Source organism: Argentina anserina, chromosome 7 (assembly GCF_933775445.1).
Source record: "Argentina anserina chromosome 7, drPotAnse1.1, whole genome shotgun sequence".
Lineage (NCBI taxonomy): Eukaryota > Viridiplantae > Streptophyta > Magnoliopsida > Rosales > Rosaceae > Argentina > Argentina anserina.
Window position 1 is genome coordinate 6908232 of NC_065878.1, and position 71224 is coordinate 6979455.

A 71224-nucleotide genomic window follows, 5' to 3' on the forward strand; every position below is an offset into this window, starting at 1 on the left:
CGAATTAAGGCTTAATTAGCTTAAGTAAGCAAAAGTAACGATTACGGTTCCAGGTCCATGCAAATTGTCAGGTCAAGACAACAAGACAAAAATGAGTTTCCAATTTCCATAATTGTATTTGGACTGGGGAAACTTGAGCTCGTCACATCTTGACCGGGACAATGACACTTGAGGTCTTCATTCGCCTGGATGGTGATTGATCACTTCGGAATTTAGACTTTTCTGACATAGCTAATTCACGTCCTATAATTAAGATTCTGGTTGGTGCTTGCTAGGTTTTATACTTAGTGATATCAAAAATGGACCTTGTCCTCATAAAATCAGGCCTAGTTTTAAAGGTGCTGTTATGTTTGTGTTTCTTGCTTTCAGCTTCTTCCCTAGCCAGTGCCACTAACACCACAAGGTTGAGAGGGAAAGAGACGGACCGAGTTGCACTTCTAGCCATCAAGGCTCAAATGAAGCACACCGATAGCTCGGTCCTGAGCTCCTGGAATGAATCCAGTCATGACTTCTGTCAGTGGGATGGAGTTGGTTGCGGTCGCCGGCATCAAAGGGTGACAGTGTTAGACCTACATTCGCAGCAGTTAGCAGGATCCTTATCCCCCCACGTAGGTAATCTAAGCTTCCTCAAGCTGCTATATTTACAAAACAATAGCTTCACAGGTGAAATCCCACCACATATTGGTCACTTGAGGAGGTTGCAGATTTTAAGACTAGGAAATAATTCCTTCAGTGGCGAAATCCCTGCCAATATATCCAGTTGCTATAACCTCATAAAACTAGATTTCGGGTTCAACAATCTGGTTGGGAAGATTCCTAGCACATTGGGGTCCTTGTCCAAGCTCAGCATATTTGGGTTTTACTATAATAGCCTATCAGGAACGATCCCACCTTCATTTGGCAACCTTTCATCCTTAGTTGGGCTTTTTGCAATTGACAATTTCTTGGAGGGAGGTATTCCTAGTTCCATAGGGAAACTTAGAAGCTTAAAAGACTTTGTTGTGGGGGAGAATACGTTGTCTGGTGCTGTTCCTTCTTTCATCTTCAACATCTCATCTCTCACCACATTGGACTTGATGGGAAACAAATTCCATGGCAGGCTTCCCTCAGATATGGGAAACACTGTTCCTAATCTCGAAATCATAGATGCTTCTTTAAACGAGTTGATCACAGGAGCCATTCCCATGTCCATATACAATGCCTCAAATCTTAGACAATTTATTGTTTATGGAAACGGATTAACTGGACAAGTACCTGCTTTGCATAAGCTATATGGCCTCTGGGAGTTTGTCATTGGCAATAATTATCTCGGAAGTGGGAAAGCAGGTGACTTGAGATTTCTGTCGGATTTGACCAACTCCACACAATTGGGAACTCTTGATATATCCGGCAATAATTTTGGAGGGATGCTGCCCACAACTCTATGGAACTTCTCAAAAAGTCTGGTTCAATTTTCTGTCATGGGCAATCAGATACATGGAAACATCCCAAATGGGATAGGAAATCTTGTCAACATGGAGAATCTGGAAATGAGCTACAATGAATTCAACGGAAGCATTCCTGGCGATATTGGGAAGCTTCGGAGTTTAGGGAGATTGGCTCTTAACAACAACAAACTATCAGGTGATATCCCTTCCTCCCTTGGGAACTTAACAGAGTTACTCAAACTTTACTTGCAAGAAAATGAACTTCAAGGTATCATACCTCCAAGTTTGGGCAAATGCCAGAAGCTGCTTCAGTTGCAACTTTCTCAAAACAATCTCAGTGGTTTATTAACTCCACAAATTTGGAGTCTCTCATCATTAGCAGTGGGTTTGAACTTGTCTCAAAACCACTTGACTGGTTCTCTGCCCATGGAAATCGGAAATCTGAAGGGTCTGAGTTCTTTGGACCTTTCTGATAACATGTTATCCGGGGAAATTCCAACTAGTATTGGCAAGTGTCAAAGTTTGGAAGTCCTCAACTTGCAAGGCAACTCCTTCCAAGGCTCAATTACTTCGTCTTTAGAACCACTGAGAGGGCTTCAATTCTTGGATCTCTCTCGAAACAACCTTTCAGGCAAGATTCCACAATACTTGGAGGGGTTTAAATTGCTAAACTTGAACCTCTCCTTTAATGACTTCCAGGGTGAGCTGCCAGTTGGAGGGGTCTTCAAAAATGCCACTGCAATTTCCCTTGTTGGAAACCAAAAGCTCTGTGGCGGTGTTGCTCAACTCCAGCTACCCAAATGCACCTACACTTCGAAAGATTCTAAGAAAAGGAGGTTCAAGCTGGTAATCTTTTTAGTCCCTGGACTTGTGGTGGTAATCTTGGTGGTGCTCTGTTATCTATATTTTCTTCCATTAAGAAAGAAGCTAAGGAAAGAGCCTGCATCAAGCAGTTTGGATAAACTGTTGCAAGTGTCATATAGTGCTCTTCTAAAAGCTACTGATGGATTCTCTTCTACTAATCTGGTTGGTGCTGGTAGTTTTGGGATGGTCTACAAAGGTGTCCTGGAAGATGTTGGAACTCTAGTTGCTGTCAAAGTATTTAACCTCTTACGCCAGGGTGCTTCTAATAGCTTCATAGCCGAGTGTGAGGCATTGAGGAATATCAGACATCGAAACCTTGTCAAGATTATAACGGCTTGCTCAAGTACTGATTTTCTCGGTAATGATTTCAAGGCTTTGGTTTATGAGTTCATGGAGAATGGGAGCTTAGAAGAGTGGCTGCATCAAACAACTGGAACTGAACAAGTGACAGAAGCACCCAAAACTCTGAACTTTCTTCAGAGGCTAGACATGGCAATTGATGTTGCTTGTGCACTGGATTATCTTCATAATCATTGTGAAACACCAATAGTCCATTGTGATCTCAAGCCAAGCAATGTCCTTTTAGATAAGAATTTCACTGGACGTGTTTCTGATTTCGGACTAGCAAGGTTCCTCACGGTGCCTACAGATAACGTTTCTGCAAACCAAACAGAGTCCCTCGGACTAAGAGGGTCCATTGGCTATGCTGCACCAGGTGATCACCATTTTTTCTGTTTCCACTGTTTTCTTTGCTCTCTTAACCTTTCTTCTATTCACTGGCAGTTCACATCTAATACTGGCGTTTCACATCTAACATTAGCACTTACACACGTAACAGAAAGTAGAAATGAAAAAGAATGAACTTTACTATTTGCATTTTAGTGACACTGATTTTTGGATATTAGAGTATGGAATGGGAAGTGAAGTATCAACATACGGGGATGTGTATAGCTTCGGCATCCTCTTGCTAGAGATGTTCACGGCAAAGAGACCGACTGATGACATGTTTAAGGACGGATTGAACCTTCATAGTATGTGTAAGATGGCTCACTCTGAGGGGGTTTCAAATATTGCAGATCCAATACTTCTTCAAGAGATTGCTGCTACAGGCATCAACGAAACTCCCAATCAGCAGAACATGAGAGCTGGAAAACTTGAAGAGTACTTGCCTCTCATCTTTGAAATCGGAATTGCTTGTTCTGCTGAGTCACCAAGGGACCGGATGAGTGTTAGTGATGCTGCATCCAAATTGCGTTCCATCAGCAACACTGCTATTGCTTAAGAACTACTTTATACTTGTGCTACTTTAGTACTTTACAGTTTACACTTGTGCTACTGTATTGTATAAACATTAGTATTGTGGCTCCTGCTATCGCTGTTTTATGTGAACAATATAACTACGTTTTCACTTTTGGTAAACTGCAGTGATGGTCACTACATTTATTCACCACCCAATCTGCACGCATAATGTCACAATTACAAAGCAGTACTAAACCTAATTTATCTTCATTTTGGATGTACTATAAAGCCATCTGTGGATCAGAGGTTAGTCTTTCACACAGCTCTATGTACAACCATACACTATCCAGACCTTAAAAATTTTAAATGAACATAACCTGTTCTACCAGACTCCATCCATTCAGTGGAAACAGAAACAGAGTCAAATGAAAAGAAAAAGAAATTGCAGACGAATCATCTGCATATGTTCATACTTTCGCAGTTTGTACCACCAAATAAGGTAGAAGTTATATAACACACCATATGTCTATCTAGAACAAAAATTCAGTTCTCCATCACGTAAGACTAATTAAACAGTACAGTCCTGGAACTATAGTATAAGAAATGGAAGAAAAATAGGACTTCAGAAGTTAGTATATTGATTGTAAATATCAGATCATCCTGCACTAGAGCAATTGTGCTACCAAGTAAATAGCCCAGGTCTATGCCTAAGCAAGCATCATCACTTGGCGTATACATAGCTCCCGATTTTGCAACTGATGGATATAAATAGAACCCAGAAGAACATGAACAAAAACCAGCCCCTCATCACCACAGATCCCGTCTTGCCTGAGACTGAGCCGCCCATCAGTAACAGGTTGGAAGAAGTGACATCACTTGGCGGCAGCTGAACAGAAAACACGAGGTTGACCACCCCGTCCTTACCAATAGACCACTCGACCCTGTTGTCCGATGAAGTTATGTCTCTTATTCTGATCATTCCGGCATGAACTGAACTTGAGGATGCTACTTCAGAATTTAACCGAAGGATGGCACCTTTAGGAGGGAACTCTGAAGCAAATGCAGCAGGAGCAGGTATACTTCCCAGCATCTGATTTGCTTTTGTGATGAACGGAAACTTGCCATCTGCACCACAACATAAGAAGTAAATCCCAGAAAGTACGGAAACTAAGTCCAACGACAGGACGTAAATTTCTAAAATATATCTTGCTTACGCATTCAATGGCTTTATATGTTTGAGAATTAGAGCTCTAATATACTAGCCTTCTGAGGTTAAATCAACATATACCTGATCCAAAGTTTATGTCTGGTTTTTGCATTGATGAAGATGCATCATTGACATTAGGTGATTCAAGATGTTGGCTTCCTGTGGATAGTGGCTCAGTTTCACCCATAACAGACTGTTACAGAATTGAGTTAGTAAATGACGATATTCAAAATTCAAGCAACCAGAGGTAAAACAGAGCTCGAAATCTTACCTTCTGCTCAACCACAGGCTCACTAGGAACAGTATTTTCAATCCCCAGCATTTCACAATGATCAAAATCAATGTACTGAGAGATGTCATCATCCGCATCAAAGTACATAAGGTATTCATCGAGCATATCAAAACCTGCAGAATTGGGCTCGACTGGAATGGCTGGATTTGAAAGATCATTAGTTTCTAAGAATTGCCCATCACCAATCGGTGGGTTTTCAGTAGTATTTAAATATGGATCATTGAGTGAGTAGCTGACATCAATAGGGTTCATATTATGTCTTGGTTCAATAGAGGATTCATCTTTGACAGCGGTATTTTCCATCTCATAATACTCTGGCAAGTTGAAGAAATTCTGGTTGTCTTCATATTCTGAAGTTAAGAATTCAACTTTGACGAGCTTTGCATCCACCTCATAGTGCTCAGGTAAGTCAAAGTACTTCTGGTCTTCATGATACTCCACAGTTTCCCCAGTGCCTGCTGCAGTCACTGCAGCATCTTCAACAAAGTCCCCAGATTGCCCAATATAGTTGCTTGTCTCCCCATGATAGAAGTTCAATGGATGAGAAGCACTCAAAGGAACACCCGTCGGAACATTCTGGAAAAGAAAAAAATCATCGTTATAAAAATAGAAGCATAATTGAGATTTAAAAATAAATAGCATCAGCATAAAAAAAACACAACTAACACTAGCAAGCCCGCCAAAAAATAAAGCATATTCATCTGCTGGACATATTGTCAAATTCGATAGTACTAATACAACAACATAACACTTTTATAGTACTAAAGAACATAACATATATAGATATATAATACTACGAGACCATGATAAAGAAGATACACTCAAACCAGATAGCAGGGAGAGGTGGCAGGTCCCTTTCAGTTTTATTTACAAAGTCTGTTATGTTAGTCTTCTAGGATATAATCCATTTTATTATCATGCTTTCTAGATAATCTGATTTACATTTGTCCATATCAGACATCGGCCGGCGTGTCCACACACACAATGTACGCATACGAGTTAGATATATCAAATGCTGGGTGTGCAACGCTTTCAGTTAAATTACCTTCTTCATCACTGGACTATTCTAAATTTCTAATGAATGGTGGAAAACTACAACTAAAAACACTTTTCAGACTCAAGTAGAAAAGGACTACTGTACTGAGAGCTGAAGCAACTTAAGAACAAGATTGTAACTCCAATTAACCCAGAGCCCCCATGTATTTAGCAAACATATCCTTGATCAATCCGAAATACAGCAACTTTACACATTCTTAAGGTTATGAAGACGTCAAATCTTTTACACATGCTTGGACTGTGATCAGATGTTACAATAATATATCCATCATTTAGAAGAAGATAATACTCATACTAGAATGTAATTACATTTCATCAGCCTTTAATGCTCTTTACTGGAAGAAGAAAAAAAACTATCAGAAACTCAAACTCCCCGTTAAGTTGGCACAGCATAAGAATCACTTAATTTAAGAACATTTGTTGAACTAACAACCCTATGGTCATTGCAAGTCAGTTGGAGCCTCACAGACTACTACTATAAGACACACACAGTACGTTTAGTGGTTATCTACATAGAGAGTTTGCATTATTCAAAAAAAAAAAACAGTTCGCAACTAATCGAAATTCCAGCAAAGCCTCGTCAAGAAATTATATTCAAAATTCCAAATCTTGAATATTCTAAGACACAACGTGCATGATACGCTCAACTACTATGAGAAGTGGAAACAGTGGAAAACGAAGTATTATGTACATATTATACCTACCGTAAAACTTCAACATACTCTTTGCATGACTCTCACCTTTGAGCAAATAGTACAGATTTTAACTTAAGGACTCTTTCTTTTTTAACTAAATTTCACCCTAGAAAAAAATTGCCACTTTTTTTGGAATGAAACAAGAAGGAAGTTAAGTTACAAACAATATGAAATTGTACATAAGATTTCAAATTACAATAAAGAACTACTGCTTCAAGTTAGGCAAGTCAAGTTACAGCCTTAATTGGGAAAGCCAGCATCTGAAGTCCAAATAGGACCGCATACGTTGTGGCAAATACAATGTGGAAATGCACCTATCGAGATTGTGCTACATAAAGAGCCACCCAGAATAACAAAAGAAAAGCAGCTATACAACTACTGGGATACTCGCAATAAATCTCGGCAGTCAAAGATCTCATTTAAGATTAAGAATGCACCTCCTCTTAACACTTAACTAAACAAATGCACAAACTCTAAATCTTCATTATGCTTTTACCACACATGAAGGTGTTTTCCACAGCTCTGATCTTCATTTACATTTTAGTTCAATTATTTGATCACAGTCTAGTCGTCCCAATATAACACAAGTCACTACCTAATATCAACTGCAAAAGCTGAAATGAACAACAAACCTGATCAAGGTCAACCGCCTCAATATATCCACCATCGCTGAGCTCATTCCCCTCAGTACACGGCCCACCGCTAACCACAACCTCATTAGCAACAGCCTCCTCATCCGGTCCTAAAACCTCATCTTCCTCCTCGTCCCATTCCTCCTCAAGCAACGGAGCACCATACTGCTCCCCATTCTTCGGTCCGGTCCCACTCTTCTGAAATATCCTGCAGAGCACATACGCGTCTTTCTGCACCAAACACACAAACCCCAACTCCACAATCAACAACCAAAACCACACACACATTTTAAACAAAACAATACGCGCCAAACGCAAAAAAGCTGGACCTCAACAATTCCAGCCTTCTCCAGCTCCTGGTTATCGAGGCGATACTCGTGCATGACCCAATTGGTCCTAGCGCCTTTCGGGGCCCGGCCGCTGTGGAAAACAAGGGTCTTCTTCATCCCAACCGCCCTGGAGCTATGGCAAACCGGCCGGTCTTTCCCGGTAGTCTTCCAGTACCCTTTTTCGGTAGCGCGATTCGTCCTCGAAGAATTCCCGTACTTCCTGTCAAGTAAACTAAAGAAGTACCACTCCGTGTCCCTGCTCTTCAGCTTCGACTTCCCTAAAACACCCCTCAACAAATCACTCAATGGCACACAAACTCGCAGGAGAAATTAACAACCTCGGAAGAAGAAGAAAAAGTAAAGATTTTTTTTTTACCGGGGAGGTCCCAGGGCTCGATCTTGTAGATATCGACGACGGAGATGGCGTCGAATCGGAAGGACTTCCCGGCGACCTTGCGCTCGAGGTAGTACCAGACGAGCTCCTCGTCGGTCGGGTGGAATCGGAAACCGGGAGCGAGCGATTGCGACGAGTCACGGCCCATATGAGATTGAATCGGGTAAAGAAATTAGATTTAGAGATTGAATCGAGGATTGGAAATTGAATTTGGGGGAATTTCTAGGGTTTTCAATTTGAAGTGAAGAAGGACAAGGAGAGTTGTTGACGACTCATTGTGTAGGTGGGAGTTTGTGTGCGACCAGACTTGGTCTCAGGGAGTTTATAGACTGCGGGTGATTTTTCCTGTTTTTGAGATTGGGTCACAGGCGTGTGAGGTTATGACGACGTCACCGACTTCGCGTTTGGGGTTTAGGAGGGGACTGATGTGGCGGTGTCTTTTGGGGTCCACGTGGAGGGTACTTGACGGCTGATGTAACTGCTTCCGTCAATTACTTGGCGGAGACACAAGTAGGAAAGAAGGGGGATAAAATACTTGGATTTATACGGAATAATATACACCGTAGCCAGTGCGGAAAATACGAGAAGAAGCGTGTAGAAGGGGGAAGTGGTGTTGGTAATGACATGGATAATGTCATCTATTGTACAACCAAATAGTTTTTGCTCTTTCTAAAAAAGAGCTGAAATTTACGCTCCTTATTTTACAATCTACACTCTTAACTTTCCTTTTTTAGTAAAATTAATTTTTGTCTTTAGAAATATTGTGTCTTATTATAAAAGGTTTTACCAAAAAAGGAAAGTAGGAGTGTAAATTTCACAACCCTTCTAAAAAACCTTTGTTGATAAACGAAGATAAGGGTAGTACTAGGAACCATCATCAAGAGAATGAGCAACTTGATTGCAATGATGACGAACTGAGGAAGAGAAGGGAGCCGAGAATTTTTTTTTGCCTCATATACTAAATGTAGAAGCAAATAGTTTGAATTAGATTTTCTAATTAGTTAGAACCAAATAATTTCATTAGTCGCATCTCATCTTATGTAAGCTGGCTTAATTAAACTTTGGAAATGAAGTGAGTTTAAGTTTGAATACTCGTCTCTTTGTTCTTACTCATCTTATTGTCAATCACCATCAGTAGGGAGCAAAACTGAGGTACTAGCTCGGAGGCTCAGTAAGTTACTCAGCAATCAATTTCCATTTTCCAGACCTACAAATGCAATATAAACTCAACAGCATATTTAGTTATAAACTGCTGGTTTTGATGAGAAGGCTAATCTAAGTTCATAGAGATACAACATGGTTCTGCTCGCTACTATTACAACAAGCTTTGCTACTGTTACAACATTGTTCAATCTTAGAAAGTAAGTTCTCGACTAGATAAATAAAACATACCGGTTGTAGGTTACTAAACAAGGCCCTTACGGGGGCCTATAACTCATACAACGAAGAACAACAGGATTACACATATGGACTACCATCACTCGGCCTCCCCGGCATTCCTCTTCAGGTCCTCATTCTCCTTGGTCAGAAGATCAATTCTAGATTGCAGAATATTAATCACGGCTTGGGCACTCAGCATTTCAAATTTCAATGTCTCCTTCTCAATTGAAATCTTGTGGATCTCATTTTGCAAACTCTCGATGAATTTCAAGCAGCTAGAAGGCACAGAAGAACTGTGCAGAGCAGCATTAAATTCAGGTGGGGCAACTGGAGTCTTATCTTTGGGTTCAATGGATTCTAACAGTTGGAATTCCACCAATGCAGACAGAAAATTTCTTTTTGTCGTTGCCGTCACTGATGCCTCTGTTGACGCTGTGGTTGTCGTAGATGAACAAGGATCATGAGTCAACCCACTTGAAATCTCAGAGGCATTTGAACGGTTTGAATTTGATTCATTATGCCTCCGCCTCTTATATTGGCGTAGTATTCCAGGCTGCTGATTGAACAGTGATAGCAAAGGTTGTGGATCATCTGTACGCGGTGATGGGTAATCATCCAATCTCTCTTCCCGATTAACTACACATGTCACAGGATCATCATCCAGATTCTCTATCTTGCATGGCTTTAAAACAGTTTGATCGTCTTTTGGAAGTTCAGTAGCACTGAGAAGAGCATTGCTGATTGTCTGAGTATCCTGGTATTAGCAATCAATAACAGAAGTTCAGGATCAAAATAGAGATATATTCATATCCCTGATCAACAAACAAAGGTAGTGAATAAGGGATTGATTAAAGATGAGTCCTAGCTAGTTTCAACAAGAAACATTTTTAAAGCAAGATCTCAAAACAGAGAATAAGATATTAAAAAACATGCACCAAACTGTTAACTTCAATATACTTTAATGATGTTCATTCAAAAGCTTAGACTTCAAATCTGTAGTAAAATACAATCACCAATGCAGGACCAATGCTGCAGCCCTATGATATTAACAAAATAATTATTTTCAGTAATAATGAAAAAGAAAACTTATTCAGAAATATGGCAAGTTTGTCTGTACAATTTTCTTTCTTTTACAGGAGTATTCAGTGTTTCAATTATTACAATTCTGCAAACACGATTTATCAGGGCAACAGCCACTCTTATACTTGACAATTTAAATCTAACTCCTCATGAGCTTAAAAAAACACCACCAACTATAAAAGGCAGCAAAGAAATTAATTCTACACACAAGGTTGCACACTTAGTCGGTCCCATTATGAACAAGCTCCAGTAGCTGTTCTGATAAGATAAATTAGGTCCACCACAATCTAACTGTTGCTAAAACTGAAACAACTTTCACGATTTATAGGTGCTTTAGCATGTGAAAATACTCAGCTTCTAAAGTTCCATGTGTGCAGGATAGTAAATATACAGCGAGAGAGAGAGATAGAAGAATCGCTTCAGTCACCTCTGATATATAGAGATCCAAGAAGAGTGGTATCAACTTTTTTTTTTTTTTGAAAATACGACGGAGTGGTATCAACTTAAAGGGAGGGAAGGAGGTATTAATTGTTAAAATAGAAAATCAGCAACAGCAATACTCCTCTGATCAAGTTCCTTATAACTAAATCATTCCAAAGATAGCTGCTCTCTCTCTCTCTCTCTCTCTCTCTCTCTCTCTCTCTCATTATATATATATATATATAATATATATGGCGGATCGATCAGAAGCGGACGCCCCTTCAAGGGCAGCAGATGGCGGCGCTACTCTCGCAGGACAGAGATCATGGACAACCTAGGCGGCGTCACCGATATCGAATTAAGATCTGGTGTGACCTAAGAATGGATGTCCGCTTCTGATCCTAATGCACTGTTTTGTAGGCTTTAAACTCTAGAATCTAGAATGGTGGAGTATCTGTTAAGATTAAATTCCTTTCATATAATAAACTGCAATGTTTTAAGTTGCAGACCAATCTTTAGTTTCATTATTCATTATTGTATTTGCTGGAAGACTAAAATTCTCATGTGTCTAGCTAAAACTGTCCCTTTGTATTTAAGAGTGTTCTGATATGGAGCACACCAACCGGCTAACAGTCTCAGGTTGTGTCATTCTGTTTTGACCAGTGAAGTTATCAATTTCATTTTGGCCATCATCTTGATGTGTATATATTCTAGAAACTGGCGACCCTCTCCCTATAATGTACTACAGGAGAGAAATAATACAAGAAGCCAATACTGTACAATTTAGAGGAACTTCTCATGCCCCACATGCTCTAAACCCAACAGAAGGTAACAAAAGCTATACCATCCCACCACTCAGCGCACCATGTCAGTCATATTATGTCATCAACTAAATTCTCCAGAATTTGTTTGACTTAAGGAATTTTGGCTCTAAAACTCAAGTTTCATGGTGGAAAAACTTCAGACTCTACTGGAAACACCAGTACTTTATGTAAAGATATTTCAAAACCAAAACACTAGAGTGAAGAGCACAAACCTGCATGACATAGTTCCCTGCACTGCGCCCCTCGAGGCCATTTCCTTCAATGCTTTTATGAACATTTCCCTCATTTGTATTTCCATGATCATCTACTTCCATCATAGTCTCCTGAACATGTCCATCAACAGAAGGGCCATGACCATTTCCTCCAAGACAGACATTATGATCCTTTTGTTCAACACTTGCAGAAGCATTCTCTTTCTGTTCAACAACCACAGCAACATGATCTTTTTTATCAATATCCAGAGAATCATGAACATCGTGTTCGATACAGGCAGTAGCATGACCATTTCCTCCAATAGCTGCATAACGAGCAGCTCCTACAACTTTATCATTACCATTTCCTACAACAAGTGCACAACCGCCATTTGACATTACACCTGCATCACGAGTAGCACCTCCAACAACTGAATGGTGACCATTTCCTATTACAATTGCATCACGCCAATTTCCTCCAACAGCTGAATCATGACCATTTCCTGCCATAACTGTATGACGATGATTCCCTCCACCTACTGAACCAAGACCATTTCCCATCATGAGGAAATCACGATGATTTCCTCCAACAGCTGGGTCATTTCCTACCGTAACTACATCACGACGGTATCCTCCAACGGAATGATGACCACTTCCTAGCATAACTACATCCCGATTATTTCCAATAGAATCATGAGCAGCTACTGTGTCGTGACTGTCGTCCCTAGCCACCTCTCCAGGAATGAAAGTTAGCTTCTCATCGTCCCATTCCTCCTCAATAAAAGGTGCATATCGATGCCCATTTGGTGGTCCAATATTACTTTTATGAAAGACCCTACACAGCACATACGCATCCTGCAAACCCCCAAAGAAAAAAATTAATGCATCAACAGCAGGCCGCACATCACACAGTCTAACCAAGTTCACCAGCTCACCGAAATCAACTATCCATACTCAAATGCAAAGATACTAAATGACCAACAAACAAAGAGGCATCCTGCACATGTATAGGAACAAACAACATAAAAGCAATCACCAAAATTACGCCAATGCCTCACCTGAGGAACAGCATTTCCAGGCTTCTCCACATCCGTATCAACAAGCCTATACTCATGCATGACCCAGTTAGTCCTCTTCCCATCCGGGGCTCTACCGCTATGAAAAACCAACGTCTTCTTCATCCCAACAGTCTTACCATTGTGCTTCACCGGCCTATCGTTCCCGGTGGCCTTCCAGTACCCTAAATTCGTAGCCCTATTCATCCTTGCCCCATTTCCATACTTCTTATCCAAAGCACTGAAGAAATAGTACTCCTGGTCCCTACTCTTCAAGCTCGACTTACCTGAAAACCAATCCAAAAATCCAAACTTTAACCCAGAAACCAAAACCCAACACCAAAAAAATCAAAAATTTAAAAACCCATAAAAAATAAAGCATTGTCTTGGCCGAAAAGCCAAGCAACCCAAAAAAACCCAGAAGCACAAAAACACCAGAAACCCAATACAACCCACAGAAATCACAACACACCCAGCAATCAAAAAACCCCAATTGACAAAAAAGCAGACAACTTTAACCCAAAATCGGAGAAATGAGCAAAGCAAGAGTTTGGGGGGTTCACACTCACAAGCGAGGTCCCACGGCTCACTCTTGTAGATATCGACATCGGAGATCGCGTTGAACTTGAAGGGTTTCCGGCAGACTTTGCGTTTGAGGTAGTAAATGACGAGCTCTTCATCGGTGGGGTGGAATCGGAAGCCGGGAGCGAGAGCAGTTGGGGCGGCCGGAGGTTTTAGGACTGGGGGTGTGGCGGTGGAGGGCACTAGCTCGTGACCCATGAGTGTTTGAATTGCGACGGCGGCGATGGGCGGTTAGGGGTTTTTTTTTCTGGGGGTGGGTGGGTGAAGCGTAAAGGTGGAGAAGAGAAGAGAAGAGAAGAGAGATAGGAGTTTCTTTGATTGGTGTCGAAGAAATGATGGGAATACCTTAGTTTACAAGAAACTGTTTTCGAATTGATTTTAATTCCAGTTTTTATTTATTTTCTTTCTTTTTGGGGTTTCTTCTCTTTTATGTCTTTGGGGTTTGGAGTGTGATGGAAGAAACCAGTGGCTAGCTACCCTGGAAGAAACCAGTGCAAAATTCGTTCTGAGGGTAGTGAAAATTGGAATGAACTCCATCGATCATAAAGAACGTTGCGATGGTCCGTTGTTTAATTCAAATGTGGTGTCTTACTTGGATGAACGCATGTCACAAATCATGTCTACCTAGTTGTGCTTGCATTATTTTTGGGCTGCGTCTTGAAAGACTTACACTCAACTAATAATACATATACCCTACAAAGCGAGATTTTTCTCAGGCTAATACATTATTGTAAAAGTCGAAATACGCAATCTTTAGAAAGTGGTGCAATGTTGGTCTCTCGTACAATACTTTTTGAGTGCCGAAGTGAAATGAGGTCCTTGTAGTGTTCGATAAATGGTTCACGAGAGTACCTTTTGGTAGAGTGATTGCATGGATTTGTCGCAAATACTTTTTTAATCAAACCCCAAAAAAACAGTTACCTAATTTAGCTCCGTTAACTTCAAATCAAGAAGATAAGACCGCGTATTTAGGTTTTGAAAAAATAATATTACTTCACTCGTTTGATTAACACGATAGGCTTCACCGGAATTCGCATGAAAAAATGAGAACCATTATCATCCACCAAAGAAAGACTAATTACTTTCTACTATGCTACCGATGGCGAACCAACCACACAAATTACTAACATATGGTACAATAATAATAATATCTTGAATTTGTGACTATACATTACTAAGTTATTTATTTTTCCACCCAATTACGTAAAAAAAGTTGTGACTCCCAATAAGTAACTGATTGGTCTAATCAGAATGGTCAATTTGTCAATTTCCTGGAAACTTGTGTTAGTTACATGAAATCCAGTGCAAAATATTCAAACTTTAAAACCCAAAATGAAAAAAGAAAAGGAAAATCCTAGTGCAATATTGGCAAGCAATCTCAAACATTAATGAGCCACGTAAGGAAATGTAAATCCAAATTGGATAAATTATGTGGGTGCATATTTACGATGTATTATACACAGACTTGAATTCATGTGGTAATTAGTAAATCATGTCAATAATCCAAAAATGAGAGCGAGTGACGGTGAGTGGGGTATTGAACGTGCATTTTAGCAAAAACGTGACGAAATTTAGAAGCTAAATAAAAATCGGCACTTCAACCTCTTTGGTAATTAGACCTCCAATTCACTTTAACAAACAACTAAAATACTATTTAAACCTCCCTAATTTCCTAAAATACCCATAGTCCAATAAAAATATATTTTTTACATTAAAAATTTATTCAATTGATTCAAAACCTATTATAATTATATCAGTCTCTCAAGTTTTAACAGAATCACAGTACAATTAGTAAATAAATTTTATTTACAGTTAATAACAATGAAATGCATTCAAACGGGTGGATCATTATAAACTAGAAAAATAAAAAAAGTAAATAAAAATAAACGTTTACAAAGTTAGAACAATATTTATGCTAGGATGCATGTGAGTTATTGAAAATGATAATATGATCGTTTAGCTAGATGAAAGCCATTTGAAATTATTATTATAAGAAAATAAATTAAGAAAACATATGTATGGTGTTGAAATATTTGTGTTTTTTGTTTATTTTTATATTTGTCCGTATTAGTAATTTTGCATATGTTGATAAAGTTAACACTAACTTAGAAAAAATGGAGGTCTAAGTATTGTGTGTATCAGTTGACAAAGTCAACACTAACTTGGAAAAAGATAGAGGTCTAAGTTCTGTATTGGGATGTATGAATAGAAACTCCCTTATGATAAATGTGATAAGTGGGAGAAAGTAAGAGTGTGCTTGTGCAATACGTTACCATGTCCTAGTCTTCACCTTCAAAGCAAGTTTAAGTCACCTAAATGGGCATTTATTGGTCTTAATCTTCTATGGAGGTTGAAATGTGAGTTTCAATGAGAATGAGGTTGTTCTGTTCCTTCTTTGGTTTTCATCTAAAAGAAAAAAAAATACAATCCTTATTATTCTTGTGGTTAAATTTAAAACTCTTTTGCCAATGAAAGTATTACAAAAGTGATGCAGGATGAAATAATTGTGTATTATTGAATGATATGGTGGCCTATATATAGGCATTTACAAAACCACAATCCCGTAGGATTCGGAGTCATAATCTATTACGGAGATGCTAATCTATCTCCTAACAGGAAACCTATTAGGCTAAGACACACATAAGGGTAGAATAATAATTCTCCCGGAACACTCCCCCTTGTGTCGCATGCCTAGATAGCATGGTGCACATATCGTTGCCTCGGTAAAAACCTTGTCAAGCAAAACAAAAACCTCTTGGGTAAAACAAAAGCTTGATCGAAGGGAAAAAGAGCACAACGCACCAACTACTTAAGGATCTTAACATGTGATGTAGACTCCCCCTGAAGTCTACCAAACTCTAGTGTTCCGATAAACGACGCATGCCAATGCTCTTCACATGTTTCACAAAAGTAGATTTAGGCAAAGACTTGGTGAACAAATCCGCAACATTGGATTCTGAACTCACTTGATTGATCTGAACATTCAAGAACTTCTGTTGTTATACGTTGTAGAAGAACTTAGGCGAAATATGCTTGGTGTTGTCTCCCTTGATGAAACCTAACTTTGTCTGCTCTATGAAAGCAGCATTATCTTCATAAATGCACGTAGGTTGATCAGTTGTAGAGACTAATCCACAAGAATCACGAATATGGCGAACAAGTGATCGTAGCCAAACACATTCTTTAACTGCTTCATGGAGAGCAATGATCTCCGCGTGATTCGAAGAAGTAGCAACAAGAGTTTGCTTTGTGGATCTCCAAGATATCGCCGTATTCCCAATGGTGAACACATAACCGGTTTGAGAACGAGCCTTGTGAGGGTCAGAGAGGTACCCTGCGTCGGCATAACCAACTAACAAGTTGTTTGGAGTCTTTGCATCGGGGGAAAGAGCTGCACAGGACCGGTTGCTGCTCTCGGCACCGCGCACGGTCTCCACGCCATGGCGGCCGGCGGCGTCGCTGCGGCGTACGGCGGCAAAACCGGGGTCGGCGACGGCGGTGGTGTGGGGAGATACCGTGGCGGTGTTCTCTCTGCAATAGGGGTAGAACAATCCCATGTCAAGGGAACCTTTCAAGTATCGAAACAAATGCTTGATTCCTTTCCAATGATGTAGCGTAAGTGCGGAGCTAAATCTAGCTAATAAGTTCACTGCGAAAGATATGTCTGGTCTAGTGCATTGAGCAAGATACAATAGTGCCTCAATCGCACTAAGGTATGGAACTTCAAGACCAAGAACTTCTTCATCATCCTCTTTAGGACGGAAGGGATCTTTCTTGATATCTAGACTTCGGACGACCATGGGAGTAGACAATGGACTGCATAGATCTTATATTGAAACGTCGAGGCATCTTCTACGTGTAATTTGACTGATGCACTAAGATGTCGTCGGCCCTATGCACAAGCTCAAGGCCGAGACAGAATTTCGTCCTCCCTAGGTCTTTCATCTCAAATTCCGACTTCAAATAAGACACGGTCTCTTCAATCTCATCAAGAGTACCGATTATGTTCATGTCATCAACGTAGACAGCAATGATGACGAATCCGGAATTTGTCCTTCGTATGAACACGCATGGGCATAGTTCATCATTCTTGTAACCCCTTCTCACCAAGTATTGATGCAACCGATTGTACCACATTCTTCCGGATTGCTTTAACCCGTACAATGAACGACGTAATCTGACTGCATGAGCACTCCGTGGTCTGGAGGCACTTGATGGAGGTAAAGGTAGTCCCTCTGGAGCTTTCATGTATATCTCTGCGTCAAGATCCCCATAGAGATAAGCTGTGACCACATCCATAAGCTGCATGTTTAGTCTTTCGGACACTACCAGACTAATAAGGTAGCGGAAGGTAATGATGTCCATAACAGGAGAATAAGTCTCTTCATAGTCAATACCAGGTCGTTGTGAGAATCCTTGCGCCACGAGTCTTGCCTTATAGCGCACGATCTCGTTCATCTCATTACGCTTACGAACGAAGACCCATTTATGTCCAACAGGTTTGACATGTCTTAGAGTCAATTCAACCTTTCCGAAGACTTCTTGCTTCGCTAATGAGTCAAGTTCTACCTGGATTGCTTCCTTCCACTTCGGCCAATCTGCTCTGCGTTCGCATTCAGCTACAGAGCGAGGTTCAATGTCATCTTCAGATATGATCTCATGTGCGACGGAATAAGCGAAAACGTCATCAATGCATGTAGTGGCTCGGTTTCGGACCGACTGCTCACTTGTGTAGTTCACTGAGATTTCGTTGTTCTCTGGCATCAAAAAAGGTTCCATAGCGTCCCACGGTAACACTTCAGTTGATTCATGGACATAGATGTAATCAGAGACAACTTCATACGATGGTGATTCATCATTGATGACGCGCTGTGCCTTAGTCATTCGCTTCTTTTTAGGTTTTGAATCCCTAGAGTTTATCGGTCTCCCCCTTTTTCTTTGAGGAGCCGAGGCCGAAGCTGCTCCATGCCGGGCCATCTCGGCATCGTCGCCACAAGGGGCGCCGGCAACACCACGGCGTACGGTGGTGCCGCCGCCGGCCTCCGTCCCACTGTCAGGGGCGGTGCCAACGTTGCTAGGTCCAGGAGCTTGTCTTCCACGCCCGTATTTCGGGACATCCAACCATGCCGGTACGTTCGCAGCGGGTATGTTTGATCTCGTCACTTTAGCAATATCTACAAAGCCGTCGGGCATCGAATCCGCGACTTTCTGGAGGTCGATAATGCGTTGCACTTCTAACTCACTTTGAGCAGTGCGGGGATCATAATGAGACATAGTGGGGACACACCACGTCAATTCCTGACGTTCATTTGGAATGATAACATTCCCATCTCCCCCTAACGACGGGAAGCATGTCTCATCAAAGTGACAATCTGCAAATCTTGCAGTAAAGAGATCTCCGGTGGTTGGTTCTAAGTAGCGGACAATCGTTGGGGAATTATAGCCAACATAGATACCTAATCATCTCTGAGGACCCATCTTAGTACGCAGCGGAGGCGTAATAGGCACATAAACGGCGCAACCAAAGATGCGTAAGTGTGAAATATTGGGTTCGTAACCAGGTACCAACTGGTACGCACTAAACGCTTGGTTAGCCGCGGGTCAGAAACGAATAAGTGTCGTTGCATGCAACACTGCATATCCCCACACAGAGACCGGCAGGTTAGTACTCATAACCATTGCCCGAGCAACAAGCTGAATACGCTTGATGGTAGCCTCTGCTACACCGTTCTGTGAATGAACATGAGGAACGGGATGTTCAACTTCGATCCCAATAGACATGCAGTAATCATCAAAAGTTTTGGAGGTGAATTCTCCAGCATTATCCAAACGAATGGATTTGATAGGATAATCGGGGTGGTGAGCCCGAAGTTTGATGATCTCAGCTAATAACTTGGCAAATGCAGCATTCCTTGTGGATAGCAAAGCGACGTGTGACCAACGCGTCGATGCATCAACCAATACCATAAAATATCGAAAAGGTCCGCATTCTGGTTGAATAGGTCCACAAATGTCACCTTGGATACGTTGTAAGAATGGAATGTTCTCGGTTGAAGCCTTAGCAAAAGAAGGACTTCCTTGAAATTTAGCAAGAGAACAAGCTTTGCAAAACGAGCGATGGGCATTAGAAATTGCCATGGAGGCATTTGAAAGCACGGGAGGCATCACAAGCTCCTGTGAAGGAGGGGATGCCGCCACCGACGGCATGAAAGCCGTGGAGCTGCCGAGTGAGGCATGCTCGGCCACACTATACGGTGCATGGGTAGGCACGGCCTCACCGTGCGGAGCACGGGTGAGGTGATCCTCCAATCGCTTTCGGGATTTGAAAAATGGATGACCAAGTGAATTCTTAAGAATTCTAATCATCATATCACGTCCAGGGTGCCCGAGACGGGCATGCCAAAGCATATAAGAGTCTGAATCACAAAGGTTGCGTTCAACCGCATATGATTCAAAGGTCCGAATGGAAGTAAGATACAAACCATTCCTAAGACTCTTCATCTTCTCTAAGATGCGGCGATGGCCTTCTTTCTCAGAGGTAACACAAAGATATTCCTCTTCATTCTCAACATAAGTATCGAGGTGAAAACCATTGACACGTATGTCCTTAAAACTTAGCAAGGTGCGGGGAGACTTCGGCGCATAAAGAGCGTCTACGACGTTAAGAGTCGTACCATTAGGCAACATGAAAGAAGCTGTGCCTCTTCCTTGAATGATGGATTTCGAGCCAATCATTGTAGTCATCGAAGAAATCAAAAACACTAGATCCGTGAACAACTGCCTGTGCCGTAGGACAGTGTGGGTGGTTCCGCAATCAGCTAGACATTTGATTTCACCGCGGGACTTCTACAAAATGACAATTAAGAGAGTTAGCGACACGGGAACAATTCTATACAATACGCCGTAGGATATTGTAAGAATGGGAATCAGAAAAAAGGTCGATCCCATCGAATGTATCACATGGTAATAGTACTACATTCTTCAACTAAAGAGTTAGAAATCATGGTATTGAAGCAGTGAAATACCAAACAGTAAACTAGGGTGGTATAAACCATCCAAAAATGGTGTGGAAAACATACACAAAGAGTACCAGTGAGTGCATATAACGGACTTGGAGAAAACCGGAAAAACAAACCGGAAAACCATGTCAAAAGAACTCAAAACCGGGTGAATTTTGGACGAGGAAAACGTGGCAGCAGGACTGCTGCAATATGCTGGAAAAATGACGAGAAACGACGGAAAAAATCGTCGAAAAACTCGTTGGAAAACCGGCGACACCGATTGCCGGAAAATCGGCCGGCGGCGGTCGGAACTGGCCGGTATGGAGGCCGGAACTTCAGGTCCGACAGGGGACGCCAGCAGGAACCGGCGCGGGTGGCGGTGCCGGAAACGCCGGGAAATGGCCGGAAGATGGCGAATACTCCGGCAAAACGTGCCGGAAACGCTGGAATAGTAACCGGGTCCGGCCAAGGCAAAACGACGTCGTTTTCGACGTTCCGAGGTTCGTTTTCCGAATTTTAAGTTCCAAATTCACAATGTAGTGCTATTGGGGTCCCATGTGACCCAAAAGCGTCCAATTTAAAAACCACGTGAGTTTCACACGTTGATCATCATGCTAAGTGTCAGGTAAATAAAATTCTCAAAGAGATCGTCTTGTAAGCAAGAAATGAGAAATTTTATTGAATGCCAATCTTTAATACATCACACATAAACTTCTAATTCCAAAATCAAAAGACTATTACAAAGTCAATGAAAATAACAATGGCGGTCGGCCATAACAATACTTGAATCATAAAGCTAAAGAAGCTAAAACGACTAATCAAAGTCGGGAGTATCCATGGTAGCAACCGGAGGCCTAGCCTTAGAAGCAAGGGGCTCGGGCTTCATGGAGATATGGTGAGTCTCGATCTCATGGTCCTCATCCACATGATTCGATTCGGGTTGTAGAAACTTCTTGTAGGCGGAGTAAGCCTTGATCATCTCTTTACTAGCGCGACAATCGCGATTAAAGTTCTTGAAGGAGCCACATTTGAAGCATGGAGACTTGCCATTACCGGAAGTGGAGGCATTAGGAGGCGCACGGCCTCCTTGGAGTTTGGGACAGGGACGGCCTCCCCCAGAGGGTGCGGCGCCGCCATCATCACGGGTCCAAGTATTGGACCGAGGCCGAGATCGGCCTTGTTGCCTCCCACCACGAGAGTTGTTATTTTGGTGCTGGTATGGAGCGTTCCTTGATTGATTCTTTTGCTTAGGAGTTTTCCCATAGTTAGACTGTGGCGTAGAAATTCTTTTAGTGCCAACATGTCTATTGTTGTTGTTGAGGAGAATCTCAGAATGTCTCTCCTTCTTAGCCAAGAGTGCCATTAAGTCGGCAAAAGACCGGATCTTCCATTCCTCTACATGAGTGCGGTACGTATGAGCTTGAACCTCATAGTTGATTGGAAACGTGTCCAATCTCTTATTGAGAAGATCTAGGTCGGTCTTGATGACACCAACGGTCCCAAGATCGGATTGCAAGCATAGCATATCCTGATTGAAATCATCCACTCTCTTATAGTCCAATAGACAGATGTTATCCCATCTAACGGTCAATTCAGGAAGAAGCTTATCATGAACGTTGTTGTACCGCAAGCGTAGTTTGTCCCATAATTCTTTAGGATCTTTTACGTTTAAGTATTGCCTCTTGAGAGTTGCATGGATGTGACGTCTCATGAAGATGAGAGTCTGAGTCTTAGCCATGGGTGGGAAATCAGCAGGAGGGTCGGCAAACATGCCTTCGATCCCTCGGCTCTCGAAAGCGATTTCCATGTCGGAAACTCAGCGGTGGTATTCCTTTCCTTCTAGATCAAGAAGGCCAAATTCCGGTTGAGATGGCGATGACATCTACAAAACGAATACGGAATCGATTAGATTCAAGTATAATAGGAATTAGAAGGTGTGACGTATATGGTCACAAGAAAAAATCGATGCAGGCGGCGATACTCATGATCGCACCCAAAACAGCGGTGCACTCAGGCGACCATACGAAAATCGATTAACTTCCCTTTCAAAACAATCGTGACTCCCCCAGGACCATCACACATAAAACATCGACCAAGAGGGGAAACCCATCCCTCTATAGTCTCATCGGCGTTATAAGAAAGGTCGGAATTAAGACAAGAAGAAGGCTAATAGCGCCCGATATAATATATCTATACGGGATACATTTATGAAAAATTTACCTTTGAAGGTTTGTAGTATACGGGAGTAGCTTCTCTTGAGCGAAGTCCTTGCTTGTGAATTTCATGTCTCTTGCGTGAATATGCGGGAGGAGCAATTTTGAATGCTTTGATGCGGGGACTTACGGGGCAAAAAAGTGTTTTTGCGGAGCGAATGCGGAGGAGACCCTGCGGTGCTGCGGGGCTGCGGGGCTGGCTGCAGGGGCTGGGCCGCGTGCAGGGCTGCGGGCAGGGGCTGCAGGGGCAGCGTGCAGGGGCTGGCTGCAGGGGCTGCGGGAAGGGCTGTGTGCGGGGCTGCGGGGGGGGGGGGGGAGGGTTGCAGGGGCAGCGATGCGGCGGCTGCAGGGGCGGCGAGCAGGAGGTGCGCTGGCGAGGAGATGCCGAAGCTTGGAATCAACGGCGGCCGGCGGAGGAGAAGAGAGAGAAACAAAATAGGGCTCTAAAAGTTCAGGGTTTTAGGGCAAAGTGCGTGATAACGTGATGCAGGATGAAATAATTGTGTATTATTGAATGATATGATGGCCTATATTACAAAACCACAATCCCGTAGAATTCGGAGTCCTAATCTATTACGGAGATGCTAATCTATCTCCTAACAGGAAACATATTAGGCTAAGACACACATAAGGGTAGAATAGTAATTCTCCCGGAACAAAAAGTAATTAATAATGGTGCTTCTGAGACAGATCAAATAATATAACAATGGTTCTTAATGTTTTTAAAGTAGATGTCTACTATTGCTCTTTGTTAACGGTAGATTAAAACAAAGAGCAATAAGGTAGAATAAGGTAGGCTCAAGTGCACCAGCTGATAGTTTTGGAAAGTCGAAGTTTATCCATCCAACCAAGCGATAAACACGAATGTCATTCCCATCACTTTCAAACTGCCTTAAGCCAAAGTTTATCGGCAACTAATTTGAAATTTTGTAACAATTTGTCAAATTTTTAGATAAATTGAAACTCTAGCAAAATTGTGAATTTGATATTTGCTTAATCAAAATGCTCAAATTGTCAATTGACTCTTTTATTGCTAATGAAATAGTGAAATATTCACTCCCCACATGTCAAAGTACAATTAATTTGATAAGACATAACATTTAGCAAGTATTACTAGAGTAACATTGTTAGCACGATTGCTTAGCTAAATATAGCAGTTTGATAGATGTCACTGTTGAATATGCTCTAAATTTTGTTTTGATATGAAAAAGAGATTCATTAAATAAAGGAGCCTTTAGGACATCCACATTATACAATGTCAAACAATAAGTCTCTTGAATATAAGAGTGATCAAGATTTGCTACAACATCAATAAAAAAATTTGCTTCCCTATAAAAAATGTTTGAAAGAAAGTGAATCAAAACTTGCAGCTAGAGTTCTAATGTCTTCCACAATACTAAATAGGCACCAAGGAACTCCATAAACACTATTGATTGCACTAACTACAAGCTTTGAATCACCTTCTATCTCCATATTTTGGTAACCTCTATCTTTTGTAATGACAAGGCTATCTTTAAGAGCTACAGCTTCAGCCACTAATATTGTTGTCTTCCTAACATTTCTCGTTGCTACCAGCCGTGGCCTTGCATTACAATCGCGGATGACAAAGTCACAAGCAACAAAGTCACTTCGAACCGAATTATCAAAGTTGATTTTTAAAGTGGTTAAAGGTCGACGGTTTCACTTTATGGTGGTAGTGTTGTTTTGAACAACCATACTTTGCTCAAATTATTGCAATTCTTGAGGGTACCACTCCATGAGTAGCCAATTTTATCATTAAAAATGGTGTCATTTTTTGTTTTCCACATCTGCTAACATGTAATAATGGCTCTTGTACATGACGCCTAGCTAGGAAGCTAGCAGGCAGGTAGGTCACAAATCTCACATTGCCCGCGGGAGAGTGGAAGTTGTGCTTATATGAGCAGCATTAACTTCCCATAGAGAGATGCGTTTTAGGGTGTTACCTCAAGAACAAAATTGTGGGGCTTGTGGGCTCAAAGCGGACAATTAATATATACTATGTGGACCAGGTTGTTACATTTAGTATCAAAGCCTATCTACGGCCGGAAATATGCAACGAGGACGTCGGCTTCTTAAGGGGGTAGATTGTGGTGTTGGCTAGGAAGCTACTAGGCATGTAAGTCATGAATCCCACATTGTCCGCGGGAGTGTGGAAGCTCTGTTTATATGAACAGAGTCAGCTTCCATAGTGAGAGGCGTTTTGGGTGTTACCTTAAGAACAAAGTTGTGCGGGTCAGTGGTCTCAAAGCGGACAATATCTTAACTGTACTGAATGAATTTTTATAAAACAAAATAAAATAAATCCATTTGGTCCCCCCACCCCCAGGGTCCGTGGAAACTAGAATTGAGGAAGAGATGAGTCTCCTCTGCCTACCCTCTTATTGGCTATCTGTTAACAAGAGAGCTAAAAATACTCATCTTCCTGCTTTGAAGACAATTATATCCCTCCTCATCAACAATTTATTTAATTAATTTTTAGTTGTGCTTAAAAATACACACACACAATAGTACACACTTCGTCGTAAAAAAGATTGAGCTTATTTCATATCAACTTAAATAAAATGCTCTCAAAATGACTAAACACCACATTATTAGAAATAGTTACGTCCTCACGTTGCTAATGTTATAATTAAAACACTTTCAAACTACGGATTATCACAATATCTCAATTATGTAAATTGGACTGTAATTTTAGCAAATAGATTTGGGTGCGTCTATTGCTACCTCATCAACTCATTTATTCATCTTACAAAGATTTTAACTATTAATCAATTCATATGTATGTCCTTTAGAATTCTAGAATTGAGATAGATTTGTGCTCATACTACACACATTAAGCGTACAAACTAGGGCTTGTCCCTTAATGAATTGCTTCATTACCCAAAAAAAAAATAAGTGTACAAACTAAGAAAGGGTTATGTATGTGAAGGTCGGACCCAGATATATTGTAGTGTAAAATGTAAGATTATAATAATGGGCAAACGTTTGTTTAGTCTCTGTACTTTTAGTCGGTCATTTATTTAGTCCATGAAATTTCTATGTCATCTATATAGTCCTTAAACTTGTAACTTTTAATATAAATAGTCTACCCCATTAAATATCCTCCAAAAAAGAATGTGTAATTTCTGAAATATTCTTATACCAATGTTTCCTTATATTTTCTTTAGTAATTATTTTTTATTTTTTTCAATATATTTTTAAGAGATTGAAGGCATTTACTTAGAAAAGTCATTTCCATTATTTATTTATTTATTTATTTATTTATTTATATCTTCATAGTTGATATAAATTTAAATTTAACTTAAGGTGAAAATCATAAATTTATTAGATAATTGAAGACAATATTGATCTAAGAGTATTTTTGTCATTTTATACTTTTTTTGGAGAATGTTTAATTGCCACATCATCATGTTAATGGTAATATTGATCTAAGAGTATTTTAATGAATTTTAATGAATCTTTCATGGATCTTTCAAAGTTATCATAAATTAAAATTTACAAGTTCGATGACTATATAGATGACTTTGAAATTTCATGGACTAAATGAATATGCGACCAAAAATACAGGGACTAAACGAACGTTTGCCCTATAATAATAGTCGGGAAGTTAGAACTGGAGTTGTGTCTTGTCATGGACTCTTTAGCCAAAGACAACCACTGCCAACGTCAAATAATTCCACAGCGGCAGCGTGCACACAAACCTTTTAAAATTCAATGTCATGCTAATAAGCTTTCAGAGTAGCTCATCTTACTCTTTTACTCTTAAATGCAAAATTAGTAGAAAAATTTGTTTTGTTTATACCAAGTGACTTGAAATATTTACGTAAAAACTTTCAGTAAAACTTCCAAAGTAGCTCGTGCATATTTGCTGCTGGGTAGCAATTAATATTCCAGTTTACATTTGAATTCATGTTTGTTAAACTTATACCCTGTTAATATGATTCAGCATTCCAACTAACTACACGATGCCAAAGACACAGCATATGATAACCTCTATGCAATTTTTACTTTTAGACCTTTCATCATTTACATATTTTCCAGGTTGAACACTGGTAACCCAACACATTGGCATTTGGCAGCAAACTCTGAACAACTACAAATAACAATTTTCAGTACCTTTGAAGTACAACATATAAGCTCTGAAAGAAGGTTCCTGACAGATAGAAGACAAAACAGCAAATTTGAAGTCGCAGCAAAGTGCGGGCACATCTAACGAATCTGTAAAAATTATTCAACAGGCTCTCGAAGGAATTCCGGGGGGGATTTCCTCAGAATCAACTTAGTGAAATACCATACTTCGTATATACGAAAAAGGAATCTAGTCTCATATCACCTACAGATAACTTCATCTATTAGTTCTTCAAAGACCAAATCCTCACTCGGTTTCCCAATGAAGTGAAATCCAAGTATGGCATTAGACCAGCTCTGGCCTAAAGCTCATGATTTGAGTGCCACAACATCCAATGACTGGACCAGATCTGGCCTAAAGCTCATCATTCTTGTCCACACATCTTGTAGGAGTCGCTGCCCTTTCGGCATGGGATGGTGCTTGGAGTCACTGAAGGAAAGGGCCCTTGAGAAGTAGGCGTATGACCTCCAATAACTAGTGTTTTATTCACTACATCAAAAAGAAGCCAGTAATACTGGTTTCCAGTAAAATCAAGTTCCTGTTGAAATCAGACCTCCAATTCCTTCAATATTGAAGGATCCAATGGTACCTGACAGCTTGAGAACATCTCTACTTTCACTTCAATTGAAATACCAAAGGTAAAATCATATGTAAAAGCCCGTAAAAAATAGCAGAAACAACACAAACCTTAAAATGTCGTAATACATAAATGTAAATGACTTAACAAACCTTAATTGCTTCCCACACATGTTACCTAACAATACCTGGTTAACGATTTTCAGCATCCGTAGAACTACCAAGCACAACCCAAAATGCTAAGAGACCTTCAGTCAAGAGCTCATGTTACCCAAAACTACCTGCCTACTTTAAAAACTCAATTGACTTATCACTTGTGTAACCAAACCACATCCTAGATCAGGCACATAAAACACAATAAGAAATCATCGGGAAAATTTAAGCTAAGTACCTTGTTCCAACTATGAATCAGACACCGTATCAATACCTTCACTTGGACTGCATTATATAGGGAGGTCAATCATAAAGGCAGAACTCAAAACATGTACCTATACACAATCATAATTCACAATTGGCTGAAAACTGAATATCAATTTTGTTCTTTCAAAAATAGTGCATTAAAGGAAAGATTACCGAAGTTGGAAGGAAGGGCTAAGCAGGAAGATAGTAGGGAATGAACAGCCGATCACATTTAGAGAAACCAAATAGCACCTTAGCACCTCAAAAGCCATCAAAAGTCACCCCTCAGCACCTTAGCACAAAAGTTTCAGTGGTCTCTTTCCCTCAAAAATATCTCCCCTTCCTCCAATTCATACTCATCCTTGATGAATAAACCCAATTGCTCCAGAGGTGATTGAAAGTGCCAGCCCCAAGAGCCACCGCGATATCCGGCTAATTTCTTAAGTTCCTCCAAAATATAGCAATTATCCTCAAACAAAAAAGTCCTCTCCATCTTTTCAAGAGCAACACGGGCTTCTCCTCTTTCTTTTTCTCTCTGCTCCTTCAATTCAAGCTCAGCCTGCCCCCGTACAGCTCTTTCTCTTTCTTGTAGCCTCTTCAATTCAACCTCCGCCTGCCTTTGTACAGCAGCTTCCGCTGCTCTCAATTCAGCGTCAATTTTCGCCTTCCCTAGACGGTACTTGCGCTCCAACTTGGCCTTTTCTTGTTGCATCTTCAGGGGATCACTCATATTACCTCGATCAAGATATTTCTGTTCAGCTTTCAAAAAAGTATCGGCAAAGCGGCTCTTCAGCATTGCAACATGGAGGGCCTTCTTGGGTGAAAATGGAACACTGGAGATAGAAGCAGCATTCGGGACAGAACTGGGACATACGGTTTCCTCATCCAGAAGACTTACAGACCTCTTCTTAGAAGCTATCACAACAGAGGAGTTATTCACTGTTTTGGCGGCCGCATTGGCACCAAAGCCAGTCTGAATAGTTGGAGACTGACTCGTCACTTTACCAACCATCTTCACCTTCTTCCCTCTTGGAGCCTCAACATCCCCTGATGATTGGGCAACTACATTTCGGGGATCAAATCCGACTCTTTTGCACGAAAATTTGATCTCTAACTTGCTGTTGCCCGATAACATTGTTTGGGTGGCCATCATTTTGATGAACACTAACACCAACTACACCAAAAAAAAAGAGCAATTAACTTCACAAACAAATCAAACAAAAAAACTCGCACTAGTCAGTGCCGTACTACTCAAATACCCAAATTTGAACGGATCCCGAAAACCCTAAGATCGTTCGATGTTAGGACCAACATTCTATAAACCCTATATTATCTTGGGCTGGTGTATTTATTTACTTATTAGCTGGTTATTGGACCCGGGTCGGGTCTTTTGCTAAATGGATACCAAACTAGGGTTGGGGTATGAACAACTATATAAGGCATTTAGACTCTATTGTAAGGGAGGGAATGAAATGAATATCATGTTTATCTAATTTATTGTTTGTATTTCCTTTAATTTCCTTCATTACCTAGTTTCATGGATTATGATCCTATTATCTGGTATCAGAGCCCTTCGATCCATATGGGCGAAGTGTTTCCAGCCCCTGATTATCCCTCCCACCCACCGCAACTTCCACCGCCGTGGCGAGAGTTGTTTGATGGTGTTACTGGCCGCTACTACTACTGGAACACTGAGACGAATCACACTCAGTTTGAAAAACCTGGGGTTCCATCACAGCCTCCCTATCCATCAGCCTCTCCAGATATGTTTTCTCAACCACCTCGTACCCTCTCCGCATGTCCAACCTTCCATCCCAAATCTGAGATACATGCCAAGAGTATTCCTCTAGATGCACAAGCACAGCTCATGGTTGCTCTTCAGCACTTACGAAACGAAATGCACGAAATATTCAGGGAGGAGTTACGTCGGGATCAGGAGAGCCGCTCGAAGATCTTGAAGAAGCGTCGCCCGCTTTGGGAAATGACCTCAAAATTTCCCCGCCCTACCCCTACCCACCACAGTACTGATTCTCCTACAATTACCAAACCCACAGCTCAAGTTGCTTCGGCTTCTCCATCTCCACCGACCCCCACTGCCTCTGAGGACTCCATTCAATCACACCATCAGCCATGCCCCCACCCTATCCAACCAATTTCTCTCCATGGCAAACCACTTAAGGCTTCCGGCAGTCGAACCGCCATGGCAGCAAAAATCAGAGCTTTCAAAAAGGGCCGACAATCGGAGCTGTTACGTGGTGCGGGTATATCCTGGAGGTTCTCGATTCGCAACAAGCACCAAATTAGGGTCGTGAAGGCAAAGAACGGGGATGTCTTCCCTGATTTTATGAAGGAACTCTGTCCGCTTGGTGCGAGTCCACAGATTGCGACCGATACGTCGAACTTATTGGCGACAAACCCATCTCTTTCACCCCTGATTTCCGAGCACCAAGAGATAAGCCGCACCTTGGAGAACCCCAAAAGCGACATCACTGTAGTTTCCAAGGGCACTACTACCGCCGCAGTCATCATTAGCGCTACTTTGCTCAACTCCGAACTCATAAGCCTCACGCCGGCCAACTGTGAGGTCGCAGTTGACGTCGCTCCGTTTGTTGAGGACACTATGGATGTTAGCAACGAAACCGCTTCACTCATGAATGCACTCGTCGACAACAATATCGACAGCACCGCCAATCACCAGTCTCCATCTCAAATTGGAGGAGTGCCTTCGGTGAGTTTAAATTCAGTCGAGACCCCAATATCAGGTGTTATCGCACCAATGGAGTGTTATCCATCATCTGCCCTTGAAATTTGTGGTAGCTTGTCACCTTCTTCACTTGATTCTATCATTGTTGAAAAGCATGAAACTGCGAAGGAATCTGACGGGTTTTCGGTTGTTACACTGGATTGGAGGTATCACAAGCCCGTTAACTTGTTTGTAATGTTCAAATCAATCCCTCTTGGAGGTGAAGAAATTATGTCTGTTGTGTATCCATCGTATTTTACAATTCAGCATATGCAAGAGGTAGAACATCATGGTCATGTTGGGTTGTTTGGTGATAGAGTTGGTACATGTACCAATGAGGTTATTCTTGGAGTCACTAGTGCCGTGTGTATCAATTCTGTGGCAAGTGCTATATCAGCAATGTCTGCGACCATGTTTGGTCTCTATCCTATAATTGGGCAGCATGTAACTATGCAGGGCTTATACAAACAAGAGGGTGATCTGGTGTATCAATTTTGCAAGTTGGGTAACTTTGATCCGACCGGCTGGGCATTGTCTTGTGTTATCACTCCTTGTCATGGTTCCATGATTATTGGTAATGCTTTTCGCTATGAAGCAATTGATATAGCAAATTTGTTTGTTGGTGACACCAATAAAAAAATGGAGGTGAGTTCTGTCATGGTACCAATATGGTTAGTTGCCTTTACAAGTAAGAGGAATGCTAAGCAGCTAGACTCTATTGTTTGCACACGGGTCAAGTTTGATGCTGAGAAGGTGATATGTCTTGTTGCTGCAATCATTCTTCTAGTGTATGAAAAGTTGACTGGAGTACCCAGATATTATCATTATAGGATTTATAGCTCCTCAGTACCCTTACTTGGTGTTAAGTATGTGAAAGTGTTGCATTCCCGAAAGTTGTGCCCATTACATCTGGATTGGAGCATTGCCCTTTTGCTAGACATATATTCTGTTTGCTATGATACTCATTTTGTGATTACGATGGGGCTTGTAATGGAATATATTGATCTCCACTTTGAAGGTGAAAAGAATGCTAGCAAGCTTCATGCCTTGTCTCGGTGGTCTCTACATCATAAGGTATTGGTTCTTATGTCTACATTGCAAGTTCCTTGGTGTTGTCCGAACTTGGTTCACTCATTGGTTTCATTAGTATGGTCGTTGTTTGAATTTTCTAAGTATGCAACACACATGACCATTGAATTTGGGCATCAATTCAATATTTGTCATTTTGGTATCAGCAATATTATGGCACCTTATGAAGTAGCAACATCACAAGTGAGTCATGCCTCTGCCTTTTGGATTTTTAGACTTGGTGCACCTTTGCCTACATATGGTCATTTTGAGGTGATGCATTTTCCAAAAGAGTTTCTTGCTTTCTGGTGCTCTTGTTTTAAGGGTACCATTAGTTCCAAGAGGAGAGTCAATGTTTTTGTCGGTAAAATCTGCAACCACATGTTACAGCCTCAACTGTGCATTTGCATAGTTACAGCAGAATTTACCAAATAGAACGTATTTGTGCTTGTTCTACTGAAAATTGAGTTGCCCCATCAATGTCATGAGGTGTTGTCAAGACCATTATATGGTGCTACTTCTCTTCTGTGTTCTTCTTTGGATATTGCTGTTTTTCGGTTCACCATGTTCAATTGTTTTCATCCTTGCCTTTGGGTTATTAATGTCCAAGCTATTGCAAAGTCAGATGTGAGTGCCTACAAAATACTGAATAGTTGGCGATTTGTTGTTTTTATCCTTAAAGAGACAAATTGCATGAGAGTAATTGATTGTTTGCTCTCATCAATATCCACACCAGTTTATGTGAGAACTGCAAGATCATGGGCATCTTGGATTTACCACTGTGCAGTACATGGGGAGAGGACTGGTCTCTTCATTTTGTTTGGTTGTTGGCTCATTGAATGTGTTTTGCTGCAAGAAAGCCCTTGTCTACCAATAACTTGCAACCAAATAGTTTCGTTACGTAAGTTCAATTGTGCATTCCACGGTGAAAAAGATGCTCTTTGTCCTACTAGTGTATCGAACTTCAGAAATAAAGAAGGCTTGAGGAATTTTTCTATTTTGCACAATGCATCTGTTTGGCAATCACGTTCTCAATCTCAGGTGGGTGTTCGTATGTGTGCATTACTGCTTGCTTGTGCCTTCCTATCTTATATGTCTCTCTTGAAGCACATAGTGGCGTTCTGTTGGCATTACATGCCACATAATGAGATGATCATCCTCTCTATTTGGACTAGAAAGCCATTGTCCGGTGTTATGGCCTCGTTCAAAACTGCCGCAGCATTTCTCACTTCTGTGGGATATTTTGGCGCTACTAAAGTTGGCAGTCTTCAGTTTTCTGAGCGTATGAGCAGCACCACTTCAGCTACTTGCATGTTTGCTTTCATTGATGCCATCAACCAAGTTCTAATTTCTCAAGCTTGAGGACAAGCTTGTTTTCAAGGGGGGAGGACTTGTTAGGACCAACATTCTATAAACCCTATATTATCTTGGGCTGGTGTATTTATTTACTTATTAGCTGGTTATTGGACCCGGGTCGGGTCTTTTGCTAAATGGATACCAAACTAGGGTTGGGGTATGAACAACTATATAAGGCATTTAGACTCTATTGTAAGGGAGGGAATGAAATGAATATCATGTTAATCTAATTTATTGTTTGTATTTCCTTTAATTTCCTTCATTACCTAGTTTCATGGATTATGATCATATTATTCGACTTGCAGAAAATGAAGATAAAAAAACCCTAAGATTTAATAACTTGCGGAAATTGAAAAATCAAAGAATCCTAAGATCAAACAACTTGCGCAATATGAATATCGGAATAGAAACTTGTCAAGATCGACAACCAGAGAGAGAGAGAGAGAGATTTCGATTGTGAGAACTGAGAGCGAGGACTGGTGTATTTAACAGCGAGAATATATGAAATTACGCGTATTACTGCGTAGAAATTACGCATTCTGGTGAAATGACATAACAGCCACTAAACTAATATTGTTATTTATATAAGGGCATTAATGTAAAATCGTAATTGAAAGTAGCTTTTTATTGAATTGGAAGCAATACCAAAGCCTTTTTTAATTTGTTGCCTGCTGTTTGAAGCAATACACTAATCTAACGAAAATGTGGGACTTAATGGTGGGATTAAGTAGGAAGAGAATGAATATCAATCACTTAATTACAGTATGAATTTAGTATCGTATACAAAATACAAAATGTGTACAAAAACAAGCCACAACAAGCTGAAACAAAAGAAAAGTAAAATTTCAGATTAACTTAACAGCAGTGTCAAAAATCCAGTGGGCGTAGAATTTCTTGTACTTGCTCAAGGTAAATCAAACGGAGAGAGAGAGAGACTACAACAAACCTTATACACACATACTTATGGGTTCAATAATTTATGCTAATCTTCCAGCTCAATAATCTTCACCACAGCTGCATCACCAATTTTCTGGCAAACTACAACACGATCGTGAGGCTTTACAACACCGGAGGCTCTACCATAATCCAAAGCGACCTTTAGAATTGTCTCATTTGCCACACCAGTTTTCTCGGCCTGCAGAGGGGGAGAATCGTCGTCATCAATTTCACAGGAGGATAAATAATTCAGGTAGTTAAGTACACATATGCATTAATAATCGGTATAGTTCGGGATGATAGACTACCTAGTGTAACTAACCTATATTTTATCTCAGCAACATCAAAGAGAAAAATCATTTGTCATATTAACATCATTACACAGTGCAACCAATTTGTCTAAAGCTGGCAAGCTTTCTAGTTTCCACTAATGAAGAAGTACCCTTCTTGAAATGCAGAAGATGCAGAAGCTGGACAAACTTCTTGCGTTAGAATTCTAGAAATGCAGAAGATGCAACTCCTGGTAGTCCAGAAGGTGTATCTTTTAACTAGCTAAGGAAGGGGCATGTAAATCATAAAAGGTACTTCTAGGCCAAAGAGGATTCTAAAATTCGTTCAATTTTAAGGAAAATTAAGATCAGAAGGACCACCTAGTATGCAATCAGTATAATCACATAATATAACATGTTATGTATCTTTAAGATTGTAACTAAATTTGTACTAAAAAAGGCAAATACAGGATTTAAATTTGACAGAAAAATGAGGAGAGAGAGAGAGAGAGAGAGAGAGAGAGAGAGAGAGAGACCTCAGATGGAAATTACGCAATAATATAGGGGGACATCAAATCTGAAGCATCTATCGTATTGCATGGTAAGTCACCATATCCCAAAAAGATTGGACACACTAATTTTGTTAAGAACAGATTGCAGACTGAAATTTATCATAAGCAGAAACATTCTTACTGGATGCCGAGGATCTGCCAGCATTGGGAAAAGACCTCTGACAATAAGTGATTGCCTCGCCTGCCATAATCAACAGAAACAATGTGCAGTCTACTTCAAGAATAAATCCATATAAAAAAGAAGACTAAAGCACATACAAAAATTTTCTGCAAAAGTAAATTTATATATGACCCCCAAGAGATCTCAACACACTATTCCAAATTCCAGTTCAGCCCTCCACCCAAAAATTCAACAATTATTCCATACTATTGAGAATAGACAATAGAGAACTGACGTCGTTCAATGTGATTTGGACTTATCGACATCATGTAATTGAAGAAAACTATTTAAATGATGAAACCAAACGCAGGACGAAAACATTGGTATTAGAATATGAGAGCCAAAAGTCCAAAAGGACTTGAAGACAAACTATAAAGCTTTCCATTTTAAAATACTAAACTGTATGCTTTGATACCCTTGAATTAAGGCAACGAGCTGCAGATCTATTCTAAGTTTTATGACCAAACTATTAGCGGCACAGTCTTGTCCCAAGCAAAAACCAAATAAATAAAGTTTTCTAGCACATAAACTAAAAAAAGCACGCCAGCAACAGACCTCAAAAGCACCAGAAAATGTCCATCGGAGTTGATTTGTCTTAACCCGAGGAATGACAACAGAAAGCACAGGCATTGTTGGTCTGTACTTTGCGATCAACCTACATCAAAACTATCAACCATAAGAATGTGCAACTGATTGCACTAACATCATAAATAACTAAGGCATTACGTATCAATGTACACAACAGTAGAGAAGAGAAAATCACCTTGCAGCTCTTCCAGATGAAGTGAAGCATATAATCACTGAGGCCTTCACCTTAATGGCCGCACGTACCTACAACAAGAACACTATATCATTACAGTAGTGAAATAGCACTATTCCATCATAACATGTTTCAATTGGCGAACACCTACTTAGGATTCCAGTAAATATAAAAATGAAACAGAAATAGAACTAAAAATCATTGAAACGACAAATCTACCGCGGACGAAGTAATAGATTCCAAGTGGGTCATTGGCTCTCCAATATGTTTGACAGCCCTCTTAAAATACAGATCTTGGTTGAAGACTTTCTCGGCCTGCAGAAAGCATTACAATTAAAAATGATTCACCTAGTAGATGTAATACTTGTGCAGATGAATTAAAAAAAATTCCCAAGTCATCGTTCATTTTTCTAACTATTTAGTAGACCATCGCTTTGAAACATTCATGTTGATAAGAGTAAAGATAGCTAGGACCCTCTAAAACAGCAAACATATTGACCACAAAAAATAGGCATAGCACATGAAATGTTACCATCATCCAAAACCACCATATGAAAGGCAAGACTTTTATGCTCAACTTTGAAATGCTGAGGTTCACACGAGAGGGAGTGAACAATATTTCCACTATTCAGTACATAACTACGAACCTTAACCTTAAGAAGGGACCAGCATCACTAGAAGTCAATTCTATGTCAGATAGGTAATATCGCAAATTAATGTAACAATTATGCAAACACGAGTGATTTTGGGTCACATCTAGAAGAGCCATAAAAAAACAAATTTTTAAAAAGACATTGATGAGATTGTTAAGCAAGGCCCTGAAAATAATGGAAGTTAATAAGAAAGAGCATCATTTTATTGCAACTTAAAGCACAGAAAGTAGCTTGGGTATGATTTAGAACCAGAAAACATGCAATTACCTCAGCACAGATCTTTCCAACAATTGAGATGGTTTCGACAGGGTACAAACCCCGCAGGGTCTCTGCACCTAGAAGAATCGCATCACTTCCTGCATTAGTATTACAAATAAATATGTAAGTTCACAATGGTGACTTGACATATTTATATGAATGCTATAATCATTTTTTTTCAATCAAGCTCAAACAACAATAACAGTACAGCCCTTATATATATATATATATATATGGAACTAACATCAGTGGGTGACCAAAAAGTACCTGATGTCCCAAAAAGTGTACAATACGTCATCAAGATAGGCAATGAGACAATGATATCCCCAAAAAGTAACGAAAAACCAGCATAAGCCAGAAGAGACATTTACCATCTAGTACTGCATTGGCAACATCAGTTGCTTCAGCACGAGTTGGTCTTAGGTTGTCTGTCATACTGTCTACAACTCGAGTCACCACAACTGGCTTTCCAGCCATGTTGCACTTGTAAACAGCAGCCTTTTGAGACAAGAACACCTGGAAGAAGCAACAAGAGTGTTACCAGGATATTCACACGAATCTGCAAAAAGCCATCTCCAACTAAAAGTTCTGCAGAGTTGCAGACAAACAACCATGATCCAGCTAAGCATGCAATAATTACAACTTAAAACATATGATTTCCATCTTCGTTATTATAAAAACTAACTCATGTCCCTCTGCAATTTCATCTTGACTACTGGAATCTACATTTTAAGTACTGGTTTTCTTCAACAAGAGGATAGAGTGCGTCAAGGAACTGCTTTTCTTCAATAGGGAGAATCCGGCAAAATGAAATCTAACTTGTGCAACTCTACCATACTCAATTCACACACTAGCAGGTCAGAGATGTCTACCCCCAATATGTTGTAGGTCCGCATATAATGTAACATGGGACTTGGCTACATAGAGTCCTAGCATCATATGAAACTGTTTGTATTTTTGACAGGGATATTTTCATATACTTGCATCAGTATGCATTTTTGCAAAAAAAAAAAAAAAACATGGATCAAGATGACTCCCAAAGTCTTCATTCGCCAGTAATAATTACCAAGAACATACTTAACCAGGCATTTGAAAGCTTACCTTCTCAGGTGGAAGATCTATCCCCAAATTTCCACGAGCAAGGATAACTCCATCAGCTTCTTGTAAGATCTCATCAAAGTGCTTTAATCCCTACAAATGAAAGCAAGAAGAAAGCATAAACTCATTCAAATCCAACCACAAGAATGAAAATTAGAGACCTGGTCACTACATATAATCCTTTCTCTTAATGCCACCATAAGTCCCCAACCATTAGCTCATTGCTCCTAGATAGTGGACTCTAAGCACTCTCCACAAATATCGCAACCATATGTCCAGACTGTAACAATGATATATGACAAAAGGGTGGTAGAAGTTGTAATTCTACTCTAATTATCAACCACTGACCTCCGAATTTTCAATTTTAGCAAAAATCTGAGTTTGCTTCATGTCCCCTAATTTCGAAAGAAATGCACGCGCCTGGATACAGCAACAAAAGTTCCGTGTTAAATGGTAGATGAGTACTTTTTTCATAAAGAAACAGAATATTATTAACCAGTTCATTCAATAACTAAACACTAATAACTAAAAGAAAAAAGAAACTTAATACCAAAAGAGCACACAATGCCCTATTATGAAGTCCTTACATGGCGAATATCTTCAGCATGACGGGTATGTGACAATGAGAGGAAGTCAATGTTGTTACAAACACCCCACGTTTTTATGACCTGATAGTTGTCAATAATGCTTATAAAAAAGCAGCATAAAAGAAACCCATGGAATAATAACATTTAATTTAAAAAAAAAAAAAAAACAAGATCAGTTCTGTTATCTAGAGGACAGATAACAATAATCTTCAAGTACCAGATCACTTTTATAGAAGCACATAAACTAGGATCCAGTGCTAATCAAATACAATGAAGAGGTAGACAAGCAATCTTTGATAATTTAACTTTTTGAAGCAATTATTTTTTTCGAAGCAATCTCTAATAAGTGATAAGTGATGACACATAGGACTGAAATCCCTGAACAAATAATTTATAAAAGAAAAATAAATACAATTGACAAGAAGTCATCAAATCCAAGGTACACCCACAAACAACATGAAAGGTCTAGTACAAAAGCTTCTGATAAATAGATTTAATAAACCAATTATCTATCCTTTTACAACAACAAAAAAAACTTTTGGTCTCGGACTCCAAAATAGTAGCAATCACTTTTAACCATCTGCCTACCAGCCAGGATGAAATATATAAAACAAAATCCAAACCACATCTAACTACACTGTCCAAATGTGTCTTGTGCAAACACAAAGCAAATAATAAAAGTTGAATAATTTTAGAAAACTATGATAGTACAAAAACAACATCAACAAGTCAATATATCCTACATATCATTAATATGTGTAGAATCTCCATGAGATACAATTCAAACGCAACTAAAATCGTTCACTGGTGAGCATGATAGTTTTAACAGCTTAACATTGAATGTTGTGCAAACAATGTGTATGATACCAAAACGTAATCTGACCTCCTTATCTTGATCGGTAAGAGTCGGAAGATCAATACGAATTCGAGAGACATGCAAAGTATACAGAGACCCCTCCAAAGTAGCAGAATTCTTTATGAGACAAACCACATCTTCACCACTAACCTCTGTGACCTGCATTTTGACACAAGACCTTACATATTATATTTCAATTAAAGATTATTTGAAAATGCTCCATCATGAATTCCAGAAAACCATAAGAGGTTGTCCTTCAAGAAAGATGGGACAACAGCACAGAACAAAAGAGGACAGGTAGTAGTCTGGTTGGCAGAATGAAAACATAAATATGGAGTCCTTAGCCAGTTCTAGCAACAACAGAGTTTTTCCCCACATTTGTCTAGAATCTGAAAGTTATCATATATACACTTTCCCATAGTTACTTGTAGGTAATAGTGCTGCCAAACATTCTACCAAGTTTATACTTGTTCATTTTAAAGATTTATTATCCCACAAAGCTTTGTTTTTTCTTTTATCGAACTAGATGTCAAATATCAATTTTAACATAACATCAATATTATTTGTCAAAACCTGGTTGAGCACATTGCTTCTGTAAATAGGTTTTCTTTGAAAAGTCATACAAATAAGAATGAGTTAAAGGCCCGTGTTACCCAGCTTTAACTTAAAATCAAGTGGCGAGGAAACCTATAACTGACTAAGCATCAAACTGGACTGAAAAATTTTTTGTTCTGAAATTAGAGATATTCTTATCAAATAAGTAACTTCAAGATGGAATTCGTATCTCCTAAATGCATTACCTCCAGCGATACAGAAGTAGTTTCACTTCCTGTAAAGAGGTATTGACCAATAAAAATGGTGTCACCTTTGTTCACAGCCTGCAAAGATAAAAAAAATAATGATGTCACAATTGTTGGGCAGACAAGTATTATTTATAATCTAAGAAATGCAGTAAATGAATATGAACAACTAAAAACATGTGTATATGCTTCGATAAAAAAAAACGAACAGGAAAATAACTTCAAATAAATGTGGGACCACCCTGTAATGTACACCTATGATCCAAAACATTCATTATAATTAAGCATCCCTTCAATGATTGTCCACGCAGAAATAAAAAAAAATTAACCAGTCTCATCATCTGGTTATCATCAAATTATTAGATCAACACACTATTTCTCAAAAGAAAATAACTACAATATACAAAGTTGTTTGATGATTTCTTCAGGAATTGAGATTTGAGAACCTAATTTTGAGCATATGACCACAAATTTGGGTGCACACCGCACACTAGTGATGTCCTTTTCTTAAAACACAGATATATCTCCAAAACAGGTTTGTTGTGATATCATATTGTAACTCATATACATGGGATTCTTAAGAAGGAACAGGGTTTCAGTTGCATTAGTGACTGCAAGCACAGGTAACAAGAAACTCAATGCTCATTGGTGCAAGTATAATGAGGCATAAATATATGGAGTTTGGCAAGAAAAGTAGTTACTCAGAATTTATGGGTAACATGTAGTGATAGAGAAACTGAAAACAACATACAAGATAACATAAAACAGGCCAGTGGTGGTAGTAAAAGCCAATGACATTTAACATACATACCTTTGCCAGCCCACTAAAATTTATGGGTAAGAGATTTGAAGTGGCGTCTTTGTCTTGATCTGGTGTCAGGACTACCAGGGTCTCTGCCTGAAGAGGAATGGGGCATCTAGATTTATTCACTACCAGCAACTCCGGACCCCCTGTGTCCAGCATAACCTAAACAAGTAGATAGCAAAATAATACATTGCAGTAAGCTTACAGAGAAGAAGCTTTGCAAGGCATGAACCATAGAATTCATGCAACGCCTAAGTTAGAAAATTTGGGTATGAATTTATAAAGCGACACAAAGTTACAGTGCTTTACTGAAAGGAGTACTAAAACGGACCGTTGAAAATACACAGTAGATACAGTTAAGCACATGAATACTAGAATGGTCATTTCGAATTTAATTATGTAGACACACAATGCATAGAACAAAAGAACAACAGGCTTACTGCACACAGCTTCTTGGTACGCTTGATGGCAATTTTCAGATTTTCCAATGTCTCTTGGTGAAATGCAGCATCGCCCCATGAGAAGTCAAACCGTGCCACTAACATTGAAGAAATTATATGATTAAATTAGTAAATCAATAGGATTGTATATAACATTGAAGAAAACAAGAAATAGAATGGAACAACGAGCTGGAAAGAAAATAAATTTTCACCCGAACTAGAAAACATGTGCACATTATTATCTTCAGAATTGGTATGGATGTACTAAAATATATGGGTGCTGAAGCAGAAGTAAAATTTACAGTTATGTCAAAACCAAAAGACCGAACACCATGAAAAGGAGAAAATATATATTGAAAATAGATCTATAATAAGAGAGGCATACAAGCTTCAAACAAGAGTTCCTGCAATAAGAACCTGCAGCCCATCATATATAGTAGCGAATAATGAAACCCAAAGATAGCAGGTGGGAAGTACCAGACATTCCTGCCTCCAGGCAAGCGGATATTATCTCAACGGATCGGGATTTTGGACCGAGTGTACCAACTATTTTTGTCAGTGCAGGAAAGAATGTCTGCAAAAGTATTTACGTCCATCAATAAGAGCATTTAGGAACTACGCATTCTACTGTAACACATTGACATGACCATAGTCCACTATAAAATTCAACAAATGGAGTGTTCAGCAAATGGGGTGTTCATATCGGAGAGCTACAAACGAGTTACCACAACAAACCCACCAAGGCAAACCTGTAATTCCTATTCCCACTCATCTCAGACTCTCAGTTACCAAAAACAACATAATATAGAACGAAAACAACATCAAAGCAAAAGATCATTTGTAGAGAGGGTTGTTTGTATGATGGAGATCTAGCATCTGACAGAAACTCTCAGACTAACCAGTTGGATTGTATAAAACAGGGTAAAGAGCTTTATGTTCAGGTAGTGGGTATGGTGGTGAGGAAGACTTACAGGCTTGGAAGGCTCGAGAATGGAGGCCATTCTGATAGGCTCTTCGAGAAGCAAGTGATTCGAAAGCATTTTTGGGGGTCTGCAACCGGAACTCGATTCAACTCAAAACTACTGTAACTGTGTACTTGTGTGCGAGTGTCTAAGTGATAAGAGACAACTTGTTTAGTATCCGAGTATTTATAGGTGCGTAGTAAACAGTCAAAGTGCCGGGGAGAGGTTGTCCACGTGGCGGCTGTAGGCGAAGATTGGGATGAAAATGGTTTTTTTCTTTCTTTCTTTTTTGTTCAATTTCTAATTTTATTTGTCTGATATTTCCCTCGTTTTATAAAACCAGGGGTGGTCACTTTGACTGAATTGGCGGTGGCGGGCGGCTGCTCGGCATGTCTGATCTGACTGGACCGATTGTTAGGGAACAAAGTTTGAGACTTTGAGCAGCCTGTTGTTTTTGGGCAATCTAAGTGAGGAGATAGTTTGAAACTTCTATAGTTCATACAAGAAATTGAGTCAATTTCAGGGAAGTATAGAGTCAAGAAAAAGTATTCACCGTGTAATTTTGTTTTTTTTAACTGTCAATTAAACACTTTAAGTGATAATTAGTTTAGATTAGGTTATGACGTTTTCAATTAAGTGAGGAATCTAGTCTTTTTACGACAACTCAGGTTATCATCGAAAACCAATTCTCCATTATCTCATGGACTTTGTCTTCACAAGATATTGGCAAAGTTTGCTATAGTTTCTTACTTTTATCACTTGAAACTCTAGATTACTTGCTATCGATATATTGTTCCCCCAATTGCTATTCAAATGCAATTTTTAACTTTGGCCATGTATGTGTGCGAAAGTACGAACGCTTATAAGAATTGGAATATAAATAGTATGTACTACTACATAAACAAGCATCATGTAAAAAAGCACACATGATATTTCTTCATTTTATTCTTTCCACAATCTCACTTCTCTTCTCCTCAATTTGTTCAACCAACAATTTCATAGTTCAATTTTTTGTTTCATCTTTTTCTGTTTTTATCCTTAGGAAAAAAAATTATTTTTGGTTTTACGTAATAACCCATGTGTTTGTTTGTGAGCATCAATGGGGTAATATTGTCATCATGGCCGGGCCTTAGGGCGTGTAGCCAGTGCACCCGCAACGGGCTTAAGACCAAAATTCTAATTTTTTTGGCTTATTTATTAATAATTAAATTTAATATATATTTTAAAAGTAAAACCACAAAAAATAAAGTTTATTAGACATTTATCGATCAATCTGCTTCTCATCTTTCTTTCTTTTTTCGGTCTTCACAATGACATTGTTCTAAGAAAACCTCACTATTTTCATTCTTTCATCTTCTTCTATCCTAATTTTTTGATCTTTTTATTATGAAGATTACTCATTGCAATAATCAAGAGAACTCATTGTATAAGGGCCCATTTTTTCGCACTGGGCCTCGAATCTCTCAGGGCCAGCCTTGATTGTCATGGACTTTTAGGGGAAGCTCTACGTTTTTACTTGAGACATGTAGGGTAAGATCTGGATCCATATTTACTCACTAGTGTAACGACCCCAAAATTTCGAGCTTAAAAACTCAAAATTTCAAAGTCGTTAAACACCAAACAATTTCAACGAATGGAAATCCTTTAAAATGCCACAGCGGATCATCTCTGAGTTCAAAATACAACTCAGTTAAACCGATTATTACAACCCAAATTATAATTCAATATTATAACAAATGGAATTGCGTAATCCTCACAACAAACTCACAAGATAGTCACACAAAATACTCACACAAGCTGGAGATAAATAACTTCAAGTCCTCTGAGCGGTCCGTCAATTCCCGCTAATCCACACCTGCGGAGTTATCCACTACACCATCGAATTGGTGCACCGGGATTGTAAACACAAACCCGGTAAGCTTTTACAGCTCGTATGAGTAAAATGAAAATATAACCCGCATATTAATATATATACGAAAATCCACAAATCAAACAAATATAAATGCACTCATGAGTCAATGGACGGCCCATCTGGTTGTCCCAAAGAAATATGAAAAGAAGCGCTCATGAGAAATTAAGTAACCCTTCTGGTTACCCAAATGCATTTATAATACGGGTACCAAGAACGCTGGTACACATCTGTTACCCCTCTCGTAATACACCGCCGATATTGGATAGCCACCCGCTACCCAACATCCAAAACAATCTGAGTACCCATGAGCAGATAACCACCCGTTACCTCACATGCAGTACTAAGGCAGACAGACTAGAGCTCTAACTGTATCGTAACTTTCGCCCGGCCAAAGGCTAGGTTTCGACTTGCCAAACACGTACAATAATCTCATATCATATTATACCAAACATCAGGTCCGAAGACAATTCACATTTTAACAATCTCAATATTAAAAATCACGTACAATAATCTCACATCATATTGTACAAATCAAAATCACAATAAAATCATAACAGTATATTATATAGCAAACTATATATATATATACGTAATTATTTACCATTTGTACGATATATATATATAATTCATTATATCTTATACATGCCATAATTTATAAACACGTCCGAAGACAAAACGTTTAACAATTTCAATATTAAACTCATATGCTTGTCATCAAATTGATCTAATCCAGATGAATTCATAACAGTATACAATATAGCAAATTATATATATATGTACTTATTACCATTTATTACAATATATATAGAATCCATTATATTGTATACATGTCGTATTTCAATATTAAAAACTCTTGCAAATATCTTAGAATCACCGCAAGGATAGATTCGTAAATATGTGAGATTTTACTCACCTTATCGAGTCGAGCGTAATCCCACAATTTCCGAAGATAATTCCTTTCCTTGCTTTATAGATCACCTTGAAAAGATAAGAAAATGATTTAGAAACGTTTCGTAAACCTTTAAATGCCGAAACAGTAATAATCGGTTACTGTTCAGCAATTTTCGGTTTTACGAATGTACTGTTCACAGTTACTATTCACGGTTACTATTCACAGTCCTGTTCATGTATTACTGTACAAATACACAAAATAATACGTATTTATGTACGTATACATACTATTTACGTATTTCTGTACGTATACATACTATTTACGTATTTCTGTACGTATACATACTGTTTCTGTACGTATACATAATGTTTACGTATTTCTGTACGTATACATACTATTTAAATGTAAATACAATCTCAGTAAATAAAATTTACTAATTTACCTTTTACAAATTACTTTTTACCATTAATGAAAGTAATTTATATTTACATTTACCGTACGTAAAATTTAATTTACATTTACCGTACGTAAATAAAATTTACATTTACATTTACCGTACGTAAGTAAATTACCAAAATACCATTCTCGGAATCACTGTTCACACCGCCGCACGTGGCGGCGCGTGGGTTACACGCGCCACCCGCCGGCAGGCCGCGCGTGGAGCACACGCGCCGACACCTCCAACGGCGCGTTTCACGCCACCGCCACCCCAAAACTCTCCCTCATCTCCTCCTTCTCCTTCCTACGGTCTCAGACCACCTCTTACGCCTACCACGCTCCCCCATGCGCTGCCTAAGGCGGCGGCATCTTCCCAAATCCATTCTCCTCCAATCTCCTCCAAATCGGACCCAAACAACCACAAAAAAACAACAAGGCATCACAACAACCTAATTAAGCTAACCCTCACCTCAATCGTACTTTAAAACCACCGGAGATGGCCTGGATACGGCGGAGGAAAATTTGCAGAAGTCAACGTCGTTGGTGGAGCTCCGGCGTGGCGTGAGAGAGAGAGTCGACCTCGGGGTCGCCTGTGCAGGGTGGTGCGACGCCTCCTAGACCGGCGGTGAGGGCCACGTCTCCCTAAGGAGGGAGATCGGTGGTGAAGCCGAGTGGAAGAGGGAGAGAGCTCGGGGAGGAAGAGAGAAAAGAGAGAGAGAAAAAGAGGGGGGCGGAGAGAAGAGAGAAGAAGGGTTTCCTGAAATGGAAACCCTAATCACACAATTATCCTATTTATACTTGTTTACAAAATCGGAAACTAACTTCCGACATTAATAACTTTCACCTCCGACGTCCGATTCGAACGCGTCACATGTCCACGCACTCGTATCGACGAGCTCTACAACTTTCGTGAAGAAAGTTTTCGCAACCGAGCGATGAAATAAAAGTCGATAATTTCGTTCGGAAACGTAACGTTTTTTCTTAATAAACGTTCCGAGAACGTTTCCGTTTCCGTTCTGTAAAGTTGCAAACAAACATATTCATTTAAACTGAATTTCATAACTTATAGAATTCAAATTAAATCTGATATTGTTTGAAAAATTTAGGGTTATTACAACTAGACTCTCTACACCTCCATTTTATTTTTAAATATAAGAATTTGCTCACTAGATCTCCGTTTAATTTACCAAAATAACCTTGAATGTTTTATTAACTTATATTTCAATTAGTTACTCATTACATCTCATATTTACTCATTGAACCTCTATTTTTTTTTTCTTTTTGTATCTCATCATTCATTCCGAACTCCATGTGTTTTTTATATGAATCTCTTCATTATCATATTTTTTCTTACATATAATGTTGCTAAACCTGTACTCTTTGCTCAACTATAAATAAGATTGTCATAAAATTTTACAAGATATCGGTTTTAGACTAATTTATTCGAATAAATAATTATTCAAACAACCAATTGTAATCAATAAAATACATCGACTCCAGTTAATTATTATTATAAGAGTCTAACAATGAAAAATTATTCTCAACATCACGAGATATATATTCTAATCATCTTCAAGTATGATAGTTTCAGAAATGGTATTAACTCTTTCTCGATGAGGTGCTTGTAATTATCAGAATTTCACCACTAAGCCTTCTAATCATCTTCATAATGTGCCTAAGTAATTTCTCAACGGTTGATATTAGTTTGTACAAAATTTTGTTTGTTATTCATGTCTTTCGAAAATTTTGCTAAAATAATTTATCCCAATCTATTTTTAAAACCTATCTCCGTCCCTAGGGCGGAAGTGGTCTCAAGGAGGCCGTGCTGGACTTGGCCAGCCACCTATATATATATATATATATATATATATATATATATATATATATATAAGGCTTTTCACATAAGGAGGTCATTATTTTAGCTTAAGGTACGAACTAATCAAACCCAATGGACGTATTGAATTTGTCAAACCTGAACCGTTCATATTTTGAGTAGAAAATCGAAGTTATGCGTACTTTAACGGTTATGAAATCGGCTGAAAATTTGTGGAGATGATCTATACGTTATTACCTAGATATTTGACGGTGGAGATTTGAAAATCCGATAGAAAAGTTGGCTAAAAATGAAAATTCGTACCTTAAACTAAAATAAGGACCTCCTTATGTAAAAATTCTTATATATATATATAAATCAATGTCGACGCGCAAATGTTGTCGGGGGTGTCGGCGTGTCGCTGTCAGACGTCGCTAACCTCCATGGAGTAGAAACAAAGGAGCAGGCTGCATTGTAAGTACCCAACTATGGCTTTTGTTGTTTCTTAGTTACATTATCACATACCTCATACTTGTTTGTGCTCGCGATCGTCTCTTGTTTATTATTTTGGCTGCATTTCTTAGGACCATTATGATTTGAACCCTCGTAGAAATCAGGCCTGAGTTATATACTATAAGGCTTGTATAGTAACCTTTTCCCCAGTTGGGACAATTGGGTTCCTATGATTGTGGATTTTAGCGCATACATTCCATGTTGATAACTCCAAAACGTCAATCTCATTCGTTGTTGCTGTGTTTTACTCATGACTTTGTCAAATGGGTTATATTTGTATAATTACTATAATATGTAAATTGATTTGGTTGATGATAAGGAGCTTAAGGGTTGGGGGAAGCATTTATCATTGTTAATGGTTAGTTTTCTGAACCTGGACTAGAATAGCGAGCGCGAATTTTGAGTTTGTTTCGTTTTCGAGATGGCGCCGAATACTATATTCCCGGAGTTCAATTTTGGTGCAGTTCAGGATAAACATGGTTCGATTATTGAGGAAATGGAGGTTGACAATATTGGGGGGAAACAAGCTGTTGACGCAGAAAATTGGGGTGGCTTTGGTTCCCTTTGTTCTGATTATGGAAGTTATGGAAATGGCTTCTCGGATTTTAGCAAATATCAGCAGCAGCCACAGTTGATGTCCGATTATGGGGTATTCGACGATATGCCGCTTCAGTTTGGTGCTCTCTCTCCACCACTTCAAGCATGCTTGGAGGAGATAGCTAAGCTTGAGAATATCCCTACTTTAGTTCCTCATGTTGAACCACCCAAGAAAGAATTGAAGAGAGTCTCCTTTTCTGTACCAGGGCTTGATCTGTTAAACAACTACGGAAGCAGGTTCAAACGTTTGAATGGGGAAAAAATTGTTGAGTCAAACCCTTATGCAGCATACACAGAGGTGAAGGACAGCAAGTTGTCAACAGAAGAAATCATGAGGGTGGCAGGAGCAAGGTTCATTCGTACTGCTTCCCAAGTGTCAGCGTCTGATCTACCCTCCATGCTTAGCCACCCTTTTGAACTCTCCTTTGCTGGCCTCTCAGATGAGGAGAGTAGAGATGTGGAACTTGTGGAGTTCCTTCTTGCTTCTGCTGAGAAAGTAGGATATCAACAGTACGAGCGTGCAAGAAAGTTGCTTAACCTCTGTGAGAAGTTGTGTTCTGATAGAGGAAATCCGGTTGAACGAGTGGTTTTCTACTTTTGTGAAGCTCTTCGAGACAAGATTGATCGAGAAACTGGAAGGCCAACACAGACCAAGCACTCTTTTGATATGGTCAAGGCAATGTTGAGTTTAAATGAGACTTCCCTCGCATGTCACAACAAGATCCCTTTCTGCCAAATTGCACAGTTTGCTGGAATTCAAGCCATAGTGGAAAAGGTGGCTGCGGCTAAGAAGGTTCATGTAATTGATCTGCAAATCAGGTCTGGGGTGCAGTGGACAGTTCTGATGCAAGCTTTAGCAACCCGTGATTTTCCGCTTGAACTTTTTAAGATAAGTGCTGTTGGAACTTCTAAAGAAGAGGTTCAGAATACAGGTAAGTGGTTGGAGAGTTTTGCCAAAACCATTAACGTACCCTTTTCTTTCACAATGGTGATGGTGTCAGATATGCTAGATCTCAAAGAAGACATGTTTGAGCTAGATCCTGAGGAAACAGTTGCAGTCTACCTTCACTTTGTACTGAGGTCCATGGTCCCGCAGCCAGATCGCCTGGAGTCTGTAATGAGAGTGATAAGAAACATCCGGCCATCTCTAACAGTGGTCACTGAAGTTGAGGCGAATCACAACTCACCTGTATTTGTGACCAGATTCATTGAAGCCCTTTTCTTCTTTAGTGTATATTTTGACTGCGTAGAAACTTTTATGGAACAAAATGATCCAATCAGAAAGGGTTTGGAATCGCAGTACTTCGGAAGTGGAATTAAAAATATTGTGGCAACTGAAGGAGAGGAAAGGACGGTACGTCATGTGAAGATTGATGTTTGGAGGGCATTTTTTGCTCGGTATGGAATGGAGGAGATGGAGTTCAGCTCATCATCGCTGTACCAAGCTGAGCTGGTGTCTAAGAACTTCCCCTGTGGGAATTCTTGCACCATAACAATGGATGGGAAAACCCTGCTAGCTGGATGGAAAGGAACAGCCGTCCAATCTCTTTCACTTTGGAAATTTGTTTGATAATAATATAAAGACGGCATAATTTCTTCTTTGGTAGAGCTTCCAGCTTTATCTTTTGTTATGATCAGGGCTACAAAGGTTATTGTTTTGCTAATTGAGCAGCTTATTTAGCTGAAGTAGTGAATATCACATATGATGAATACTACATAAACTTGATATTGTTGTGTCGTTCGTGCTTATGCATCAACTTCCATTCTTCTTTTACTGTTCCTTCAAATGTTTCTCAAATGAAGATACAGAATATACACTTTGGCTGTAAATGCAAGCGTCAAAATTCAACGGCTGTCTCCATATTTCTTTAGTGCATTTGCTCAAGTATATCGCCACCTTCATACTTTTTGAGTTGCGCTGTCAATGTGTCCCGGAGAACTTCTCTTCCTTCAGAAAAAAAAAAGATAAAATAAAATTTACAAAATTTTGTCACTTGGAGAGAAACCTGCTTATGACATTTCAGAGAGGAATTTGTAAATTTATTACTGTGTATGCATGCGTGTGTCCGACGTAAATCATTTTTTGTCTCTCTTTTATGGTTTTACCAGTCAACTAATTTTGTTCTTCTGATGGTCATAGTAAGATCAGTTTATTTTTCATATGTTAATGAGATAGGTTACTTTAGTCAGAGATAAGAGTGCTTCGTCCGATCTTCATATGTTACTGATGATAAACCTTTCTCTATCTTTCACTGGTGAAGATGGTGATGACATTCTCTAAAATCTGAATGATGATTAAACCTACTTCTGTTTTATCACTGGCAGAAAATGCAGCACTATGAGCAGCGACATAGAGACAGCTGACTAAATATATGCTTAATTTGACATTTACAGCCCATAATAGAAGTTATCAATGGAAGCATTATAGTGTACCCAGACAAGACAGGTCCGCATCTCGATTCTCATTAGGTGATTACTACGAGCTACCAGGTATGTTCATCATATGCCAGAATGTTGTTTATTGATCGATGATGTGCTCCAATCCATTTGTCTTGATAAATAACATAATTTAGTAATGTCCATCAAAGAAATGGTCAAGGTATTTACATGATTCAAGCAAACTGTCTCTTGTTATTTACTATTATATAATCATGATCAGGACCTTGTACAGGTTCTTTTTGTGCTAACCTTCAGTTAAATTCAGCTGAATGGTTGTTTATACAGTCCTATGATAAATGATGATGATTCATGTATCTTTGTTTTGTTTATTTTCTTGAATTTATCTTCGAGCATTGATTCTTCCTTTTGTGTTATTCGTAGTGTTTCTCTTAAGGATACAGGAGTGCAGATGCAAATCACCGGACTTCGACGGCTGTTTAACTGATATATCGTTACTGAAGCTGCCTACGTATGTTGCTGCCTCATTGGTTGTTGTGATCTGAAAGCTAATATCACCCCTGATATGTTGACAATAAATCCAATTTTGATAATATCCGAATGGTCCTCTTTATCTACGGAGATGATTACTATGCTGTATCTCTCTCCTAAACTGTGCCACTGGGAGAAGTAACTGTTATGACCAACAACACATCTGCATAACTAGGTGGATCATAATATCCACTAAAGCTGTACAACTGCAACCAAAAACATATCTGTATTATAACGTACTACTGTATCATAAGTTCATAACATAACTACAGTAGAAAATTTAGATATATATGTTTGCTTCAACTATAATTGAAACTAAATATCTGTTGTTTTTATTTGAGCTGTCCTTAAAATTAATTTATGCATAGAATCAATGCCTTAATTTAAAAAAGGAACTGGTGCAGAATTAGTACTTCCATTTGCATCCAAATCCTGTCCTATTCATGAAGTATCTTGTGTGTCAAGCTAGTATCGAATCTATTGTGTTTTCCATGATTTCTTAACCATATGTTTCAAGTTTTGTACAGGAAAATTTGCTCGTTGTGGTGCTGGATGAAAGCTTGCTTCCATTTTGTACTTTCTTCTCTGTATCGTTTGATTTTCTTGCTTTTGTCTTATTTAGTTTCCTCATTCTCATATTCTTCTACTGCCTGACCCTTCTTCTTGAACTGCATGATATGCCGGCTGGTGTCCTGAACACATGTTTAGTTAAATTTATCATATCCTTGTTATGGAGAAAAGTACTTGATCAGAAAATTAATGTAGCTTGGATAATATCGTCAGATATTCCTTGCAATAAGACACTATGATATGTCTATCTTTTGGATGTATTGATGTGCGCTGAGTTTTCGATCCATCGAAAGAATCATACTTGGGTTCCAGAATCATTTGTATTATACTAATTGTTTTTGACATCTCAGTTTCTATACAGCTGTTGACAGTTTTCCATGAATGCTTGTGGATTCCAAGCATAGGATCAATGCTACAATTTTGTCAACCTAGAGAAAGTCATAGCTTTCAAGGTCAGCTTATATATATGTTGCAGGGTGTACCCATATACATTTGTACAATAGAACCCTAGCTTGATACACTTGAAACATGAGTTCTTTTACTAGATTATCAACTGTAGAAGTAATGAGAGTAGCCAGAGCAAGATTCATCCGATTCTCTTCCGAGAGGTATGCGGATGAATCCATACCTAAACATGTTTTAGGCAGTGCTCCCCTGGGTCTCTCAGACCAGGAAGCCAAAGAGGTTGAGCTTTCTCACCTTCTTTTAGCATTTGCAGACAAGGTTGGAAAGCAACAATACGATCAGGCGAGAAAGCTGCAGAATTTATGCCATTTCCTATCTTCCAGCTCTGGAAACGCTGTTCAGAGAGTAGTTTATTATTTTTCAAAAGCTCTTCAAGAGAGGATAGACAAGGAAACTGGGAAAATCATATGTAAGGGCTCAGAAAGTAAGGATATACTTGCAATGCTATTGGAAAAGACAATGGTTTGTTGTCCCGCTTTCTTTGCTTGTTTCCTTGAACTTCCCTTCTACCAAGTAACTCAGTTTGCCGGGATCCAAGCAATTGTGGAAGGTGTAGCATCAGCCAAAAGAGTTCATTTCATTGACCTTGAGATCAGAAGTGGGGGGCAATGCACGGTGTTGATGCAAGCTCTTGCGTCAAGATATGAACAACCGATTGAGATGCTTAAAGTTACTGCAGTAGGAAGTGGTACTGCATCAACACAAAAGCTTGAGGACACCGGAAAAAGATTGGCTCAGTTTGCTAAGGCATTACATTTGCCCTTTTCCTTTAGAATAGCAATGGTAAAAGACATCAACGAACTCAATGAAGATGCATTCGAGTCTGAGGATGGTGAAACAACAGCAGTTTACTGTTCTCTGATGCGAAGCAGCATGCGGACACTACCTGATTGCTTGGAATCGGCAATAACAGCACTCAGGAAGCTCAATCCATGTCTGATGGTGATAACAGAAACCGAGTCAAATCTCTATTCACCAGCTTTCGAAGACCGTTTCAATGAAGCGCTCGTCTACTATAGTGCTTATTTTGATTGCATTAATGTATGCATGGATAGTTGCAGTCCATACAGGAGGGAATTGGAAGAGACATTTTTGGCTCAACAGATTAAAAATATTGTCGCGAATGAAGAAGACAGGATATTCAGGCACATGAGAATTGATGTTTGGAGGAGCTTGTTTGCAAAGTTTGGCATGGTGGAAGCAGAGCTCAGCTTGTCATCTCTATACCAAGCAGACCTTACTGCTAAGCAATTTGCATGTGGAGAATCATGCACATTGGATATGAATGGAAAATCCATAACCGTTGGATGGAAAGGAACACCAATTCTTTCTCTTTCTGCTTGGAAATTCAATGCAATCACTAGTAATTACATCTAAATATCTCATGTAATGAACACATTGGTGAAGATTGAAGCAGAAGTATTCTTTTGTACTAAGTTTTCGAAATTATTGTTAGCTTGCATTTTCTTGACCAGTAATAGATATACATCTAAAGGTACACAGATCAAGCAACAAGATAGATCATCGAGCCAACAAGGCAACGGGATCCTTTTGTGTCGCCTGTGTTAGGCTTATATCAAAGAGCTCGCATCGGATAGGCATCTCCATCTCATAAGAAGGGGTTCTTCAATACATAATCAGTGTACAGCTCATAGATATGTTTCAAGAGACCTTCCATTTGCTGTATACCAGGCTCACTCTCAACAAAGAACTTTGTCCCTGCAAAAGTGAAATAAACTTATTGGATCAATTTTACAATCCAAATTAAAGAACTACTTGCAAGTAAAACGATTGATCAGTCATAAGAAACAAAGTGCATGCAACTAGCAATCCAAGATACCCAAGCTTAGAGTAACAAAAATAAAGTTTCCATGTATAAGGGAAAATTAAAGCATATAAAACGAGCACAACCTCAGTATGGGAAGATTCAGGGACGAAATGAGGCCATGCAAATGAATTTGATATGTTCATGTGACTACAAGAGACAATGCAAAATCTCTCTGGCCTTAAGCAATTCAATAAGCTGGTTGAATGTTTGGAATTACCAGTAAGTGACTGGAAGCAGTGAAGATCAAAGGTATCAGCTCGGAGAAGCTCGATGCCGGAGCAACCGGAAACCGGAGACAGTTGCTGGGAAATGGCATGCATTGAGTGCCACAAGTTCGCAACCCTCAAGCTGTCATTGGTGTCCATCCTTCCCGCCGATCCATAGTCCTGTTTTGTTTTGTTGTTCAAACACACATCAGAGAAAATTGGGAATTATAATTTGATATTGTTTTGCTGAGGATTTTACTAGGTTTAGGGTATTGTTACCTTGTAGAAGATCAAGCCGCCTGATTTGTTGATAATGTAGAGGCTGTAAATCGCTGCCATTTCAGAAAGGCTGTAAATGAGTCGATGGATGAAGAAGACGACGCAAGTTTGTATTTATACTGACCCAATAAATGGATCGAATACCCGACCCACCCGAATACACCTATTCCATTGTGGAAATTAGGGGTGGACACGGGTCCATTCGGTTCGGTTTTGGACAAAACCCATAACCCAACCCAAATTTTAAATTCGGTTCGGTTTGGTTCGGTTTTTCTATTTTAGAGACTGTGACCCACAACCCAACCCAACCCGTACGGTTCGGTTCGGTTCGGTTTTTTTTTCGGTTTTATCCGTATGTAAAATACGTAATATTATATATTAATTTTAAAAGTACAAAATTTAACATAAAGATGAAAAGCTAATAGTCTAATGATTATTTCATACCTAATTGACTTATGCCTCATCATTTAGCCCGTGGATCTGAAAAGCTCGTCGAGGCCCGCAAGCCCGATGGGTTTTTACCTGAAAACAACACTATTATGTCATAAGGGAAGACCCATTACCAATATGTGAACACTAAAAGTCGTTTGCATATATGAAATCACCTAATTTTTGTCACCGATTGTGTGCGGTCGCACCAAAAAATTCCATTTGGCAAAGCCCCGGTCAATGAGGATTTTAATGTCAAAACGCCTTTTTTCTTGACCATAAGTATGGACGATCAATCAATATCCAAATCGGACGAAATTTTTATGGGTTACCTAAATATATATACTGATCACATCAGCTGGTGTCGATCGACCATATTTCAAACTGGAGTTATCGATTGCTGAAATGTCCACTAATGTATCATACCTTTATATTAGATTTATAATAAAACTATCGCATTATGAATCGACTATATGAAGTAAACTTTTAGGGATCGATCGACACCATCCGATGTGATCAATATATATATTTAGTGACCATGTAAAAATTTCATCCAATTCGGACCTTGTTTAACCGTCAGAATTTCCGGTAAACTGAAAACACCACTAATTTGTCCTAAAGGAGAATCCATTACAAAGATGCGAGCGCCGAAAGCCGTTTGCATATCTGAAGTCACCTAATTTTTGTTACTTATCATGCGGGGTCGCATTGAAGAAATCTATTTAGCAAAGCCCCGGTCAATGAGGTTTTATTATGTGAAAACGCCTCTTTTTTGGTTGACCGTAGGTACGAACGGTCAAACCATGTCCAAAATGGACGAAATTTTTACGGGGTCCCTAAATATATATATCAATCACATCTGCTGGTGTCGATCGACCGTATTTCGAATTAGAGTTGACGATCACCTAAGTGTCAACTAATGTATCATAACCTTTATATTAGGTTTAAAATAAAACTATCGCATTATGAAGAGACTATATGAAGGAAACTTCTAGGGATCGATCGACACCAGCCGATGTGATCGTTATATATATTTAGTGACCCTATAAAAATTTCATCCAATTCGAACCTTATTTAACCGTCGGAATTTTTGGTAAATCGAAAACATCACTATTATGCCATAAGGGAGGACCTATTACAAATATGCGAACGCCGAAAGCCGTTTGCATATCTGAAATCACCTAATTTTTGTTACTTATCATGCGGGGTCGCACTGAAGAAATCTATTTGGCAAAGCCCCGGTCAATTAGGTTTTATTATGTGAAAACGCCTCTTTTTTGGTTGACCGTAGGTACGAACGGTCAAACCATGTCCAAACTGGATGAAATTTTTACGGGGTCCATAAATAAATATACCAATCACATCTGCTGGTGTCGATCGACCATATTTCGAATTAGAGTTGACGATCACCTAAGTGTCAACTAATGTATCATAACCTTTATATTAGGTTTAAAATAAAACTATCGCATTATGAAGCGACTATATGAAGGAAACTTCTAGGGATCAATCGATACCAGCCGATGTGATAGTTATATATATTTAGTGACCCTATAAAAATTTCATCCAATTCGGACCTCATTTAACCGTCGGAATTTTTGGTAAATCGAAAACATCACTATTATGCCATAAGGGAGGACCTATTACAAATATGCGAACGCCGAAAGTCATTTGCATATCAGAAATCACCTAATTTTTGTTACTTATCATGCGCGGTCGCACTAAAGAAATATATTTGGCAAAGCCCCGGTCAATGGGGTTTCAATATGTGAAAACGCCTCTTTTTTAGTTAACCGTAGGTACGAACGGTCAAACCATGTCCAAAATGGACGAAATTTTTACGGAGTCCCTAAATATATAAACCAATCACATCTGCTGGTGTCGATCGACCATATTTCGAATTAGAGTTGACGATCACCTAAGTGTCAACTAATGTATCATAACCTTTATATTAGGTTTAAAATAAAACTATCGCATTATGAAGCGACTATATGAAGGAAACTTCTAGGGATCGATCGACACCAGCCGATGTAATCGGTATATATATTTAGTGACCCTATAAAAATTTCATCCAATTCGGACCTCATTTAACCGTTAGAATTTTTGGTAAATCGAAAACACCACTATTATGCCATAAGGGAGGACCTATTACAAATATGCGAACGCCGAAAGCCGTTTGCATATCTGAAATCACTTAATTTTTGTTATCTATCATGCGCGGTCGCACTAAAGAAATATATTTCGCAAAGCCCCGGTCAATAGGGTTTCAATATGTGAAAACGCATCTTTTTTAGTTAACCGTAGTTACGAACGGTCAAACCATGTCCAAAACGGACGAAATTTTTACGGGGTCCCTAAATATATATACCAATCACATCTGCTGGTGTCGATCGATCATATTTTGAATTAGAGTTGGCGATTTCCTAAGTGTCAACTAATGTATCATAACATTTATATTAGGTTTAAAATAAAACTATCGCATTATGAAGGAAGCAAGACGGCTAAATAATGCGCCTCTTATACATTAGGTCAATTAGGTTATAAATTATGTGCGGCTGTGAGGCCGACCACACTATTTTTTTATTAAAAAAATAATAATAATGTAAAATTATAAATATGACAAAATGATGTCGTTTTGTAACGTTGACCATTGACTTCGGGTTGTTCGGGTCGGTTCGGTTTCTAAGGGACTGAACCCAAAACCCAACCCAAATAGAATCGGTTCGGTTCGGTTTTTTTATTTTCGGTTCGGTTTGATTCGGGTTTCGGTTTGTTCGGATTCGGTTTGGGTTCGGGTCCGGTTTTTTTCGGTTTTCGGGTCAGTTTGTCCACCCCTAGTGGAAATTCAATGCAATCCATACTGTTGTGTTTGGATAGAGGAAAATAAAGAGGAATTTAATTAAATTCCAAAAATTTAATATTTCTCATTCTGTTTGGGGTGAAATTTCAAGAAAAGTACAAATTTTATTGGAAAAGATAAAGGGAATTTGAAGCCTGTTTTCCCTGTTTATTTTCCATGAAAAAGAGGTGTCATTCTTCAATTCCCAATCTTTTACATGCAATTCTAACCATTTTAAAATTCTAGGGAATAGTATCCAAACAAAAGAATTCTCAATTCTTAGAATTTATATTACTGAAAAGTAGAATTCCCATGAAAATGAAATTTCCATGAAAGTAAGATTAGCCCTTCCAAACACAGCATACTAGTACGTCTGAATATCTCATGTAATGAAACTTAACGCACAATTGAAGATTTGTTAGTTTTGTAATTATTGAAAGAAAAACATTATTAGTGTGCATTCGTTAAAGCAAATAAATGAATAAGTTAATAACGTTTATGGTCAACAGATGTAACATATCAATCACCATTATGTAGCCTTAATTACTATTGTAATTATCATTTACTTCTATTGTAATCATAACCCCTATATAAATGAGATTATCAATGAGATGAGTAGACCATTTGTAATAACCCGATTTTTCGGAAACCAATTATTTGAATTTTTGGAAATTATTAAGTTTGTAAAACTTATTAAAACGCGTTTGTTTCGCTTTGCCATATTGTAAGGTAAAAAACGGAACCGTTAGCGGAAATTTTAATTAGAAAAACGTTACGTTTCTGCGACGCGAGAATTGACTTTTACTCCGTCACTCATTTGTGAAAACTTCCTTCATGAAAGTTGTAGAGCTCGTCGATACGAGTTCGTGGACATGTCACGCGTTATAATCGGACGTCGTACGTGAAAGTTATTAATGACGGAAGTCAGTTTCCGATTTTGGAAATGGGTATAAAAGGAAATTAATTGGAGCTAGGGTTTCCATTTTTGGAAACCCTCACCCCGCCTCCCTCCTTCTCTTTCTTCTCTCTCTCCCCGATCTCTCCCCCTCAGAAAAAGCTCGCCGTCGATCTCCCACCTCCGGCCGTCCGTGTCCCTCACCGCCGGTCCTAGAAGCTTCGCACGACCCTCCACAACCAACCCCGGGCTCGACACGTCCCCATTCGTCGCCGGGAAGCCGCACGACCAACCGAGCCTCTTGCCGCCGTTCGAACTCCGCCTCCGGCGACGCCGTGCTCGAGGCTAGCTCGCCTCCACCTCTCCTCACCTCTGGAGCCATCTACGACAAGATTGGGACCTCGATTTGCCGCTCGCCCCTCGCCTCTGCTCAATTCGACTCCGCCGGTCCCCCCCCAAGCGTCTCCAACGACCTTTCCGGTGATTCTCAAGCCCTATCGAGGTAAGGGTTTGTGTGATTGGTTGTATTGTGTGATTGTGTGTGATTTGGGTGGATTTGGGGGTGAATCAGAAGTGAATCGGAGGAGGAGGAGGAGGAGGAGGATGATAGGGAGTACCGCCGCCTTAGGCGGTGCGTGAAGGGAGGTGAGGTGGCCAAGAGATGGTCTGAGGCCGTAGGCGGGTAGAGGGGGAAGAAAGAAAGAGTTTTGGGGCGGCGGTGGCGATCTACGCGCCGGTTTTGGAGTCGATGCGTGGGCCCCACGCGCTGTTTCTGTGGGCGGCGCGTGAGCGCCACGTGCGGTCGCCGGAGGTGGTGCGTAAACCCCACGCGCCGCCACATCCGGCGGCGCGTGAACAATGATTTCAAACAGTAATTTTTACGTACGGTAAATGTAAAAAGTAATTTACGTATAGTAAATATAAATTTATTTTACGTACGGTGAATGAAAAATTATTTTATGTACAGTAATTGTAAAAATAATTTCTGAGGGGTAAATCAGTAATTATTATTTACTGAGACAATATTTACGATTGAATAGTACATGGATGTACATAAATAGTATGTACTCGTACATAAATACGTAAATAGTATGTACTCGACATAAATACGTAATTAATATGTATTTGTACAGCAATACATGAACAATAATTATGTGAACAGTAATTTCGTAAAAACCAGAAATTACCTAACAGTAAAACATTATTACTGTTTTGGCATTTAAGGTTTTTTACGTAACGTTTCTAAATTCACTTCTTATCTGTTCTAGGTGATCAACACAATAAGTAAAAGATTCACTTTCAGAATCGTGGAAATTACGCTCAAGATTATAAGGTGAGTAAAATCTCACAGTGACGAATCTACACTTGCGGAGATTCATGATTGCACTATCGTAAAGTCTCACCTTGGGGAGCACCGGTTCTGTTTGTGAAAAAGAAAGATGGTTCTCTGCGGTTATGTGTGGACTACAGGGAACTGAATAAGGTGACGATCAAGAATAGGTATCCTTTGCCTAGGATTGATGACTTGTTCGATCAGCTTAGAGGAGCTACGGTGTTCTCTAAGATTGATTTGAGATCCGGTTACCATCAACTCAGGGTGAAGGAAGAAGATATATCGAAGACAGCCTTCAGGACCCGGTATGGACACTATGAGTTTGTGGTCATGCCCTTTGGTCTAACAAATGCACCAGCTGTCTTTATGAGTTTGATGAACCAAATCTTTAGCCCGTATTTGGATGAGTTTGTTATGGTGTCTGTGGATGACATTCTGATATACTCAAGGTCTCAAGAAGAGCATGTGGAGCATCTGAGAACGGTGTTGCAAACCTTGAAGGAAGCAAGATTGTACGCCAAACTCGAGAAGTGTGAGTTCTGGAAAGAAGAGGTCAAGTTCCTCAGTCATGTCGTCTCAAATGATGGAGTACTAGTAGACCCATCAAAAGTGGAGGCAGTAAAGAGTTGGAGACGTCCAAAGAACCCTACAGAGATTCGTAGTTTCCTTGGTTTGATAGGTTACTACAAGAGGTTTATCGAAGGGTTTTCTAGTATTGCATCGTCATTGACCAAGTTGAGCAAGAAAGATGTTCCATTTGTGTGGACAGAAGCATGTGAGGAGGCATTCAACAAACTAAAGACCAGTTTGACCACAGCTCTAGTGTTGACAATTCCCTTTAGTGGGGCGGTTATGTCATTTATAGTGATGCTTCGCTCCAAGGCTTGGGTTGTGTGTTGATGCAGCATGGAGGAGTTGTTGCGTATGGCTCTAGACAGTTAAAGATCCATGAGAAGAAGTACCCCACTCACGATCTAGAGGTCGCGGCAGTTGTTTTTGCCCTGAAGATTTGGAGACATTACTTGTATGGTGAGAAATTTCAACTCTTTTCCGACCATAAGAGTTTGAAGTATCTATTCTCACAGAAAGAATTGAATATGAGGCAGAGGAGATGGATGAAACAACTCAAGGATTATGACTTCACCTTGGAGTATCACCCTCGGAAAGCAAATGTGGTGGCCGATGCCTCGAGCAGGAAACCGAGGGGTGTGATATCTTCTCTTATGGTTCAAGAATGGTTTTTGCACGAAACTGCATCAGAATTTGACTTGGTACCATCGGGAGGAGAACCAAAGGTCTTTCTTGGTAGTGTCTATGTGCAACCTACATTAATCTCAAGAATCATACAAGGTCAGGCATAAGATAAATTCTCACAAGCTAAGTTGGCAAACCTTGTTGTAGATACGCTTGATAAATGTCCTTCCAAGTGGAGAGTTGGACTCGATGGAGGGTTGAGGTTTGGGACAAGATTGTGTGTTCTCGATTGTACTGATCTCAAGGAGGAGGTCCTTCGCATGGCACATCGATCTCGTTATACCGTTCATCCAGGGAACACCAAGATGTACAAGGACCTATACATGCAATTATGGTGGAACGGGATGAAGAAAGATGTAGCTGAATTTGTATCGAAGTGTCTTACGTGTCAGCAAGTGAAAGCAGAACATCAACGACCAGCTGGCATGTTGAAGCCATTGACTATTCCTCTTTGGAAGTGGGAACAAATATCTATGGATTTTGTGACTGGACTGCCTAAGTCCAAGAAGGGACACGATGCGATATGGGTGATTGTCGATCGGTTGACGAAGCCGGCACATTTTCTTCCAGGGTCAATGAAGTATTTTGTAGAAGTGTTACGGAAACTATATGTGGATGAGATAGTGAGACTTCATGGAGCTCCAGTTTTTCTGATCGAGATGCACGTTTCACGTCGAAGTTCTAGGGTGGTTTGCAGAAGGCTATGGGTACTACCTTGGATTTGAGTACTGCTTTTCATCATTAAACTGATAGACAGACAGAAAGGGTGAATCAGGTGATGGAGGATATGTTGAGAGCTTGTATGCTGGATTTTAAAGGTAGCTGGGAGGATCATTTAAGGTTGATTGAGTTTGCCTACAACAATAGTTACCATTCTAGCATCGGCATGTCACCTTATGAGGCTCTTTATGGTAGACCATGTCGATCACCTATTTGTTGGGCCGAAGTTGGTGATGAAGCATTAATGGGCCCAAAGATGGTTCAAGAAACCACAGAGAAGATCTCGATCATTCAAGATAGGATATGGACCGCACAAAGTAGACAGAAGAGTTATGCTGACTTAAAAAGGAGACATGCGGAATTCGAGATCGGCGATCATGTGTTCTTAAAAGTTTCACCTATGAGGGGTGTAGTGAGATTTGGCAAGAAAGGAAAGTTGGCTCCGAGGTATGTGGGGCCTTTTGAGGTTCTTGAGAAGGTAGGAGAACTAGCATATCGACTAGCCTTGCCTACTAGCATGTCGGGCGTTCACAACGTCTTCCACATTTCTATGTTGAGGATGTATGTACCAGATGAGTCGCATGTGATTGATCATGGCACCAAAGAGGTGAAGAGAAATGCCATTTGTTTTTCAGGTAGTTCGTATTTCAGATAGATCCACAAAGAAGCTTTGGAGGAAAGAAGTAGAGATAGTCAAGGTGCTGTGGAGCCATCATGATGAGGGCGATGCATCTTGGGAACTAGAGTCAGATATGAAGACAAGATATCCACAGTTGTTTATTGAGTGAAGAACTCGAATTTCGGGATGAAATTCCTTTAAGGAGGTAGATTTTAATAACCCGATTTTTCGGAAACAAATTATTTGAATTTTTGGAAATTATTAAGTTTGTAAAACTTATTAAAACGCGTTTGTTTCACTTTGCGATGTTGTAAGGTTAAAAACGAACCGTTAGCGGAAATTTTAATTAGAAAAACGTTACGTTTCCGCGACGCGAGAATCGAATTTTACTCTGTCGCTCGTTTGTGAAAACTTCCTTCACGAAAGTTGTAGAGCTCGTCGATACGGGTTCGTAGACACGTCACGCGTTATAATCAGACCTTGTACGTGAAAGTTATTAATGACGGAAGTCCGTTTCCGATTTTGGAAATGGGTATAAAAGGAAATTAATTGGAGCTAGGGTTTCCATTTTCGAAAACCCTCACCCTGCCTCCCTCCTTCTCTTTCTTCTCTCTCTCTCTCCCCGATCTCTCCCCCTCAGAAAAAGCTCACCGTCGATCTCCCACCTCCGGTCGTCCATTGTCCCTCACCGCCGGTCCTAGAAGCTTCGTACGGTCCTCCACAACCAACCCCGAGCTCGACACGTCCCAATTCGTTGCCAGGAAGCCGCACGACCAACCGAGCCTCCTGCCGCCATTCGAATTCCGCCTCCGGCGACGCCGTGCTCGAGGCTAGCTCGCCTCCCCCTCTCCTCTCCTCTGGAGCAATCTACGACAAGATTGCGACCTCGATTCGCCGCTCGCCCCTCGCCTCTGCTCAATTCAACTCTGCCGGGCCACCGCAAGCGTCTCCAGCGACCTTTCCGGTGGTTCCCAAGCCCTATCGAGGTAAGGGTTTGTTTGATTGGTTGTATTGTGTGATTGTGTGTGATTTGGGGGTGAATCGGAGGAGGAGGATAGGGAGTACCGCCGCCTTAGGCGGCGCGTGAGGGGAGGTGAGGTGGCCAAGAGACAGCCTGAGGCCGTAGGAGGGTAGAGGGGGAAGAAATAAAGAGTTTTTGGGCGGCGATGGCGATCTACGCGCCGGTTTTGGAGTCGGCGTGTGGGCCCACCCACTGTAACTGTGGGCGGCGCGTGAGCGCCACGTGCGGTTGCCAGAGGTGGTGCGTGAACCCTACGCGCCGCCACGTGCGGCGACGCGTGAACAGTAGTTTTTAAAAAATTATTTTTATGTACAGTAAATGTAAAAATTAATTTACATACAGTAAATGTAAAAATTAATTTACGTACAGTAAATGTAAATTTATTATATGTATAGTAAATGTAAATTGATTTTACGTACGGTGAATGTAAAATTATTTTAGGTACAGTAATTATAAAAATAATTTCTAAACGTTAAATCAGTAATTATTATTTACTAAGATAGTATTTACGAATGAATAGTAGATGGAGGTACATGAATACATAAATAGTATGTACTTGTACATAAATACGGAAATAGTATGTACTCGTACGTGAATACGTAATTAATATGTATTTGTATAGTAATACATGAATAGGAATTATGTGAACAGTAATTTCGTAAAAACCAGAAATTACTGAACTGTAAAACATTATTACTGTTTTGGCATTTAAGGTTTTTTACGTAACACTTCTAAATTCACTTCTTATCTATTCTAGGTGATCGACACAACAAGTAAATGATTCATTTTCGGAATCGTGGAAATTACGCTCAGGATTATAAGGTGAGTAAAATCTCACAGTGACGAATCTACTCTTTCGGAGATTCATGATTGCGCTAAATTTAAAAGAATGAACTATGATATGTATATGATATAGTGGATTGTGTATGTGTATAATTGGTAAAGTAGGTACATATATATGGTTTGCTATATTATATAATGTCGTAATTTCCGTTTGCGAACGAGTTCATTATCATGTAGATATTTATTTATTTGAGCATGTCAATTTGATTTGTACAATATCATGTGATGACTGTTTGTACGTGGTTTTAACTTGAGTTATGTTAAAACATTTTTTTTGTGGTATGTGGACCTGTCTTCGGACGTGTTGGCATGTCAGAACCTAGCCTTGGGCGAAAATTACGATACAGTTAGAGCTCTAGTCTATCTGCTGGGGTACTAATATGAGGGGTAACATAGGTGTGCCAGGGCTCATGAGTACCCATATATTTTTTGGATATTGGCTGGCGAGAGGTTGTCCAATGTCGGGCGGCGTACTAACATGAGGGGTAACATAGGTGTACCAGCGCTCATGAGTACCCGTAATATGAATGCATTTGGGTAAACAAAGGGGTTGCCCGATTTCTCGTGAGTATATACATTTTCAGTTAATATTGGACAACCAAGTGGGTCGTCCAATGACTCATGAGTGCATTTACGATTGATGTTTTATGTATTTTCGTATATATCTTTATGCGAGTTGTATTGTTGTTTTACTCATACGAGCTGCAAAGCTTACTGGGTTTGTGTTTACAATCCCGGTGCACCTATTCGAGGGTGTATGGGATAATTCCGCAGGTGTGGAGTAGCGGAATTGACGGACAACTCTGAAGACGTCGAAGTTGTTTTATTTTATCTTGTGGCGAGGATTGAGAGGATTTTTACATTTCCATTTGATATAATGCATTAATTATAAATTTAGTTTGTAATAATCAATTTAACTGAGTTGTACTATGAACTCAGTAATGATCCGCTGTGACTTTAATATGATTTCGATTTATTGAGATTGTTTTAGAGTTTTTCATGGCTTCGAAATTTGACTTCATACTTGAAATTTCGGGGTCGTGACACCATTCAATTTCTCTTCAAAAAGTTATCAACACTTTGACCTCATTTGCATTATCTCTAATGACTGCAGATGTAACCGCGTATTACAGAAGTTTATATGTCAATTTAGCCAGTATATATGAAACTGCTAAATTGAATCCCACAACATCAAAAGAAAATGAATTTCGGGGATCTTGACATTGGGCTTTGTCACGATTCATTGCAACCCAAGTCTTGATATGTGTATCTGTATATTTAAAGAATTATACACAGACACTCATGTTTTAGATAAATAGAAGAAGTCCAAAACAAACGAAACAACGAACTCTAAAAATCATAGAAATATAATTTTATGGAGGAATTGAAGAAGTTATTTCATCCCCATATTTCATAGCCCCACTAAGGCTGAATTGTGAAATGTTTGATGCATAAATATATGCATTACCTCTATATTATGCTTCTTATGTCCATGGTGATTACATATGTAGAGCTAATCATTCAAAGCATATCAACTAAAGAAATAAGGATTCAGACCATACTATGCAAAGGACACATGCATTCTCATTAGGTTCATACAGTACATTGAATCTAATGAAAATAATGTGAATTGATTCAACTAAATTGTGGACACCCTTAAATACTTTATGTGTTAGTTGATGTGTCGACACGCTGGTCATGTGTCATCACACCATTCACTACTAAAACAAATTTTGTTTATATAAAATACAAACCCACTTGGTCTCATGGAAAATGACTACAGTAATAGTCTTAATAGTGGTAATGTGCACCAGTATTTCCTTTTAGGGTAATGTAATTTTTGAAAATACCTCTTATTCACGTATGCCCGGCCATCACCATCATCATTGTAAATGAACTTACAATCAAAAATACCAAAGGATTGAAATATTTAAGCTCGCCAGGATTGACACGGATCTACAATCCTTGAGTCCAACCAGATCAACATATGTGCCAAATTGCGACGCCACATTGCATAATGGTGAAGCCAATTAATGTGAATAAATGTTCTTATTGGAGACAAGCATCCAAATAGTCCGCCATATCGCACCCTTGACAGGCAATCTTTTTCTGCTAAATATGTGGAATATCACTTTGATGAGACAGTCTTCCCGTCGTTAGGGGGAGATAAGAACAAAGAATGTTTAAGTCGAACGACATGAATTGTCGTGGTTTGTCCTCACTGTGTCTCATTTTGATCCCCACAATTGCACAAAGTGATGTGATCACAGATATTAGCTGCAAATATGCTTGTAAGGTTCAATGTCCTAAGAAGAAAACATGACGCCACCCAAAAGGAATTGGGCATTGCGTCGCCACCATAAATGGTGGCATGATGACGCCATAAAGTGACATAAATGGTGTCATAGGCCGTGACTCTCAAAGGAAGAGGGGAAGATCACCTTATGTTTGATATATACTCGATTAAAGGAAGAAAGCGAGTTTGGCACAATTGGATCCATTGATCCATAATCTCAAATCCGTCTCATGAGAATTCCTGGATTTTGGTTATCATTGTGGGACGCCTAAGAAGTTAGAACAAATCCTTGCAAATATAGAGATCTCTACAAATAAAAACCACATGAGGATGTAGGATATTGAGTCTTCATATCGAACCAAACGTCGTTGAGAAATAACAACGTAGTAATTTTGGCCAAATGGAAAGAAGCGATCCAACATATATATTTGTTCACTAACAAAGAGATAGGTATTTGGGCAGGTGAAGCCGAGACCACAAGTGTAAACCCTATCATATATTTTTGTTAGGATGCGTATGAGAATTAAGAGTATAGACTCACCTTATGGTGCAAGGTCTCTCACTAAAGAGATATTCTTTTGTAATTGACCATAAAGAGATATTCTCGTAATAGATGTCATTGCACTCCACTACATGATCAGTTTGGTAGTTTCCGAAAAATTAATAAATGTAGCTTATGAATGGTGAAATAAGGTATCTCTATGGAGATCAAAATTAAGAGATTAACATGAAAGTCATAGAATATATTTTATCCATCCAAGAAATGGTTCTAGACCACGTAGCATTACAAAAAGAATTGAAACGTTCACGAAGTAAGATACTTGATTATGAATAGGGATCATATGTGTTATGTCATTGCGTATTCAATATGGATTTGCAGAGTCTTTGATGAACTAAAAATATGTCACCATTACAAATTCTAAGTCGAGAATGAAAAAGATATTTGGGAAGACACAGACTCGAAATGGATCTCGAGGACTCTAATATTGATGATTAATCATCAATCGGCTTCAAGCACTCTAAAGGTTAAAAGTGAGGCTTCCATAACTCCCATGATCAGTCAGAGTTTTTAAAGATAGATCCATCTTCGTCTAAATGGAAGATGACGAGTAAGTGTTAGGAAATGAGATTCCCTATACAAGTGCAAAGACGCATCATTGCACTTATCACAATATGCAAGACTTGATCTCTCATTCGTTGTATAGCTTTGCGCCCACACAACAACAATACCTAAAAATTTAGTCGTATTTAGTCCCTATACAGAAAAGAGAAAACGACATGGTAAGGATGAACACTATCTATGTTGTCGCCAAATGTGCTTAAAGTAAATATGCAAAAGTTATCAAAGCTCCCACGATTAATGTAAAAATCAGGGGGAGGTGCAGACATCAGGGGGAGTCTAGAACACATATTTTAATCTCAAATGTAATAGGTGTGTCGTGCTCTTTTCCCCTTCGACCAAAATTTTATTTTCTCCAATTGGGTTTTGTTACTTGGCAAGATTTTTAATGAGGCAACACCTTATGCACCATTATATCTTCAACTCGGCACAATGGGGAGTGTTGAAGGAAAAACACCATTAGTGTGCCTCCGTTAAAGCAAATAAAGGAATGAGTTAATAACTTTTATGGTCAACGGATGTAACATATCAATCACCATTATCTAGCCTTAATTACCATTGTAATTACCATTTACTTCTATTGTAATCCTGACCCCTATATAAAGGGTATTATCAATGAGATGAGTATACCATTCCATTTTCCCTACAACCGTTTTTTTTAAAATTATATACATTAGAAGGAAGATGGAAAAATTAAGTTACAAATTATTCATCTAGATTTCAGTAGTTTACCTACCCAGTTCTGTTGGCAATATAACACTAATAACAGCCCTCGCTATTTTTTATGTTGAAGGAGGGATTAATTCTGAGTTCCATAGGTGAACTTTGCAACCTGAAACTTTTTATCGCCTATTTAGGAATAACGTACCTTACGTCGTACATATGTTAAACTCAGGTTCCGAGAATAGGGAACTAATTGCATGATCAATTGCCTACTCTGTAGTTATTGGATTTTGGACTAATCACAGGCGCGGATCTACGTTGATGATTGGTTGGGCTTGAGATTTTGTGATAATTTTTTTAGCATACAGGTAATGTGAAAATTTGAAGGGATGGTAGGATTGGTAAATGTTGAAACTTACTTCCGATCACCAAGGTTCGAATCTCAGTCCCAGCAATCTCTTTTCTCTATAAAATTGTTGTAGGAGAATTACTCTCTCTAATCTTTCGGTGTATCTTGTCTTAATTAGTATTGGTTAGTCTGGATAAAGAAAGATATATATTCCCTTATTCAACGGGATACTCAATGTAATGCCTATATATAAGGCCTCGTTATCAATGAATAAAGATGATGCTTCTCCATATTTGATGCGTATTATATTCTTCTGTAACACGTTATCAGCACGTAGTTCTAACCCTGAGTTCTCAGGTCTAGAACCCTAATTTCTGAAAAAAAATTCCTTCTGTCATGAAAATAATTCGACATAAGAAGTTGTAAATTCCTTCTGTCATGAAAAAATCGACAGAAGAAGATCAAAAACTCTGAGAAATTTCTTCTGGTGAAAAAAATTGCAAAAAAAAAAAACATAAATCGATTTGACTAGGGCACCCATAAATCTTCTTTGGGCGGCCCCTACTCCTCCTCGTAGGATGAAGATCAGATCCACAGGCCTGGACGACTGCCCTCTTAGTGCCGCCTTGCAACATCGCCGAGGTCTTGCTCTATCTTGAACCCCGCCTTGAACTCCGATGTCTCTACAGCCCAGCGCCAACGCCCAGAAGCTCTTTCAATTAACGTTGTTGCTTTCATGCAATTTCAATTCTTCTGAATTTTATCTTTCATCGGGGACTTTCAACCTCCCTTTCCTTTTCAACCTGATTCTTTCACTTCTCGGGTGGTATACAAGGATACGATTCTCCTGGTACCGAGTTTTAGGAGCAGCTGGGAGTGCCGCTGTTACCATCCGTAGCGGTTGTGTGTAGCTACAAGTTTGAAAAAAAAAGGGGACAAACATTGGTTTGTGATGAAAATTGTCACTTATACCATCGGTTTGTGACTGAAATTGTCACTTATACCATTGTGACAGAATTTGTCACAGTTTATTGAATTGAGTTACCATACTTTGAGACTTGACCTACAATTCAATACTTGGAAGTCGTATCAGATGTTGATACATAATGAATCTTCCCACTTCTTAACCGCAACATGCGCCTGAAATTTGACATTTTCATGTTGGATGTGTTATGAACCTAGTCCGAATTAATTTCCTTTGGTGCAACATCGTTTCATTGAAAGACATAAACATTATGGTCAAAATATACAAGAGCGAGATATGAGAAGTTCTTGAAACAAGACACTCATTATATGGAAGAACATGAGAATATCTTCTCACTATGACAGATTTTTAAAGTAATTATACATTGCAGTTATAAATGAAAATAATGAAGCATAAATGCTTCGGTTAAATAGTGTAAATGATTAGAAATCTGTTTATTCCAAGTTTAATGTGACTAATGTTACTTAGCCCATACATTTTTAAATTGGTTCATGGTCAAGATCTCAATCTAATGGTTGGCTATAAAATTCTCATGTAGTTCAAGTAAATGAACATATAAGAATGTCTCGATGCAATTAAAGTTTCATTACCAAAAGCAATATGTTAAATGCAATGTAACACATTACATACATAAGTCCACGGTTTTAATTGTAGCATTTGTAAGGCTTACATGATTTTAAGCCTTGATTTATGTCTTGTTATGACATGGTTCCACCTTGTTTTGGTGATGATTTGTACTGCTACGTGCTATGTAATGCACCTTATATTCCATCATTTTAAAATATGGTGATGCTTTCATAACTGAACTAACGCTCGTACAAGATTAGGGGAGTGGCAAACTATAACAGGTTCGCGAATTACGGCCTTGGCAGTATCACCAAGATGTTCCGCCCGCCACCTTTACCCCTAATGGCATAAAAAATTGGCCGAGCTATTGTCTCGGCTCCCCTAGGCATCTTGAAAGCCCCCCCCCCCCCGCTGACCCCCTGCAGGACCCCCCCAGCATGCCCCCTGGGAGGCTTCTGCAGCCCCTGCACGGCCCCCCGCACGGCCTCCACAGCCTCCTCCACACGGCCTCCTCACGAACTCCT

General features: G+C 39.4%; 8 protein-coding genes across 12 annotated transcripts; 3 read left to right on the top strand and 5 right to left on the bottom strand.

Moving 5' to 3' along the window:
- The first annotated feature begins 270 nt into the window (after positions 1–270).
- On the top strand, positions 271–3819 carry LOC126803288 (putative receptor-like protein kinase At3g47110). Its single transcript, XM_050531072.1, has 2 exons — positions 271–3006; positions 3197–3819. Exons 1-2 carry the CDS (start codon positions 300–302, stop codon positions 3571–3573), a joined length of 3084 nt encoding a protein of 1027 aa, XP_050387029.1. The 5' UTR covers positions 271–299; the 3' UTR covers positions 3574–3819.
- Positions 3820–3956: 137 nt separating this feature from the next.
- Positions 3957–8423, bottom strand: LOC126803290 (NAC domain-containing protein 78-like). Its single transcript, XM_050531073.1, has 6 exons — positions 8118–8423; positions 7742–8019; positions 7413–7643; positions 5009–5605; positions 4819–4930; positions 3957–4655 (listed from the first exon to the last, which is right to left on the bottom strand). The coding sequence occupies exons 1-6, from the start codon at positions 8281–8283 to the stop codon at positions 4252–4254; spliced, it is 1788 nt and encodes a 595-aa protein (XP_050387030.1). The 5' UTR covers positions 8284–8423; the 3' UTR covers positions 3957–4251.
- Positions 8424–9421: 998 nt separating this feature from the next.
- LOC126801596 (NAC domain containing protein 52-like) lies at positions 9422–13968 on the bottom strand. The gene is made up of 4 exons (XM_050529006.1): positions 13655–13968; positions 13089–13372; positions 12052–12885; positions 9422–10269 (listed from the first exon to the last, which is right to left on the bottom strand). Exons 1-4 carry the CDS (start codon positions 13863–13865, stop codon positions 9613–9615), a joined length of 1986 nt encoding a protein of 661 aa, XP_050384963.1. The 5' UTR covers positions 13866–13968; the 3' UTR covers positions 9422–9612.
- Positions 13969–27223: 13255 nt separating this feature from the next.
- Positions 27224–29299, bottom strand: LOC126802529 (transcription factor GTE9-like). 5 transcript variants are annotated; one of them, XM_050530171.1, is made up of 3 exons: positions 28181–29299; positions 27999–28045; positions 27224–27892 (listed from the first exon to the last, which is right to left on the bottom strand). In XM_050530171.1, exon 1 carries the CDS (start codon positions 29157–29159, stop codon positions 28314–28316), a length of 846 nt encoding a protein of 281 aa, XP_050386128.1. In that variant the 5' UTR covers positions 29160–29299; the 3' UTR covers positions 27224–27892; positions 27999–28045; positions 28181–28313. The 5 variants fall into 5 exon arrangements, with proteins under 5 accessions (XP_050386128.1, XP_050386129.1, XP_050386125.1 ...); XM_050530172.1 differs by having other exon boundaries at positions 27999–28095; XM_050530168.1 differs by having other exon boundaries at positions 27224–28045.
- Positions 29300–33908: 4609 nt separating this feature from the next.
- LOC126804006 (pyruvate kinase 1, cytosolic-like) lies at positions 33909–42476 on the bottom strand. The gene is made up of 16 exons (XM_050531756.1): positions 42339–42476; positions 41845–41941; positions 41368–41465; positions 40934–41089; positions 40123–40200; positions 39350–39481; positions 38467–38547; positions 38228–38299; positions 37883–37972; positions 37153–37297; positions 36791–36879; positions 36090–36185; positions 35874–35941; positions 35666–35765; positions 35072–35131; positions 33909–34308 (listed from the first exon to the last, which is right to left on the bottom strand). The coding sequence occupies exons 1-16, from the start codon at positions 42405–42407 to the stop codon at positions 34156–34158; spliced, it is 1584 nt and encodes a 527-aa protein (XP_050387713.1). The 5' UTR covers positions 42408–42476; the 3' UTR covers positions 33909–34155.
- A 5764-nt stretch (positions 42477–48240) lies between these two features.
- Positions 48241–50230, top strand: LOC126802063 (DELLA protein RGL1-like). The gene has a single exon (XM_050529594.1). The coding sequence runs from the start codon at positions 48319–48321 to the stop codon at positions 50062–50064; it is 1746 nt and encodes a 581-aa protein (XP_050385551.1). The 5' UTR covers positions 48241–48318; the 3' UTR covers positions 50065–50230.
- Positions 50231–52556: 2326 nt separating this feature from the next.
- On the top strand, positions 52557–53834 carry LOC126803478 (DELLA protein GAI1-like). Its single transcript, XM_050531281.1, has one exon. The coding sequence runs from the start codon at positions 52557–52559 to the stop codon at positions 53832–53834; it is 1278 nt and encodes a 425-aa protein (XP_050387238.1).
- Positions 53835–53887: 53 nt separating this feature from the next.
- Positions 53888–54830, bottom strand: LOC126802082 (uncharacterized). Its single transcript, XM_050529623.1, is given in 4 exon segments — positions 53888–54071; positions 54073–54176; positions 54503–54671; positions 54771–54830. Coding segments are annotated over 4 exon segments (426 nt in total). The 3' UTR covers positions 53888–53978.
- Between the last annotated feature and the right edge of the window lie 16394 nt (positions 54831–71224).

Excerpts from the sequence above, each read along its gene's own strand:
- LOC126803288 (XM_050531072.1), top strand. The coding sequence starts at position 300 with ATGGACCTTGTCCTCATAAAATCAGGCCTAGTTTTAAAGGTGCTGTTA. Across the intron at positions 3,007-3,196 it reads CATTGGCTATGCTGCACCAG|AGTATGGAATGGGAAGTGAA; the intron begins GTGATCACCATT and ends TTTGGATATTAG.
- LOC126803290 (XM_050531073.1), bottom strand. The coding sequence starts at position 8,283 with ATGGGCCGTGACTCGTCGCAATCGCTCGCTCCCGGTTTCCGATTCCAC. Across the intron at positions 8,020-8,117 it reads CGAGCCCTGGGACCTCCCCG|GGAAGTCGAAGCTGAAGAGC; the intron begins GTAAAAAAAAAA and ends GGGGTGTTTTAG. Across the intron at positions 7,644-7,741 it reads AGAAGGCTGGAATTGTTGAG|AAAGACGCGTATGTGCTCTG; the intron begins GTCCAGCTTTTT and ends TGTTTGGTGCAG.
- LOC126801596 (XM_050529006.1), bottom strand. The coding sequence starts at position 13,865 with ATGGGTCACGAGCTAGTGCCCTCCACCGCCACACCCCCAGTCCTAAAA. Across the intron at positions 12,886-13,088 it reads CTGGAAATGCTGTTCCTCAG|GATGCGTATGTGCTGTGTAG; the intron begins GTGAGGCATTGG and ends GGGGGTTTGCAG. Across the intron at positions 10,270-12,051 it reads CAGGGAACTATGTCATGCAG|GATACTCAGACAATCAGCAA; the intron begins GTTTGTGCTCTT and ends TGCTAATACCAG.
- LOC126802529 (XM_050530171.1), bottom strand. The coding sequence starts at position 29,159 with ATGATGGCCACCCAAACAATGTTATCGGGCAACAGCAAGTTAGAGATC.
- LOC126804006 (XM_050531756.1), bottom strand. The coding sequence starts at position 42,407 with ATGCTTTCGAATCACTTGCTTCTCGAAGAGCCTATCAGAATGGCCTCC. Across the intron at positions 36,186-36,790 it reads TTGGAAAGATCTGTGCTGAG|GCCGAGAAAGTCTTCAACCA; the intron begins GTAATTGCATGT and ends TGCTTTCTGCAG. Across the intron at positions 35,132-35,665 it reads CATTTTCTGGTGCTTTTGAG|GCGAGGCAATCACTTATTGT; the intron begins GTCTGTTGCTGG and ends TGATTATGGCAG.
- LOC126802063 (XM_050529594.1), top strand. The coding sequence starts at position 48,319 with ATGGCGCCGAATACTATATTCCCGGAGTTCAATTTTGGTGCAGTTCAG.
- LOC126803478 (XM_050531281.1), top strand. The coding sequence starts at position 52,557 with ATGAGAGTAGCCAGAGCAAGATTCATCCGATTCTCTTCCGAGAGGTAT.